The following is a 72,089-nucleotide window of genomic DNA, read 5'->3' on the forward strand; positions in this document are numbered from 1 at the left end:
AGCTACCACACTTTGTCTACGGGGTGCTGAGGATTAAACCCAGTATGCATATGTGAGATTTATACTCCACAACCTGAGCTATACTCCTAGTTCCTCCTTACCTCTAATAATATATATAATTATATATATATATATATATAAAATAATATATAATATATATATATATAAAAGAAATACATTAGACATAGTTCATCAGACGTATTTAATAAATGAGTTATGGTAGTTCATGCCTGTAATCAAAGCACTCAAGAGACTGTAGCAACAAAGTTATCTTAAGGTTGAGTCCTGTCTAGATTATTAGTGAGTTCCAGGTCAGCTTATATTATAGTATAAAAGTATATCTCAAAAAAGTTAAAGAGAAGATGGAAGAACATGAACAGGAGTTGGGAGGGATTGAGATCTTGTGCAAAGTTATTAAACTGAGTGTGGTTTAATTACTTACTATAAACAACAATAAAATGTCTTATTAAGTTAGAGAAATACATGGAGGTAGGAGGAAGGTTTAGATAACCCTGTTTACATTCTCTTACTCATGGTCCACCTTGAAGAATCAACAGATTACATGGAGAAAGTCTGTCTCATAACACATGAGGAAGAAGAATCAGTGCCCAGCCAATGTCTGGCAAGGCAGAGAATAGACTACTCAAAGCAACCCAGGACCGGAGAAGCATGTAGGTGGGTGGGCCTGGGGAGATTCTGGCACAGTGAGGTGCTCCTCCAGGTAGAGACTGGGCTGGCACAAAGTTAGATTGATGCCATCAGAACAAACCTTTCATCAGGCAAAGCTGGAATTCCCTTTTGTTTTAAATGTTCCCAGGTGTCCAATTCCCACGATCCTGAAAAACAAAGAGAGCACGAAAACATCTTCCAGGAAATTTTGCAAATTAAAGATGAAGTAACCAAGAAAGGAAAAATGAAGGTACACTGGAGAACAATTAAGACTTGTGTGGGGAAAATGAAGAAAAACACTCAGAAACAGTGAGCAGAATTCCTATCATTGGTGGTGAGCCTTAACTCTTGACTCTACCTCAAATAAAAACAGCCAATTCTTGCCTATACAGAGTCTGAAGGTGGCTGATAAGGATGGCAAAAGATGATCAAAACTATCTCAATAGAATTTAACAACAAAAATGCCTGAAGAAATTTGATATATCACAAATATGCTGTATAGGAACTTATACTTCCTCTACATTAAAAAAAATAGTATAGGGCATGTCTACTTTAAGGACCCAGCCAATTCTTCAAATTAATGTGCAAATATATAAACATACTTATGTACTTTGTGTATACACATATATGTATATATTAAAATGTTCCTTGATGTTAAGGAAGATCTTTGGAAAATAACTTTCTGATAAGTAGTCAGTTATATTTGTAAAATTCTTTTATTGGTTTTATGAATTGCAGTTGCTCAATGATGGTTCTCTTTGCATCTGCACACTTGTGACCTGTGCCTCTTTGTAGGCCTTTATTGTTCCTCCTGAGTACTAAGTAATTTGGATCTTGATTCATGCATTTCCAATGTAACTTAAGGCTTAACACACTTACCACTTTGTTAAAGGATTTAGTTTTAGATTTAGGTAACTTGTACATAGCTTTGTGCAAACTTTGAGTAAAGATGCTGCATTAAGGCCAATATTCTTTCTAGAAACGTCTCCATTTCACAAATATCACTTTCCAATTTTGGAATTTTTTTCAAATTCTCCCAGGAAAAGAATCAACCTGAAAAATAGCAGAAATTTTTTTTACCATTCATGTACTTGACAGTGAATTGGTATCTAAAATATAGAAATGTCTAAGAAAATTAAACCCAGAAATACCAAAAAAAAAAAATCCAATCAATAAGCAGACGAGTGCAGGGCTCAGACATTTTCCAAAGGATCAAGTACAGTGGCCAGTAGATACATTTTAAAAAGTTAAATATCCCTAAGCTTTGGGGAAATGCAAAGTAAAGTACATTGAGATGCTATGTCAATCCTGCCAGAATGGGGCTGTCATTAAAAGAGCAAGAGTAGTGCTGACACAACAGAATGACATTTGCAGTGTGCAATACTGGGTTGACAGAACTGAGATTGGCTGCCACACATTATCAAATTCCTGTGTCTACAATGGTTCTATTGTAATGCTTTATATAGTTTATTGGTCCAAGAACCTGAAAATAGAGAAGAACATCTTGAACTTTATCTCATTGCATATATGTATATATATGTAATTAACAAGTAAGAGATTTTTTTCAAAAAAAAATGAGAACAAAAAAATCTCTCTTTGGGAGATCCCCATATTGGTTTTTTTTTTTTTTCTTGGTTTTTCGAGACAGGTTTTCTCTGTGGCTTTGGAGCCTGTCCTGGAACTAGCTCTGTAGACCAGGCTGGTCTTGAACTCACAGAGATCCGCCTGCTTCTGCCTCCCAAGTGCTGGGATTAAAGGCGTGCGCCACCATCGCCCGGCCCCCATGTTGTTTTATGTGCACTGAAATGTCTCCCAGGAATGATAACTTTGTTTTTTTTTTTTCTATGTTTTTTTTTTTATTATTGAGAAAAGGAAAAAAAAGTTTCCGCCTCCTTCCAGCCTCCCATTTTCCTCCTCCTACCCTTCTCCTCCTCCCTCCACTCTTCTCCCCCTCCATCTCCAGTCCAAAGAGCAGTCAGAGTTCCCTGCCCTATGGAAAGTCCAAGGTCCTCCCCGCTCTGTCCATGTCTAGGAAGGTGAACATCCAAACTGGCTAGGCTCCCACAAAGCCAGAACATGAAGTAGGATCAAAACCCCGTGCCATTGTCCTTGGCTTCTCATCAGGCCTCATTGTTCGCCATGTTCAGAGAGTCCGGTTTTATCCCACTTCCTTGGTCAGAGTTACCCCAACATATTTTATGCTATTTGTGGCTATCGTGAAAGGTGATGCTTCTCTAATTTCCCTTTCTGTTTCCTTATCCTTAGTGTATAGGAAGGCCACTGATTTTTTGGAGTTGATCTTGGGTTTCTGATCCTACTGCACGTACTGGCTTTGTGGGAGCCTAGGCAGTTTGGATGCTCACCTTACTAGACCTGGATGGAGGTGGGGGTTTCTTGGACTTCCCACAGGGCAAGGAACCCTGATTGCTCTTTGAGCTGACGAGGGAGGGGGACTTGATTAGGGGAGGGGAAGGGAATTGGGTGGCAGGGAAGAGACAGAAATCTTTAATAAATAAATAAATAAATTTATAAAAAAAAATCTTGGAGAAGAATGTTTTGTTCTTTGATTAAAAAAGAAAATATTACTGAAAAAGAATCAAGAAAAAACCCAAAACCAGATCATGCAAGGACAGTACAACAGGTGCAGCTAGGAAGATTATGAAATTACCTGGGGAGTCATTATAAAATATGGTATTATGTTTACTGTTCTTAAAACACACCCATGGCAGACAGTCATCGACTTCTTTTTAATTGCTAGAAAGTTCTCAGCCCTTTGAAAAGAAGAGGGAAATCACAAGGCCAGGCAGACAGATAGCTTCACAGGAGGCTGACTTTGTGAGCAGATCAGTGAGGAAGTTCCAGTGATTTCAGTTTTAGCACTTTGCTTATACCATCGAAAGAAGGCATGTAAGCAATCTGAAGTTTAAACTATTTTCTTCATTGTCTCAAGCAGGGATGCTTCACAACATATCCTGCTGCATCTGCCTTTCCTGTCCCTGTCCCCACTGATGGCCCTGTTCTGGAAGCACGTAGGATATTTCTCTCCTCCCCTGCTCCAATTAGCCTTTTTGAGTTTCTGGAAGGGTTTCCCCTAGGCTGTTCAGGGACCTGAGAACTTATTTGCTTCTGGGAAAGCAAATAAATAGTCTTTAACCTGGGAAGTTCACCAGCCTAGGTGCAGGAAAAGGACCCCATCTGTGACAGTTCCCAGAGTGTATCAGAACGGAGCTGTTACTATTGCCAGGTTTTGCGTTTCAGTGTCCAATGAAAATGCTCTGACATTTCTTGCCACTCCCATTCTTCACCTGTCCTAGGGTTTCTATTCAACCCTGTTGTATATGAAAGACCTCCCTCTTCCTAACCCGACATGATATCTTCATCTCAGTCTGCAGGTAAGTACTTTTTGTAGGTAGGCACTTGTAACATAAGTTATTACTCATCTACATGAGGAAAGTAAAAAGGTAATTTTTTTTCAAATCAAAGCCTTGGTTCTATTATAAATATATTGATTTACATGCTTTAGAAACTTGCAATTATACCGATTTTCATTTAATTTTCTTCTAACCCCATAGATATCAGAACACGTAGAGCAGGTCCGTATAAAAATTACAAAAAGCTAATTTTTATACAGAAGCTGCTAACAAGGATGCAGCAACAGAGCCAGAGCTGCCTTTGAGATTCAGGGTTCATCTGATCCCCTGAAGAGAAATATTTGAGCAGTCTGGGACTCAGATGGCCTTCACCCACCATGAAATGGAGAGCAGAGAGGCCTTGCAAAAAATCAAGTGTGCTCTGTTCATTCCAGAATTTTAGTTTCTGTGTTATTTAGTAAAGATTGTTGACTTGCTTCCTAAACAAAATACAGTCTACTGTTCAGTATGGCTAAGAGCATAGCCTACTTCATCCTGGTCTCATGCCTGATCTTCCTGTCTCCAAGTCAACATGAGCTCTTTTCCTAGAACTTCTATTCTGAAACTATCATTGCATGCCTACCACCTGATGTACCTGGAGAAAGGCAGAGGCAATGTCAGTCATGGCTTGATCTTTACTACTGTTCTAATTCCATCTCTCCTGGAATTTTGAAATGAAATTTAAAATCTATGGCTGTTGAAGTTTGACTGGCTCCTCTTGTAACTTTAGATCTTATTAAGGATTAAAGGGGGTTCATGGACTTAATAAAAGGGATGGGGAAGTGAAGGGATTCCTGTGTATGGAAAGGTGTCAGTTAGACTAATGAAATAAACTTCATTGGGCAACTCATTATGAGTTCTTTTCTTAAAGAATGAGAAATGTGAGAGAAGAAAAAAGATGCAGGGAGTGGATCAGGCAGTCATTCCATGCCCATGCTGTATCTCTGAGTCTACCAATAATCTCATTGTCTAGCTTTAGGCTAATCCTGGCTTTCTTCTTTAACTGTTTTCCTTTCCTTGGCCAGACCTGCACTCTGTCTGGATCAGTTTCCCAGAAGGTTCTAATACCTATAACCCCCATTACTAATACTTCTTTGAAGACCATTTAACTTGGACTATCCAGATATCAGTGAGCAGAAGAACATGTGAAAGGGAGAACGTGTGTGAAGGTAAAACCCACTGACAGTTTCTGGTGTCTTTGGCAACTTCATTAGATGACCTACTGGACCCATCTCCCAGGTTTTGTCCTTCAAGCCTGCCTTTCATTTCGAATTTTCCTGAACACAGATCGTGGTGGTGAGCCACAAAATTATCAGGAATATGTCTGCACTTTTTTTTTTTTTTTGCTGTCTCATTCCTCAGTAGGACCTAGTGTATTGCTCAAAGCTTGTAAGAACATGAATTCAAGCTCCATTGTGTGAGTGCTCAGTCAGACCGAGGACAACTTTGTGGCCACTCTGACAAGGAGAGTGGTCCTGCAATCGCCTATGTCTGGACTGGCCTCCACAACTGCAAAAGTGTGAGTATGTTGTCTTTTCCTAATATTCAGGTGAAATGGAAGAGGAAGGTCTGAGATGCAAGAGCTAGCTTCTTTAGCCTTTCTTTTATTCATGAATGGTACTTTTCCATTTCAAGAAAAGTATCTTTTGCATGCCCCATTTTCACTTGTCTAGGTGACCTTTGTGTTTGATAGAAATGCTTTACAGGTGACTTGATAGAAGAGAATTTCCTGTCCATACATTAGCAGGTAAAAGGGTGCTGGATTATGAAGTGTTGCCTTCAAAAATAAAAAAAAAAAAAATAGCAGACAATGAGGACTACTGAGAACTCAAGATCAATGGCAATGGGTTTTTGATCCTATTGCACGTACTGGCTTAGGGGGAGCTTAGGCAGTTTGGATGCTCACTTTACTAGACCTGGATGGAGGTGGGTGGTCCTTGGACTTCCCACAGGGCAGGGAACCCTGATTGCTCTTTGGGCCAACGAGGAAGGGGGACTTCATTGGAGGAAGGGGAAGGAAATGGAGGCGGTGGAGGGGAAGAGACAGAAATCTTTGCAAAAATAAACAAAATAAGTGAAATAAAGAGTTACGGATACAAATACAACTTAAAAATAAATAAATTAATTAATTAATTAATTAATTAATAAATTTAAAAAAAATCTAGGAACCATTTTCTGTAATGAGTGTTTATAAATTCTGTAAAATTGAAAAACTTGCATGCTTGTGGTACAGAGGAAGAACTATTCAATTAAAAGAGCAGCTGAGGTCAGGAGGTGGTGGTACATGCCTTTAGTCCCAGCATTTGGGAGGAAGAGGTAGGCAGATCTCTGTGTTCAAGACCATTCTTGAGCAGGGCAAATTCCAGGACAGACAAAGCCTGTCTTAAAAAACAAAACAAAATAAACAAGCAAAAAGTAAAGCTGAGAACAAAAGCCTGGGGAATTTCATGAAATTCGTTAGAGACTGTAGTTTATTCTTGAAACATTTTGTTGTTTTTGGTGGTGGTTTCCAAGTGTGCAGTTAAGATAGATTGTTTTAACCCTTTCTGATTTGCAGATCTCCTATTTTACGTGTTGCCTTCCAGAAGACCGGAACAGTGAGTTTCTATTTGTCTACAAATCCTGGGGTAGTGTGTATCCCTGACTTCAAACACAGGTCAGAGACAAAGAATCCCCATACTATTTGCCTCTGTTAAGACATGGGATGGAGCTAGGGTGGGGCTTGGGCTAGAGGTAGGGTAATATCATATTTGAGAAATGGAAGACAGTCTCTCTCATTTCTTGTCCTGAATTTTTAGGTTTGGCAGGTCCATGGCTCTTTTTGAATCTCTCAGTCTGATTTTTCCCATTGGGCTAGTAGGATAAAAGAAATGGAGAGATGACAATCATGATGCAGCGTACCCTTTTGTCTGAAAGATCAAAGACTAAAGTAACCTGAAAAAATGACGGGGACATCTAGAGCCTGACCAGAAATTACTATGGAGTCAGAAATTAAACTGAGCCATCGGTCAAAAGTGAGTTAGACTCCTCTTTCTGGACCAGCTTTCCCGCATCACTGGCCTGTGATACCTTTATCTACACTATTTTCTGGAACCCTACACAATTAAAATAAAAACACCTTCTCAATATGGTTTTTCCGAATCAGTAATGTACACTGATGATGCTTATATATCTGGGGTATATGTCATGCTTTCTTTGATAAAGAAACTTTTAAAATTCCATCCACATAATTTGCGTGTTAGTTTATGAGCCCACAGTCATGAAAGATAAATGAATGAATAAAAATTCTACCTAAAATCTATATGTTTGCATGGGCTCATAAGAATTACTAGTAGTTTGTTACACTCTAGAGTGTCTTGGTACTCTAGAGGGATTCACATAGTTAAACTGTGAAAGGACCATTTTCCTTGCTCAGTTAGACAGATTTCTTGATTTCTATAACCAATGTGGCAATGTCATGAGCCTTCTTGGCTTTAGAATGTTTAATGAATCAGTGGTATAAAAAATGAGGGCTGGAAGGCTATAACTGATATTAAATGGCAATCTTTAATGACTAAATAAATTTATGATAAATGAGGCAAACAAAATATACTGTCCTACTTAATTGCCTTTTTAAATATATAAAATTCTGAAACATTAAGAGTTAGGTTTTTAATTTTTTTTTCAGGGAAACAACTCATTCCCAAACATTGATTATAATACTGGTACATTTAAATACGATTTGTCAAGTCAATACAAAGAAAATATATTTGTCAGTCTGAGTTATAGCCATAACCACAGCACAAGAAAGACAAATATACAAGCTTTACTTATATTAGAGACAGATAGTTTGAAAACAAAAAGATAGAAAATATATGATTCAAATGTAACCATGACAGCATTGAAATATATGTTCTATGTCAGAATTATTACTTGGAATGGTGTCATAAACCCTAACACTTGGGAAGCTGAGGCAGGAGAATTGGAAGTTACAGGCCAGGTTGAACATGTGAGATTCAAGTCAGCCTGGGATATATAGTAAGGCCTTGTCTAAAGAAAAGCAAAATGCAAAATTGGCAGCTTTTGTCCCTATGCTATTCTGTGATTTAGGGTTCTCTGGGCCATATGCGCGGGGAATTGAAGTTAGTGTGATATTGATGTTGAGGTGGCAGTTGCTGGTGGGGCCTCTTCATGACTTCCCTTGTCCTCTTTGCCATCCTCTCTAGACTGTCTTTGCTGAGGAGGGTATGGAGGCTAAAAACTGCAGGCCCATTTCCACCTTGTCTGTGGGTCAGAGAGTTTAGAAACTGACAGGCATAATTGCAATGCCTAACTCAGGAGGTAGTTTCTTGGCTCTTTTGACATGAGGATAGCTCAATATCATCCTGATGGAAGGTCAGGCTATATAAACGTACTTCTGCTCCTTTATTGTAACCTAGAGAAGGGCAGTGATTTAGGGCACCTTAGCTACCTAGAGGACATAATGCTAATGATTTGATGTCTCTGAGTGATAAGGCCATTGACTGTGTGAGTTATCCTTTGTCTCATGTTAATAAAGTCTTTTGTTATCTTCTCCCCCCAGTATATATTGGGTATAAAAGCTGGGGGATAAAAACAGGGGTGATTTTTAGGATTTCAGTAATCCCTGGAATACCCTCCCTGTACTGTTTTATAGTTCCTGTCTTATTATTCTATGTGTCTTCATATCATTACTTATATTTCTTCAATTCCCTTGTCCCTACCCTGGTAAGAGATGATTTTGTCTAGGCCAATCCCCGACAGGAGGGCCACTGCAGAATCATGGTCCCTAATCCCAATACATACTCTGTCTCACCTTGCTCTCCTGCACCCTGATTGTCATCACTCTCCAACACTTCTTACACAGAGTTGGAATACTACGGTCAATGCCCATAGGGCCTCCATATATAGTAAGGTACCTTTGCCTGCCATGGGACCTGGGATGCTGGCCCTATCCTTCGGGAGCACTTCAGATTCATTTTTCTTCTCTTGACTCTCACTATTCTGGAAGTTTTGCTGGTAATTGCATGGAGGACACTTATGATGTGGATAAAATCTATAATAGTTATGGTTTGCTGTGTATTTACTACCTTTAACTGGAACTCCACTTGTAACATTTGCTGCCTCTGCACCTTTTTCTCCTTCAACAACATCAGACTCCACAGTCTCTCCATCTATGCTGCAAAGGTGCTTCCTGGGATTGTTCTTCTTTAAGGTAGTCTGGAGTACAAATGTCTTCTTTGATGTCATTCCTGTTGAAGTAACTATATTCATTCCTTACAATGAACAATTTTACTATTCTACAAACCTTCACTGCAATGACCTTCTTGTCCCTGCTAATGGATTTGGTCAATGTGATGCCCTCCAGGGCTTCCACTACCCACTGTTGCTACTAGTAGAGCAGACTTAGTGGGGGCAAGTGGGTGTGGTGGGCAGGTGCAATGCGGTGGGAGAGAAAGAGGTTGGTGTTGCTGATTCTCAACCTTGTTGTTTCTCATAGTTGCAGTCTTAATGACTAGGGTCAGCAGGTGAGGACCTTGGTAGGTTAATGGTCCTCATTGATTGTCCATATCTAAGTGTCCACATCTTAGTGGTCCATATCTAAATCCATACATATATGAACAACACTAAATAAATACAGCAGACTGTACACAATACATACACACACACATACACACACACACTTCTTGAATAGTAACTGAAGAAGAAATAATGAATTTGATAATGCGCGAAACAATCCCACACCAGTTTGGATTTAAAGGGGTATTTATTTTAGGGGAAAAACTTACAGAACATCGAAAGCCAGGAAAGGAGTCTAGTCACTGGAGCAAGAGCCAGAAGCAAGAGAGCAAGCTGAGGGCTGCCGCTCTTTTTTAAAGAGCAATACACCATGCCCAGTGGGCTGGTATTTCAGTGGCTATTGGCTGTACTGATGTATCAAAAGTTCCATAATCTTAGTTTTTTGGGTTTTTTTTTTTTTGGTGGAAACTGACAGGTCAATCATAAATTTCCTACCATGAATAAAAGCGTCTATATAAATGTTGATCTAGAATAGAACAATGTTGATAACAAAGAATATCATTGGAGAACTTTCAGTTCTGTATTTCAATATTTCATATAAAGTGACTCCAATTAAGACTGTGTTAAACCAATCATTATATCAGAGTCATAAATCTGGGTTCAGAAGTAATTATTTATACAAGCATCCTGTGAGAAATCTGTGTGAAAGAATATTAGTTAGCAAATGGACTGAAAGTAATTCATCTAAAAATATTAAATTAAGTCTTTTTCTCATGTTATACATGCAAATTAGCTGAAAAGGCTTCATAGACTTAAACTGAAAGGTTAAAAGTATCAAATCCTTAGGAAAAAAACACACAAGTTAGAGTTGGAAAGATGACTCAGTGGCTAACAGCTGTTGTTGCTCTTCCAGAGGACCTGAGTTTAATACCTTGCACCCATGTCGGGTACCTTACAATCTCCTGTATCTCCAGTTCGAGGGAATCTGATACTTCAGGCTTTTATAGGTACCTGGACTCCTGGGCACATATCTATAAGATATCTGTGGAGAGAAGCATAAACATAAATAAAAATAATAAGAATATTTTAAAATAAATAAGTAACTATGACTTTGGATGGGGCAATTATGTCATGATAATACCATCTAAAACAAAGTAAAAGAAATATATCTATATCTAAATACATGGGATTCCACAACATTTAATAATTTAATATCTGAGATGATGGAATCACAAAAGTAAAAATCTGACACAGCAAGTCAGAAAGCTTGTTGTGAGAAATTTAATTACACTGTGTAAAGATATTCCACTGTGGTTGGTTTAATAAAAAGCTAAATGGCTAATAGCAAGGCAGGAGATACAGCAGAGTAAAGTAATATAAAGAAATAAGCCATGTAAGAATAGACAACTATTGAATGATAATTAACATTGGATGATAACTGCTGAGAGACATTGTAATGTTGAAGGAACTGCTGAATTAATCCAGCCTTTAGGGATGTTTGAACTTCAAACTGCAAGGCAGAAAAAGTGTTGCTTTGGGGAAGAGGCTATGTTATTGTTTCTACAGAACATGAAATGCTGCAGTGGATTCATTCAAGATTGATAGACACCAGGTTTGATTGGGGGAGAACCCCTAAAAATGTAGGTTAGATTTAAATCTAGGTTAGACATGAAGAAATAAACCTAGGAAATCTACAAAACAGGTGACATATTTTACCTGTTCAAAGAAGAAACAAAAAATTTGTCATTGGCTGGTTTGTGCACAAAACACAGTCCATACTTGTGTTAATGAAGATATGTATGTTACCTTTGAAAATTTGTGTTTTCAGGCAGGGGACCAGAAACCAGTGTAAATGGATGACCCACATGATCCAGCTTCTCAGAGTACATCTGTTGCAGTTTCCTCAAAGTTCTACATCCAGAACAACTTCAAGGTTGTTGATTGAGATGGTCCAGTCACACAGACTATTCTAGTCATGATTACAGAGAAGCCTTGTACTGTGCCATTGTATAGAGACTAGGTAATAAATGTTAAGGCTACTTTTGATGGGACTTGACCAAGAGTGGTTTGTCTTTATGGTTTGGGAGCCCAATATACACAAACCTGCACGATGTTACCAATGAGTGCAATTTGTCAAATTATGTGCAACAAGCTCTAAAAAATATTCCTCATGACATATCGGTAATCCCGTATATGGATGATATCTTACTGGTCCACCCACTCTCCAGCATAAGTTGTCATAAGTGTTTTTGATCTTGGCCACTCTAAAGATGCCTAGGTAGTTTCTCCCCCAGTCATAATGAATGATGCTAACTTTTGCCATAGGAGTTTAAAATCTCCATTTTTATAAAATAGACAAACATAAAAATCATAAGAAGTTGATAGTGACAGTTTATATAGAAAGAAGTCTAAAGGAGACATTGAGATTTCATCATTCTTGATTTTATAATCTGTAGTCAGATCAGAAGCCCTGATATTGAAAACCTTTGCTAGCCACTTAATTGTGTTGTACTTTGCATCCCATGGTGCATGAAAATAGACAGTGGTAAGTAGTAATATTTGCTACATAGGTTTTATTTGGTGATTATATACATTAATGCATGTAGAGGTTTCATAAAATGTCAAGCACCTGGTCAAGTTTCAATAAATGTTGGCTATTGTTACTTTTTAAGAGCAATAATAGTCTAAAGTAATAAGCAAAGATAACTGTCTATTTAAATTTTGGAACCTTAAGCTGTTTCTTTAATAAAAACTTCTGCCAATGAACAGTTTTAGTTAGGAAGGAGATACTCCAGTCAATAGGTAACAGGTCTATCGCTGTGGGGTAGCTGTAGCAGCAGAAAGGGAAGGTATGCTGACAGGAGCATCAGGTGTCACCATGCATCAGCAGCCAGGAATCAAGAGAGTGAACAGGAAATGGGACCACGTTATAAAACCTCCAGATCTGTCCCCTCTGATCCACCTACAAAATTTTATACAATTTTCTGAAACAGCATCATTCACTGGAGACCAACCATTCAGAAGCCTAAAACGTCATAATGGGAAGAAATGCATTCCAAAGTGAAAGGCATGTTTGTGACATGAGGCCTGTAGAGGCAGAATTAGAAGCAGATGCTCTCTACTGATGGGTGAATGTTTGATAATTAACTGATTTTATTTTTAGTTGAAAATAACATAGTGTCTACTCCTTCAGGAATATAATTTTTTTGTAACATGGCACAGATTAGGACCCAGAATTACAACCTGAGGGGGAAGGACATTTTTATGTAGAATCATGGAACTCTAGCAGGGAGAGTTTGAAAAGCACTTGAAGGTGACAGGAAACTGATTTGTGAAAGGGTATCCAGAGAGAGGTCTACTGGCAGCCCAGTCAATGAGGAGAGGCATCTTTGATATTTCTGGTTTTGTATAAGGAATATTCCCACACTGCCACTAGACCCTGGAGTTCTAGATCTCTAGATATCCTGGAACTATTTTTAGGCTTTGGATGCCAGTCCTTAGTTTTAGACTTTGGATGCAACTCCTTATTTCAGATACAAAATAGTTTTTCTTTTATTCCAATAAAAGTCTAAAGGGAATGTATTTATAGTGGAAGGAGCAGAATCAAGGGAAGAGAGGGATGGCTTAGGGAACAGTAGCAAAGCTTTCTGAGAGCAAAGTGCCAGTGACTTTTGTCTAACACACCAACCAGTTTTCTACCTGAGAGAATCTGGAGGTTTCCAAACACTATAGAAACTTGGTGGTGGGATACGAATGCTTTCAGATCTAAGGAACAATAAACAGCTTGTGTCTACTTTGAAACACATTCAATTACTGCTGCTTCCCTACCAGAAGACAGTTCATTTAGAGCTCTGTGGTTTTGGGAGCTGTGAGCTTAAGGCTGGCACAACTATTGTGCCAGCTGTTCACACTTCCTACTGAGATCTAAAGAGTAGCTGGGATCCCCTCAAAAACATCTCTGGCTTCTCTGTGTTGGTGAGTCTTCCTGGGTTTTACTCAAGGATTGGCTGGCACTGCTGGGTGGAAAAACAGATGGGATAAGGACTGCAGAGCTCAGATTATGCCAGTTGATGGGGGAGGAGGGGTGTGGAGGGTGCCAGAAATTTAAATGGTGACATACTGCATTTCGTAGGCTGCTAGCATGCGCACATTGTGTTTAATTTACAGTTTTTGCAAGTCACAAGCATATGCTCTGTCACTTCTTGTTGTCTTCATGGTAAGCTATTACGTACTTTAATGAAATCTATGTCTTCTCTGAGCGACTCTTGCTTGTGATCATCAGATTAACACCATATGTTAACTCCATCCCTTTTGCCCATGCCAGTTATCCTCTAGACCTCCCTACAAACTATGCATTATAGAGACACAAAGGAAATGTGAGTCTGACCTGAGACCCCTAGTGGGAACTCAGTAGGGAGTTGGGCCAGAGAAAGGATTGACCAGCAAAAAAATCCAACCGGGGCATAATCAGAGTAGAGAGAAAGTAAATATTCATAGGAGATGCTCTGTAAGCCAGAAGCTTGAAGTGGAAGGCAGAGAGACCTGGGACTGAACCCAAAGAAACAGAGAATAATCCAATGGTGCCTCTAGCAGCAATTTCTATTGTCCATGCCAGAGAACCAGAGAATTGCAATTGAAGTTCCAGGTGTCAGCCTACCAGAACAGTATCCTTTGATGGGCCATTCTCATTTAAGCAAGACCACGAGACTGCAGACCCCTGAATGTCATTTCCTTCTGTTGTGCCTTTGCATTTTGGCTCAGCTCTCTTTCTCTGGTTTCTAGAATGGTACAAGGAGATGTAGAAAAATCTCCACTGCCTGTGTTTATCTCTTGGAAATATCCTGTTCTACTGGGCATTTTTATCTGTAGATTGCCAAGAAGACGACCGCTCCCTAAACTGTACTGTCTAATTTGATAATAATAATAGTTTATAGAGAGTTTTGTTGAATAACCCAGCCAGAGTCTGTGAGTTTCACCTTAGAAGCTGCATGGATTGTAGCTCAAGCTAATGACTAAGAGTTGAATCCCAGGAGCCCAGCTACTTTAAATTCTTTTAACCTTAATAATGGGAGATCTTTTAACAGGTCATTGAGTGCATCACAGCTAAAACAAAGCTTTGAAAATAACAAAGTTAGACTAAGATGTTTTTGCTAAATAACTTTAAGGTGAAAAACCCAAGAAGACATTCTGAAGTTTTAGAAAGGCACATAGATGAATGCAAGACTCTTTAAGGTCAGGGAGCAAGAACAAAGAGGTCCTATTATTACTGGATGGCTTACTTTCCCTGCAAGGCTTGGTTGATGACCAAAGGTGATGATTAATTCCTAGTTACCTATTTCTTCCATCAATCTCCTGACACAAAAATCTATTGATGAATGACTTTTTCGTGTATAAAAGTTTAGGTTTATGATTCCTTTTAGATTCCTTAAAAGATTACCTTTCAAGATACGTAATAAAGTAATTTGCCCCATGGCCGGGCGGTGGTGGCGCAGGCCTTTAATCCCAGCACTCGGGAGGCAGAGGCGGGCGGATCTCTGTGAGTTCGAGACCAGCCTGGTCTACAAGAGCTAGTTCCAGGACAGGCTCCAAAACCACAGAGAAACCCTGTCTCGAAAAACAAAAAACAAAAACAAAAAAAAAAGTAATTTGCCCTTTAAATGCAGGCTACCGGTAAAAGACCTGACAAGAACACCTTCCTTGCCCACATGGGTAATCTGTAACAAGTTGTATGAGGGTTTTTGAGATAATTTGTTTTTGTTTTTGTTTTTGTTTTTTTTTTTTTGCCGGCAATACATAAAATGTTTAATCATGTGAGGGAGATGTAAAGAATGTTTTTAACCTATAATCATTCACAAAAAAAAAAAAAAAGAAATTAAATGCAACTGTTTTGACTCTTGTACTGCCTGGAAGATTCTGTTGGGATATAAAAGCTGTGAAAAGGCTTGGGAGGAGAGAGAGACAGAGAGAGAGAGAGAAGAGAGAGAGAGAGAGAGAGAGAGAGAGAGAGAGAATAAAGAAAAAGAGAGAATGAAGAAGGAAATCACTAAGAGAGTTTGAGAGTGCTATTTTCCTAACCTCCTTCAGATAGAAAAGTCTAACCTCGCTGACTTTGTGGATTCCTTTTAAACCCCTTGTGCTTCTGGAGGCTGTCCTCCCAGACAGCAGTACTCACATACTTCGAGCAATGTGAGAATATGAAGTTGCATGTAAGCAACAACCACTGAAATTCGATTGTTTCCACTGTGGAAATTCTCCACAAACTTCATTGAGAATCTTTGCACCCCTTTCTGCATTCCAAATTCTATCAACATACTACTATCAAAGCCAGGGCACTAGGCACAGAAGGCTGAGAAAGAGGCTGTAGTGACTTCACAGTTAGGCGTTTATGGCAGAATTTATGACAGCATCATTTTACAGGCCCTATGAACAGCACCAAACTATTTCTGAATATCAAGGTGGGCACAGATTCTCTAGGAAATCATACAACTTGGTAGTTGTAAGAAACCTGCGAACTCTAGGTTTTCACGTATTCTTTTGAAAGACTCTAAATGAATTTATAAGGCCCCTCAACCCTAAGACATTTTTCTAAAACCTTACACTCACTCTATCTTGGAAAAAAGATAGTCGCCCACACACACACATGCTGGACTGCTTATCCTTCTGTGTCCTTGTGAATAATCTTCAAACATAACTCCATTCTGGGAATTGAGGCAAAGACAACCCACAGATGTTGACTCAGTTCCTGATGTATTGATTTAGTCACTAGAATAAGGTCAGGAAGACCACAGAGATGCTCTCCCTTATCACCTGACCACGCTACTATTCTCCTGCCCTGGAACAGACCAATTATTGCTAGTAACCCTTTGAATAAGCCAATCCAATAAGTTGGAAAACAACCTACAGGTTCCCCCCTTGTATCTGTGGCTTTTCGCTTTAAAAGATGGGCTGTAACAGCTATCAGATGTCCTTCATATCCTGAACCTGAAGGGCCCTGTCATGACAGAATAAAAATCCTCTTGGTTTTGCATCAATTTGAGGTTATGTGAGTGGTGTCTGGAGCAACTCCTCCCTGATGTTTGGACATCTAGTCCAACACTTTCACATTGCTTTCTGCAACACATTCCTGGTTCTTTACTTAATTTTGGGCTCACTGTATGAAGACCATTTTTTTTTATTTCCTTACTGTGTACTTTGGAAAGTTTTCAACTCAATTTTGTGAAATGACCTACAACTCAATCTCAGATGTAATAGAAATATATTAAATATATTTAATTTGCTAATATCTCTCTAGTTCCTTCTTTTCCCACAAACAGCAGACTCATTTTTTTCTTTTCCTTTTTTTTTGTCTCCAAAACTACAATGTGTGTTGGCCTAACTGATGTGGGATTCCCTTCAGTATGCTGTGAATAACATTGGTTAATAAAGGAACTGGCTTGGCCAGAAAGGATAGAACAGAGTTAGGCAGGAAACACTAAACTGAATTTTGGGAGAAAGAAGGAAAAGTTAGAGAGAAGCCATGGAACCACCAGCAGAGACAGATGTGCTGAAACTTTGCTGGTAGACCATAAAGTCTTGGTGATGCACAGATTAATGGAGAGTGGTTAAATTAAGATGTAAGAGTTAGCAAATAAGAAGCTAGAACTAATGGGACAAGCAGTGATTTAAATAATATAGCTTCTGTGTGATTATTTCAGGAGTCTGGGTTGCCAGAAAACAAACTAGCAGCCTTCCTTACAACACCTAACTCTCCCTCTACTCATAGTTTATTTAATTCATCTATAGTTACCTCAAAGATTCTGTGTAACTTTGAGCAGTTTTCACACATTTAACTGCTATTCAGAATAAGACATTTTTATTAGCTGGAAATGCTGTAGTTCAGAGGTTGAGTGGTTGCCTGGTATGCACAATGCCTTGAGATTAATTTCCAGCATAGAAAAACATTTCACAAAAAAAGTATTTACTATGTTCAGCAAGTCCGGTTTTATCCCATGCTTTTTCAGACCCAGGCTAGCTGGCCTTAGTGGGTTCCCGATAGAACATTCCCATTGTCTCAGTGTGTGGGTGCACCCCTCGCGGTCCTGAGTTCCTTGCTCGTGCTCTCTCTCCTTCTGCTCCTTATTTGGACCTTGAGATTTCAGTCCGGTGCTCCAATGTGGGTCTCTGTCTCTGTCTCCTTTCATCGCCTGAAGAAGGTTAATATTCAGGAGGATGCCTATATGTTTGTCTTTGGATTTACCTTCTTAGTTAGCTTCTCTAGGATCGTGAATTAAAAGGCATGGGATAAAACCGGACTTGCTGAACATAGCGGACAATGAGGACTACTGAGAACTCAAGAACAATGGCAATGGGTTTTTGATCCTACTGCACGTACTGGCTTTGGGGGAGCCTAGGCAGTTTGAATACTCACCTTACTAGACCTGGATAGAGGTGGGTGGTCCTTGGACTTCCCACAGGTCAGGGAACCCTGATTGCTCTTCGAGCTGATGAGGGAGGGAGACTTGATTGGGGGAGGGGAAGGGAAATGGGAGGCGGTGGCGGGGAGGAGGCAGAAATCTTTAATAAATAAATAAATTAAATAATAAAAAAGTATTTATTGCCAGAAGCATAATTTTATATCATTATTATTCATGTGTGCACAAATAATTATAACAAATTGTATTAAAATATTTCTGCAACTTTACTCAATACAATATGGCATTTTATATTGTTACCTTTATAGTTAGACAGTTATATTAGTTATTATTCACAGAATTGACTTAAAAGTTTTAATCACTATTAAGCTGAAATCCACACCTTACAAGGCACTGTTTTAGATTATTATTAGCACTATATTTCCTATTTGGTCTATGCATTGAGCATTTATACAAAATTATGGTATCAGTTGTACACAAAAGATGCCCTATGCCCAAATAACTGGCAAAAGTTTATTCCTTCCTTATATCTTCAGGGCATATGTAATTTCACAATTTCACAGTAACATAGCTTTCACTTGTAGCATCACTCACATATGGTTTCTATTTTTTTGGTTAGATGACTAGAAATTCATGTCTACTATAGATTTTTTCAAATTAATTAATTTTAAGTGGCCTTTTCTCATTTTCCATACCCATCCCAGTTCTCACTCGGTCCTCTCCTCCCACTCCCCCCATCTTCTACCCACCCCACTCCTATCCACTCCTCAGAGAGCATAAGGCTGGAGTCAAAAAAAGTCTGCCACAGCACTCTGAGGCAGGACCAAGGGCCTCCCCGCTATATTTATGCTGAGCAAAGTATCTCTCCAAAAAGAATGCACTCGAAAAAGTCAGTTCAAGTACTAGGCATAAATCTTCATCCCACTACTAGTGGCCCCACAAACTGCCCAAACCATATATCTGTCACCCACATTTAGAGGGCCTAGTTTGTCAATCCAGAGTCAGTGAGCTCCCACTCACCCAGGCTCAGGTCAGCTGTTTCTGTGAGTATCCCCACCATGAGTTTGACCCCTTTGCTCATATTATGCTTCTCTATTTCTTCAACTGGTCTCCAAAACCTCAGCCCAGATTTTTTAAAAATGATAACTAATTCTATTTTGTTAATATTTTTCTAGGGGTTCCACATATGCAAACTCAGTGATTTTTAGTCTTAACACTTCTCTGTTTATTTTGAATTTTCATTGCTTTCTTCCTCTTATTTTCTCAGGAGTGAGCATAGATTAAACTCGCAGTGCTTCTCAACCTGTCGGTTGCAACCTCTTTGGAATCGAACAACCCTTTCCCAAGGATGACTAAGATCATCAGAAAACACACATATTTACATTAGGATTAATAACTGTATTAATTGTAGATATGAAGTAGTAACAAAAATAATTTCATGGTTGGTGGGTGGGGGTCACCACAACATGAGAAACAGTATTAAAAGGTTACAGTATTAGGAAGGTTGAGAACCATTGGATTTATATTTTATTAAGCTATACATTTTTTCTGCTCCCCTTCCTTCTTCCCCTCTCTCCTTCTATCCTCTCTTGTGATCCACTACACTCCTAATATACTCAGATCTTGTCTTTTTCACTTTCCTATGCAGATTCATGTATATCTCTCTTAGGGTCCTCTTTGTTTTCTAGGTACTTTGAGGTACTGTAGACTGGTTTTTCTTCGCTTTATGTCTAAAAGCTACTTCTAAGTAAGTACATACTATATTTGTTCTTCTGGATCTGAGATACCTCACTCGGGATATTCTTTTTTCTAATTCCATTCATTTGTTGGCAAATTTCAAGATATCATTGTTTTTTTTTTTCCACTGTGTAGTACTCCCATGTATAAATGTACCACATTTTCTTTATCCATTCTTCAGTTGAGGGGCATCTAGGTTACTTCCAGGTCCTGGCTATTACTAATAATACTGCTATGAACATGTTTGAGCATAAGATTAAAGATTTTATATCCTTATTCTTTTCTAATGTTATCATTCATTGTTATCAGTTTCTCATTAAACACTGGGTTAAAATACATTTTGTGCTTTAATATGTTGTATATTTGTTTTTTTAAATGATTTCTGCTTTTTATGTCTTCTCTTTTCCATGTATTATTTAGAAGTGTCTAGTTGCATCTCCAAAATTTTGAGATTGTTCTATTATGTTTCTGGTTTGGGCTTGAATTTTAATTCCATTGATATCTGATAAAAATATATTGTATCATTTATCCTATTTCATACTTATCTATAATGTGACCTATTTTGATAGCTATTCCATTTGAATTTTTAAAGAATGTGTATTATATAGCTGGTTTAAGTATTCTTTCTTTACTGGGTCTTACATTGTAACTAAGGTTGCTTTATAATTCTCTGCATATCTGAGGGAAGCCTTGAATTCACAGTAACCCTCTTGTCTCAGCTTCCTGATTCCTGAGATTATAGGTATGTGCCACCACACCAAACCTGACTGTTGTCCAAGGTTTTCTGTCCCACTAGGTCCCACAGCTGTTTAGTCCCAAAGAAATCACACAGAGGTCCACAGTAATTATAAACTGATTGGCCCACTACTTCAGGCTTCTTATTAACTCTTATAACTTATATTAACCCATTATTCTTGTCTATCTTAGCCACGTGGCTCAGTATTTTATTCAGCCAGGCAGACACATCTTGCTTCTTCTGTGGCAGGGTCAGGACTGCAGAGGAATGGGCTTCCTTCTTCCCAGAATTCTCCTGTTTTCATTGACCCGCTTGTATTTGCTGTCTTGTTGTCCCACCTATACTTCCTGCCTGGCTTCTGTCCAATCAGCTTTTATTTAAAATATAATTGACAGGATACATACCATTGTCCCACAGCACCTGGTTGGAGTATTCTCTAAAGATCAAGCAGATTAAGGTGACTGAGTGTGCTGGTCAAGTTAACTATTTCCTTCTACGAATTTTGACAGCTGATCTATAAATTACTAAAAGATAATGATGTTAAAATCTTGAGGTTCTCCCAACTTTAAATGGTTAAGCTTAATTTTTTTTATTTTTATTTTTTTAAGTTTGTAAGGATTCAAAACTTTTGTATTCAATAGTAAATACTACTGGAATATTTTTCTGAGCTAGGAATAATCTATGATATTCTAAGAATGCCTAACAATGGCAAGTAAATCACCATGAGAACAGTAAACAATGATCACTTCAAAACATGCTCTGTTTGGCTATTCTAAGGTTAAAAACCTATATGGTAAGTAACCTGTGTTTAGTAATCTATATGGTAAGTAACCTATAGGTTACTGACATATGGATAGGCTAGATGAAGTAAGATCATTTTGAACTACTATGTTAGCAACTTACAGTGCTTGCACTAGAACCAGCCTTACCATGGGTCAAAGATCTGAAGTGGCTGTTTATTTCCACTGTGGTTTTGAAAGTCTTTGCCACATTGATTTGCAGTTTTGATCTCTGGCACATACTTTTTAAAAAACTGAGAAATTTTAAGGTTTTTCAAATGGTTCTCTTTATTCTTGATAATGTTTTGTTTTCTGAAATAGAACTTGGCTAAAGTTAACATAGTTATTCTTTTATTTTTTTCTAATAATACTATTACCTACCTTTCTCATTTTTTTATTTTTAACAGATTTATTTGTATTTAAATGATATAGATGTATAAACACAAATTCTTTGGTTTTGTTGCTTTTATTGCTTGGGTTAATTATATATAATAATGCACTTCATTATGATACTTTACATATGTATACCATGTATTTTGTATGAAGCCCCTATTTCTCATCTCCTTCTCACTATCATCCATCCTCTTCCTCCTTCCTATTTACTCCCATTTACTTTCATATTTTTGTCTTTAGTATGCATGTGTGAGCCAACAGATTTAGTTAGGGCTCCTTACAGATGCATGAAGGATAGCTTAAAGGATCATGAAAACACTTCTTGTGGTTAACAAAGAAAATGTCTCTCCCTTCCCATGATAACTGGATCTTCTTTAAAAATTTAACTCTACTTATCTCTTTCTTTTAGCTGATATGTTTTGTTAATTTACTAAATAAATAGATCACAAAAATATTCATATGAGTTATATATTTTTTATTACACTCTGAGAACTCAGGCATGAGTACACACAGAAGAGTCTCAGATAAAAGTGAAGAAGGGGCAGAAGAGGAGAGAATTGATAGAGGTTAGGATTGGAGAATGTTCCCTTCTTGCATCTGTCTTCACACTTGGGTTCTTGATCATGGTGAGCTACATACTAATCTCAGGGTGTTAACTCTGTCTTCTAGGCTTTGAACTTGCAGACATATTGTAACTCCAAGTCACAATAATTATCTCTCCACTTTAGATAGCCTGCAGACACAGAAGAAGCAAAATAAAAGTGTCAGGGGCATTTTGTAAACCCAGTCAAGGATCCAGGGTCTTTCTGTCATCTTTGCCAGTACCTCACTCCAGCAGGACAAGATACAAAGAAAGGAGACATGGAAGGAGACAAGAGATCCAGAATAGCAAAGTGGAAAAACATTGGTTTTCAGAGAGGACTGCCCTCTTTCTTACCTGAGCTTCTTGACAGGCTGCCACAGTAACCGCCTGAAGCACTGGAAGGAACTACCTCCCAGTTGAGGTAATTCATCACATCAGCGTTACTCCACTCCCATCCACCTCCATTGGGTTCTTGGCCCTAGAGAGGAGGCAGCCGTGGGAAAATAAGGGCCACGGAAGCTCTGTTTGCATGATTCCTTACTGGGAAGAGCTGATGCCTATGTCCAGCCTCATGAAATTGATCTAGTCTTTCAAATACTACCCAGGATTCAACCTGGATATCTCCTTCCTACTATCAGATCTTTGCTGATACTCACGATCTATTTAAACTTAGAAAAAAATAATATGCCCCTTGGTGAACACAGAAAGTTGTGCTTTTGTAAATTTCTCTGAATCACATCTATTCTGTGAAGAATAATTATGGATATTCTCCTCTTTTGGTGTTCCGTCTGAATCAAGGGTACAAACACCATGAAACTCACAAAAGATAATTCCAAAGCCTCATTTAGGAATTTTTTAAAAGCTGACAATGGTCAGTTGAATATCATGAAGACTAGGAGCCTCAACAGAGCCTAGGGATTTCCCTTTGCCCCAGCCGCTATCCAGAGTTTGAGATTTACGTATACTTGGGTCTTTCCTCATAGAAACACAAAGAATGGGCCAGGAAACAAAATCAATGAGAGACAAATTACATGGGAGGAGAGGGTATCTCACCAGTGTTGGGTCATGGAGCCCAATCCACACATATTGGCCACTGTTTGCACTTCTTTTAACCATAGAGGAAACAAAGGAAGCCTCAGATCCACTGAGCACCGACACAAGGTGTCCTGAGGGCCTCTTCTGGCAGGCCAGCTAGGTGAGGAAAGACAGAATAAGTCACAGACTGAGATCTCATGAGTGAAGGGTGGGCTAATGTAGGTGATAGGGGCTACTGGAAGAAAATCAGGGATTTCATGGAAGCATGGAGAAGGGAGCCCACTTTTTCTGTGACTGACATGCACTTCCCACTGGTTCCCTCCTCTGCAACCTCCAGCACTCACATCTGCATCAAACCAGGATTTAGGAATCTTGAACAAGGCATAGCAATAGGAGCCATAGGCTTGGGAGCCCTTGGGGCAGCTGATTCTGGAAGAGGGGACATCTTCCTTGGCATCTTCCCCTGGAGCAGAAGGAGATAAAGACAGTGCGGAGTGAAATGAAGAGCATGGCTTATATGGGTAGATCAACAACGCAAATGTTTATGGAGCCTGTCTTTGGAGACTAAGTCCACAATACAGACTCTCTGTCACCTTTACTTTCCCATTTTGATCTTATATGGGTAGATCATTTTGATCTTATATGGGTAGATCAACAACGCAAATGTTTATGAAGCCTGTCTTTGGAGACTAAGTCCACAATACAGACTCTCTGTCACCTTTACTTTCTCATTTTGATCTTAAAATTGATGTATTGCATGGGAAACAGTCTTCTTTTAATTTTATTTTTCATTCTTCTCCTATTATCCATAGATCCCAAATTCTAGGCCAACAGTCTCTACATTGGCCCATCCACTCCTTCTCTCGTTCAATAGTTCATTAGTGACTGACACACTTTCCTTGTTAAAGTCACCAACTAGAAGTTTCTAGAAAAATAGGAATCTCTTTAGTTTCAATAATGAGCTGCTATGAAACCATCTGTCATTAGTGCCTTAGAGGAAGGCAGCATGGCAGAGGAGTGTCAGGCAGTGTTTCTGTGTGGGAATCTCTTCATCATTGCTGCAGGAGACTCTCCAGAGCCTTCCTCTGCTCCTTAGCTCTGGACACTCACAAGAAATTCAGTTCTAGGAGCAGAAAAATCTTACCTTGCACCTGAGATAAAAGCATCAGGCAGGAGAGTAGCATCCAGGACATGCTGGTGAGAGCTGTGAAAGGCAGCATCTTATCTGAGAGGGAGGAAAAACCAGAGTCATGGTGGGAAATATGGTAAGAGACGACATGTTGAGAGAACCATCCCATCCCTTCTCCTTTGACTAACCCTGTTTTCACCCTATTCCTCTCCTTCTTTGATTCTGAAATGAAAAGAACCCATGTTTCCCCTTCCTCTGAAAACTTTTCAGGAAGCCATTCCTGATTCTCGGAAACCTATACTTGGTGAGGACTGGTACTCTACCATACTTTCTCCTGAGTTATGAGTGGTGAACCACTGCAAGGCTCTCATCATCGTTCAGCTCCTACTTACCTGTCTTGCAGAGATGTGGGATGGTTTGTCAGGGCAGAGATGGCTGTGCTTTTATAACAGGATTTGAGGGAGGGGCATCAGAGTGAATAACTGGAATGCTTATGCAAGTCAGGGAGGTAGGTGGTGCTTGGCACCGACTCCAGGAGGTTCCCATCAAAATCACAAGTTTCTTCCTGGCAAAGACTGTGAACTGCTACATATGGAGCCCTTTCCAGTTAGCTGCCCTGCTCAGCTGTCTGGTGTGGGTGCAGTTTGAACTTTCCCCACCTCCTCCCAGGTACCTTGTTCTGGGAAATTTAAGAAAATGATAATTGTGTTACAGATTATGCTCTGACACCATTTTCAAAATATTGGCACCTTGAGTTACTGAGGAAAACAGATATTAACTTTTGCTCTACCAGAAAGAAGTCATACCTGTAGATTCACACGCATGTTTCCTGCTACTTCGTTTTGTGAGATTTAAACTATATTAATAATTCAATGTTTGATTAGTCAGGAATTGTAATTATTGATGATGTTGGTGTACTACTTTAAAGAAGAAAGGGAATTTTTATGCTCTCCTGCTGCTGCTTTGAGGCAAGATTGAGACATAATAAGAACTAGGCTAACTATAATTCTGAGCTGTGCACCTGATATTCAGAGTAGTATATTCAGCTTTGATTACACACTGATGGGATGTTTAAGATCCTCTCAGGATGGCATTGAAGGTATAATTTTCATAATTGTAGTAAAGTGTGCTATTTTTTATGGTACAAAACCTTGTATTCTTGAGGTCAAGAAAATGATGAGTAAATGGTGTGTGCTTTTGCATTAATTCTGCAAGTACAGGCAGAATGAAGATGACATTTCACATTAGAATGACCTTGAACTACACCAAACAATGAAAATAATTAATATTAACAAGCCTCATCCCTTAAATACACACTTTTAAACACTCTCTTTGAATGTATGTTGAAGTCTTCTTCCTGAGGACAAATGATTATCTTGATGAAAAGCAAGTTACCTTCCATAGCTTTCCTTGTAAAATGACTTGACATACATACGGTTTTCAAATGATGATGATAAGAGATTTTATGTTATATCAAAACAAATGCAAGTAGAAAAATCAAGAAAATGTGAATTCAAACAATGAATAAATAAAATAAAATTGCACAATACTTAACAACTGAGAGAAATATATGGATAGTCCAATACATAAAATATATTTATATTCTAATATGGAAACATTTAATGAAAACATAATAATTATGAAATTAAGGGTGAAATGTAAGTAATTAATAAAGTTAAGGTGTTAAGTTTTTACATGCCAACCTGGATGTTGATACTGTATTATCTGAGATGCTTTTGTCCTTTAAAGCTTAATATAATAATTACAGATAAAAAATGTTTCTCAGAACTTACATCAACATAATTTGCTGCATTATTGACAAAAGGGGAGGGGTTGAATGGAACAGGGTATGCAATAAATGGATCCCTTAGTAACAGACATGTGGGGATTAATCATACAGTTTCTTTTGGATTTATATGATTTTTTTCATAAAATGCTAAATAAAATGGAATGCCTAGAAGAAGGAAAAACTGAGAACTGACATAGGAAGGAAATTTAAAGGACAATTTTCCTCAAGAACCTATATATAATTTTCCTGAACAAAATACTAAACAAACCAAATCTGTACAATAAATGAAAAGAAAAAAGAATTAACGTCAGGGGTACAAAGGTAGCTTCATCAGAGAGATTATTGTTTTAACATATTGAAAAATTTTCCTTCTTGAAAATAAATTAAATGATCATCTTGCAGAGAAAAATGTATTTAGCATAAGTCTAACTCTCATTAATTAGCTCTGGACATTGGTAACAATCAAGATGTAGATAAAAGTCCTTCAGTAGGGTAATGAAACCTTCAAAGGCTCAAAATAAATATATTGAAAATATTTCCTTCAAAACCATGAACATAAATTCTCCACCCTTTTGATTCTATTCAACAGTATCATATTACGGAAAGCACAACTTTTCAAAGAAAAAGAAAATTAAACAATCAAGAAGGTAAATAAAGTTTTCAGTATTTGTAAAAACATTCCATTTCTGTAAAGAATAAACCCTGAAGAATCTCTAAATTGATCATTAGAGTTATTGAGAGAATTTAATATGCATGAAAAATATTGCCAACATATAAATTTTAATTAAACACAAATTTTAGCAGCAGAATTAGAAAAAATATTGTTACAAAAGGTACTACATTTCTCCCTTTTAGTAAACATAAGTTCTTTTCTCATACAAAATAATCTGAAGCAATTCCCTCCATCTACTTATCCGCTTCTTACCATGCCCCATCCCATCTGGATCCATTTCCTTCCTGTTTGTCATTAGAAAAGGACAGTCATCTAGGAGATAGCTACAAACTTAACAAAATAAAGTATAGTAAGATAAAACAAGAACCATCATATTGTAGTTGTACCAAACAAGCCAACAGAAAACAAACAAACAAAACAAGAACAGGACCAAGAATCAGAAAAAACCCACCGGCTCATAGAGTCAGGAGTCCCATAAAAGTATTAAACTTAATAGCTATAGTATATATACAGAGGACTTGGTACAGACCTGTGTAGGCTTTTGATTAGTGCTTCAGTCTCTGTGAGCTCATATGAGCTTTGCTCAGTTGTTTTAGGGGGTCTAGTTCTCCCAGTGTTCTGTCTTCCCTTCTCCTTCTTCCTCCTGTGAGCTCTGAGAGCAGGGATTTGATGAAATTTAGAGCTGTGTGTTCCAGGGTCATTCTCTCTGTCTCTCTCTGTCTCTCTCTCCCCCGTGTGTGTGTGTGTGTGTGTGTGTGTGTGTGTGTGTGTGTGTGTGTCTATCTGTCTGTCTCTGCACAATGTCTGGGTGTGGGTCTCTGCATCTCTTCCTATCTGCTGCAGAAGGAAGCCTCTCTGATGATGGCTGGAAAAGACACTGATCTATAAGCATAGCAGAATATCATTAGGAGTCAATTTATTTTTACTTCCCAATGCACTAGGTTTCCATATCACCCTTCTTATGCCCTTTATATCTAGCTATCTCCCTTCATTCCCTCCCTCAATCCAATGTTCTCCCTCTTCCCACCTGATTCTCTCATTCTCCCTGCCCCCTGTTTCTTCCTCTTGTCCATTCAGAAGGAAAGTATAAAAATACTGAAGACTTAACTAATGATCAGTGTTAAAATCTGATACTTTAAAAGTCATAGACCACAAGTCACGTGATCTATAAATACTTGGTCCTTTTTCTGCTCCCATGGTAAACCTTTGTGAACTATAAAATACCTTTTGGATGCAAAAGGGAAAACTTCACCAAATTCCATCTATCAGTCTTCAAAACTCCCTATAAACATGAATGTTAAGGCAAGAGCAGATGACAGGGTATGTATCTTCTGCTCTCTGATCTCAAGACCATACTTGAAAATTCAAGTCAGAAATAAATATGTCATCATCTTCCCCTTGAATCTCTTTGCATGGATTTGGCATTATTAGTTCATCTGAAGACATATTACTGTACAATGAACTTTACCTGTAGTTATCAATTTGAGACAAATTATTATTTCTCATGGTCCAGTGAGGTGATTCAGTTTACCTTTGTGGTCTCTTGTTCAATCTTTAGAACCCAGGCGATAAAATGCCGAGTGTAGTATTGTATCCTTGCAAGCCCAGGGTTGGGGAGACAGGAACAGATGGATCTTTGTGGCCCATTGGTCTACAAGCATTGCCTGCTTGTTGAGCTCCAGGCCAGGTGAGAGATAATATGGAAAGCATCTGAGGAACAATAGTTCAAATGGTCTAGCTTCCACATACATGCATGCTTGTATTGTCACATATGTCCACCACTCACAGAACCCTGAAAGACAGACATATATATCTCTATATATGATAGAATAAATCATATATTGCCATTGTGATCATTGTCTACTAACTAAATGTGGATTTATACCTTTGTCAACTTGTATGTTAAACCCTCTGATATTTATTAAATAACCTAATATATTTGTTAATAATTCATTGACTTCAAAATGTGTTTTCATCTTAAAATAATATTTTGATATTATTTCCAAAATTAAATATATTAGTTTGAGTGATGACTTTATCTCCTTTTACATGTGTTTCTCAATACTCTAATGAGATGCCAGACACAGAAGTCCCTGAGGACTATTCCTGTTTTCTATTTTTGATGAGGACTAGAATATTATGAATGTGAATCAGAGAGCAACTGGGAAGTTTATTTGTTGCTACCATGCTAAAATTTCAATCTACAGAAAAACTAATTTCTTATTGGTCATAGAGTTCATCTGTAATAATCTATGGAAATAGAAAATGATAGCAGAATTGCCTGCAAGCAAACCATTATGGATAATTCTAACCATTTTTTTTTTTACTCAGTATAAGAAATAACATTCTAAAATGAAAACACATTCTTTGGCCTTTCCTTGTAGCTTGTGTAAACAAAGTATGTTTGTAGAAAGCCTTCACATGACAATTTAGATTAAATAACTTTATTCAAAGGGTGATTATTTTCTAAGCCTTTGAGCTTATTCCCTAAGCGGCTTCATGAGAAAGCCTACTTTGCATAAAGAATTTAACTCGGAGATTTCTACAGATATATTTGAACTAAATCAGTGGTCAAAATACTGAAATTGTCCACATGGTCAACTTTTAGAAAATGGTTTCTTAAGAGAAAGAAAAAGAGGAGAGGAAGTAGGGATGGATAAAAGAAAGAAAGGAAAAAAGAGAGGGAGGAAGTAAAGGAGGGAAGGAGGGAATGAAGGAAGGAAAGGAAACAAATAAAAACTCAGATATGTGTGTTTCTTCAAGATACTATATCTTGTGGGTGAGCCAGAGTTCAAAATCAAGGAATCTTTGCTCATTGCGGTTCACAATACATGGCTTGAAGTAGGAACCACAGACAAGAAGTGACTCTTATAGAAAAAAACTTTTCAGAAATACCTAGGATATTTGGAATATTTTCTGTATGTCTCTCATTATCTTCTCTTTATGTTCTATATATTGCTTAGGGAAAAATCAGGTGAAAACGTGATTTTGTTATTACTGCAGGAAACATCAAGTGTTAGGACAGAGGCAAGCACAGTGTTTGGGATTAGGTATGGGTGATAGAAGGAACATGCAGAGGCTAGACAGAAAGTTCATGGCAGATCTCAGAGATGAAATCTACCCTGGGACCCTGGGAAGTTCCCAGTAGAATAGCATGAGCACACTCAAGACAAACCCAGGTGGTTGAAGCTCTGTGAGGATCCAGTGAAAAGTTCTACCTCCAATATTCAAGAAGGTTTTTTATTCAGGTTATTCTACCTAAGTAGAGATGCCAGACTTTTTGAGGTAGGGTAACATGGATTTGAGATGCCCACCAGACATCCTAAATTGGAAATTATCCAAGATAGTATGGGTCTTTAAGAATATGGGGTTCCATCTGGAGGGAACCTTCATCTGGCGATGGATGTAGATAGAGACAGAGACCCACATTGGAGCACCAGACTGAGCTCCCAAGGTCTAAATGAGGAGCAGAAGGAGGGAGAACATGAGCAAGGAAGTCAGGACTGCGAGGGGTGCACCCACCCACTGAGACAGTGGGGCTCATCTATTGGGAGTTCACCTAGGTCAGCTGGACTGGGAATGAAAAAGGATGGGATAAAACTGGACTCTCTGAACATGGTGGACAATGAGGGCTGATGAGAAGCCAAGGACAATGGCACTGGGTTTTGATCCTACTGCATGTACTGGTTTTGTGGGAGCCTAGCCTGTTTGGATGCTCACCTTCCTAGACCTGGATGAGGGGAGGAGGACCTTGGACTTCCCACAGGGCAGAGAACCCTGACTGTTCTTCAGACCAGAGAGGAAAGGAGAAAGGAGTGGGGGAGGGAAGAGGAGTGGGGGGAGGGGAAGGGAAATGGGAAGCAGGGAGGAGGCGGAAATTTTTTCAATAAAAAAAAGAATATGGTACTACCTTTACTACCTATGGCATCTCATGATCTCTCAGATTCTTGTTTTCGTAGAGCTGTGACACGTCAGGCCAAATAGTGGACAAGCAAAAAACAGAGATTAAGGAGATGGGCTGACGGATCAGATTTTTTTCATGAAGTTAATGTGGAATCAAGTAAAACAATACATAATCATTGATCAATTGTCCCATACATAACATAGTAAATAGAAGCTAATTATAGTCTTAATCGCTGCTCATGATATAGTTGATGCTCCTTAGTTCTCAATGGAAAACCAACCTTTGATCTGAAGTGAGATTATTATAAAGTGGCACCACTGAATCACTTTGTAGCTTAGCTTTTAGCTGTAATCAATTTAATCTGTTTTTTAAACTTCAACATCGAATGCTCCCTTGGGGGCACATGGTCAATACTTGTCCAGCTCTCTTCATTCTCATAGTATTCTTAAGTATAGTAAAACTATATTAATTTCTACAAAGGAATTCAGACATTACTAATTGAGGAGTTTGCTTTCTAAGAGGATTATTAAAGAATTGCCAGAATAATTTGTGGAGGAGTTCAGTAATGACTGTCATTTCTTTAGCACTGATTTTGTGGTAGCCACTGTGCTCAGAAGTCTGTACACAGCAATGACATATCCAGAGGATCATTCGGACACAGTTTGTCAAACCCTCACTTTTTACACAAAGGAATGCACATCTGAAGGGATTGAATCACCTGGTAACAGATTGGGAGAAACATCATCGAAGGCCAAAGTGATTCTTGGGTCACTGTCACCTGCTTCCTCTGAGAGGAAGAGAAGACATAAACCCATTCACTACTACATGAGGCAAAAGGAAAAGTGTCTTAGACATGCTTAATTTTCCATTGGGAATATCTGATATTAAGAAGACTTAAGGCCAGAAAATCAGCATCATGTTATGCATGGGAGAGTTAAAACCTCTAGGGAAATTTCTGTGGCCAATAGTCCAGAGTAGTTATTTGCTAAGCTACATTACTTTAATGGATATTATGAAGAAGAGTGCTCAGTGGAGTCATTGGATTTTCTTTACTTACTCAAAACACAGTATCACCAATTTCTTTTTTCTTATAAGACAGATACTCGTCTTCATTTCCCTATAAGTGTCTGAATGCTTTAAGTTCAACTTCTTTTTAATTTAAGCAATTGATTGATACTGTCCACAAGTTCCCTTTATAGTCAGACTGTGCCATACATTATAAATTACAGGTGTTACTCTGTGTTACAATGAATGAACTCAGGAAGAGAGAAGACAAATGGCTTGGGTTAAACAATACTGCGTGTTAAGGGCGAGGTGAGAAAGAAGTGAATGAGCCCTGTGTGTTCTTCCTTCCTAGTATTAGACATGTATTGATTCATTTCAGTTAAGATTCTTCAGGCATTCTTCAGCCACAAGTTAAATTCTAAAAAAAGAACAAATTAATTGTTTTCTGACTTGGTACTGTTTTTAAAAAGTCACTTCAGTAGATATATTCATTAAGTTTAAGACATCTCATTTGCTTTCTGATGGAGTTTTCCACAGATGATCGGTTGGTTACTTTTCCTGAGTGTCATGTAGAGTTTTAATGTCTTTTTATACAAATTTATGTACTTCAAGAAAGACAGGTGTAATTTATTTTTCAGAACAAATAAATTGCTCTAAATAATTTTTATAATAGGGTTATAAGGCTTACAATTATTGGAGATTTGAGCTTATGCATTTGGGGACACATCTAGGCACATAAGGTCCCATGTGGTGATTTTGCTTTGAAAAAACAATATTTGTTCTGGGAGATTCCAGATGGTATCATTCCCACAAGTGTTCAGGGGATTACAAGAACTTCGATGAAGCATATTCTGAGAAATCACCCTGGAGTTTGGAGATAAGAGAATTGCTATAAAAGAGAAAATCTGTGAGGAGGAATACAGCCTTCAAACCCATGACAGTGAATATATGTGGTGTGCATAAGCCATAGTACATGAGAAACAGCTTTGTCCACCCAGGAGAAGACACTGGGGGTGGCTCGAAAGCTTCAGGGCATCTGAAGTTGTCACTGACATTGGAGAATCTAAGACTGTAATACAAGGAAGTCTCAACATTCTTACATGAAGCTATCAGGAGAGCTATTAGGGCTAGAATTTCCATGTTGGACTTTGTACCCCTATAAACCTCTAGTATAAACTACAGACTCAAAGCTGACACTTGAGAATGTAGACTAGGCTAATAGAATAATAACAAAGACTGCCCACAGAATGGGAAAATATTTTCAACAACTTGACATCTTACAGAGGGCTAATATCCAAAATATATAAAGAACTAAGGAAACATCAACAAATTAAACAATCCAATTAAAAAAGGGTACAGATCTAAACAAAGAATTCTGAAATGCAAATGTCCAAAAAACCCTTAAAGAAATGATCAATATCCTTAGCCATCAGAGAAAAGCAAATCATTTGAGATTGCATCAAATATCTGTCGAATGGATAAGATCAAAAACATGACAGCTTATGCTGGTGAAGATGTGGGAGAAGAAGAAAGCAATATGGTGTTTTCTCAGAAAACTAGCTATCAACCTCAATAGCAAGCTCTACCAGTTCTGGGATTATACCCAAGGATGCCCCTTCCTATCACAAGGAGACTTGCACAATTATGTTTGTAGCAGTTTTATTTCTAATAGTCAGAAACTGTAAACAATCTGCATGTCCCCCAATAGAAGAGTGGATAAAGAAAATATGATACCTTTGCACAGTGGAGGATTACTTTACTCAGTTGTTGAAAACAATAGCACCATAAAATTTGCAGACAAAAAAAATCATTTTCACTTAGGAAACCCAAGCCCAGAAAGATAAACATGGTATGTACTCACTTATAAGTGCATTTAGCTGTGAAGTAAAAGATAATCCTGCTGTGGTCCACAGACCCAGGGAGGCTAATAAACAAGGATACATTAAGAGAATTAAAAGCATTTCCTTGTGAAGGAGAAACAGAATATATTTCGTAGGTGAACTGCAGTTGAATGGGGTTGGAATCAAGAAGGATCATGTGATAGGGAAGTAAATAGCAGAAGAAATGACTGGATTTGGGGAGACATTACAGAAGTGAGGTATAAACCTAGTGCAGAAGAAACTCCGTGGAATCTACAAGTGTAACACTAGCAATGACTCCTAGTAATGCTAAATACAGAGACTGAACAGTTCATCTGCTGTAACCAGGTAAGACCTCAAGTGGAGGGACTAGGACACCAACTCAGCCACAAAACCTTTGGCCTTGTAGTTTGTCCTGCTTGCAGAGTGTTTTGGACAAGAGCCTAGTAGAATCCTTATCAAAGAGACCAGACAGACTTAATCCAGCAACTTATGGGAGTAGATGCAGAACCCCACAGTCAAACATTAGGCCGAGCTCAGGGAGTACTGTGGAGGAAGGGAAGGAAGAATCAGAGGAACCAATGTGGTCACCATTACCACGAGAACATGGCCCACAGAATCAGTTGACTGGGACTTCTGAGAATTTGCATATATCAGGGAGCCTGTGTGAGTCTGACTTAGATACTCTGCATGTATGTTATTATTGAGTAACTTGGGGTTCTAGTGGGATTCCTAACAGTAGGAGAAGAGGCAGTCACTGACTCTTGTCTGTTTATGGGAGCCTTTTCCACCTATTGGATTTCCTCCTCCAGCCTTAACTTGATAGTATCTTCCCAGTCTTATACTAACGTATTATGCCATGTGTGGTTAATGCCCCTAGGAGGGCTGCTCTTTTCTGAGGTGAGATAGAGGGAGGGTGGATTTAGGGTAGATGGCAGGTGGAAGGATAAAATTAGGGGAAGGAGAAGGAAAGCAAACTGTTATCAAGATGGCATATATTAAAGAAAAATAAAAGAATCATTTGTCTCAAATGAGTAGAAGACCTAAGGTTCTGCTCCAGTTAGGTACTACTTTTTTTTTTAACCTTTTTTTTTATTATTGAGAAAAGAAGGAAAAAAACATAAACAAAAAACAAGTTTCCACCTCCTCCCAGCCTCCCATTTCCCTCCCCCTCCTCCCACCCTTCTCCCCCTCTCCCCACTCCTCTCCCCCTCCTTCTCCAGTCCACAGAGCAGTCCGGGTTCCCTGCCCTGTGGTAAGTCCTAGGTCCTCCCCCCTCCGTCCATATCTAGGAAGTAGGTACTACTTTTTAGTTTCAAGATGTAATGTGAGAATCTAGGAAGGTCAATGGTGCAAATGACGGAAGCATGATAGAATACACTTGTACAACTGGAAAGTGACCACAAAAAAAAAAAAAAAGAATATAGATGATGATAATGGTGATAATTTCAAAATCACTTCCACACACTCTACTGTACTCTTATAAATGCAGCGATTATTTAGACTTACAGTCTTATTCAATCTTTATTTTTTTTTATTGAGAAAAGGAAAAAAAAAGTTTCCCCCTCCTCCCAGCCTTCCATTTCCCTCCCCCTCCTCCCACCTTTCTCCCCCTCCCTCCACTCCTCTTCCCCTCCCTCTCCAGTCCAAAGAGCAGTCAGGGTTCCCTGCCCTGTGGAAAGTCCAAGATCCTCCCCCCTCCGTCTATGTCTAGGAAGGTAAACATCCAAACTGGCTAGGCTCCCACAAAGCCAGAACATGAAGTAGGATCAAAACCCTGTGCCATTGTCCTTGGCTTCTCATCAGGCCTCATTGTTCACCATGTTCAGAAAGTCCGGTTTTATCCCATGCTTTTTCAGTCATAATCCAGCTGGCCTTGGTGAGATCCCAATAGATCAGTCCCACTGTCTCAGTGGGTGGGTGCACCCCTCGTGGTCCTGACTTCCTTGCTCATGTTCTCCCTCCTTCTGCTCCTCATTGGGACCTTGGGAGCTAGAGTCCAGTGCTCCAGTGTGGGTCTCTGTCTCTACCTTCATCCATCGCCAGATGAAGGTTCTATGGTGATAAGCAAGATATTCATCAGTATTGCTATAGGACAGGGTCATTTCAGGTTCCCTATCCTCAGCTGCCCAAGGAACTAACTGGGGACATCGCCTTGGGCTCCTGGGAGCCACTCTAGGTTCAAGTCTCTTGCCAACCCGAAGGTGGCTCCCTTAACTAAGAATTGTGCTTCCATGCTCCCCTATGCAGCCTTCCTTTATCCTAATCATCCTGTTTCCCCAAGTTCTCCCCATCCTCCCATTCTCACTTTCCTCTCCCCATCTCCCCTTATCCCCATCCCATCCCACCCCCAAGATCCCACTTTTCTCCCCAGTAATTTTGTCTACTTCCCATAGCCAAGAGGATAACTATATGTTTTTCCTTGGGTTCACCTTCTTACTTAGCTTCTTTAGGTTCACCAATTGTAGACTCCGTGACCCTTATTTATGGCTAGAAACCAATTATGAGTGAGTACATCCCATGTTCATCTTTTTGGGTCTGGGTTACCTCACTCAGAATAGTGTTTTCTATTTCCATCCATTTGCATGCAAAATTCGAGAAGTCATTGTTTTTTACCGCAGCGTAGTACTCTAATGTGTACTGCTACTTCTCTCTATGCGGGTGTGTGTTTATGTGTGTGAGTATGTGCAGATTGGTGGAGAGGTAGTCTAACCTCTGGAGCTAGTGAACTTCCCAAAGTGGAAACCAAAAGTCAGAAACAGCACTAAAATTGATTTTAAACTGCTTCAAAACATTTTTCTTATATAAACTTTTAACTGAAGTGTCTTGTGGTGAATATTTATATATTCCTGTTTAGTGAAAGATGTGGTCCACTCCGCTTTCTCGTTTATTAAGGGGAAATACCAGTAGGAACTTGAGCTGTTGGACATTTGTTTTCCAACCTCCTATGGCTTAATACATCCGGTTTGAGCACAGTCAAGTTTTTACGTTTTACCCCCAGCTGACTCATAAATGCAGGTACTGAACTCATAGGGAGTACACTTGCTTCAGTAAAGCTTTTACCTTTGCAGAGGGCATGACTCACAGTTCAACACTACTAATGGGGATTGATGGAAGTTCGGGAGCATGGCTATTAAATAGAGAATTCAACAGGAAAAACGCCAAGTGTTAAAATGACTTAGCAGAATATAAGTTTACCTTGGTGCACTTAGCTTACCCTCTATTCCACCATTAACAAAGTCTCATCCACACAGTCCATAGCACTTTTCATCTTACCATAGGGAGACGGCCTACCGTAAATGAAGTACTTTAGCCTCTGATTCCATACTTTATATAGTCTTTCAATAAAGTGCTACATCTTTAACCCAACTGGTAAATACATAAATAGGGGTATGCAGCTCAGGTGTAGAGAAGTTGTCTAACAAAATACTGGACCCCATACCAAGACTACTGATACACACTCACACACACACACACACACACAACACACACACACACACACAACACACACACACACACACCTAAATATAAATGGATAGCTGATAGATGGGTTGATGGATAGATGAATAAACAGATAGATAATATAATAGCTTTATGGATATTTAATATTTATCTGTATCTCTCTATCAATAATCTATCATCTATCTATCGATCATTTATCTGTCTATCATCCATCTATCTATCTAGTATACCAGGTATCTGGATATATACATATATAGAGAGAGATAGAAAGATGATAGATAGATAGATAGATGATATGAAAGTAGCAAAGAGAAAGGAAAGAGTCTAATCTGAGGGAAAAAAGGAAGCAAGAGAATAATAGGAGGAAAAACAGAGATGATGATATGTTCTGCCTTTTTTATGAAAAACCTAGATATAAATATATGTCTATATTAAGATATGGAAGGCAGTACAAAACTTGAGCAAGGAGGTACTACTTCAGAACATATTCAGGTGATTGCTATGGATGCAATACCTTTATCTAGGACTGCAACTTGATCCACTTCAATTTCCACCCTCAGTAAAGATTTGCAAAAAAAAGCAAAAGGCTGCCTTTCAAGGACAAACATGACTTTCAGTATTAACACCAGCAGTTACTGGTTTACAGCATAGGGTAAGTACTTCATTTCTCTTAGTCTATTTTAACTATAATGATGTAGAAACAGTGTTTCAAGACTCTTCTGCGAATCAAAGACCAATATCGACCTCAGCATGGCTAAAGGGTAAGGAAGCTAGATCTGGCCCACTGGATACTGTAAGCACAAAATTCACTCATGCTGTGTGTCTGGAGCTGCTTATGACATCTTTAGTTTGCAATTTTTGCTTTCCATAAATGACAATGGTGATAATTTTCATCTGAAGTTTTCTTGAGATAAGGCTAGCATTCCTGACTAGCTACCATCTCCCATTCAACTTTCTGTGCGTCCTCAATCTCAACTTTGGTTTATTCTCAAGTATGCAATGCTCATGTTTCCTTATTGAGGCCCACAGCATTCATCAAGGACCATCCCCTCCCACAGCTGATGTGTACCCAGGACTAGTCTGCTTATTCTGAACTACTTGATTATTTTTCCCCAAGAAATGTAGACCCCTCTTTTATTTTTATAAGATTAAAAAAATCAGGTAGTCTTTCAAACTAAGTGTTAATGAGACAAAAATAAGAAAAAAAAACAGGAAATAAAATCTCTATGGGGATATAATTCACTGAGCATGAAGAACACTGCCATCACTCTCATACTCAATGATGAAATGACCTTAGTTAACATTAAATGTGAAGGGACCTTCTGGAGGCAAGTAGATCAGGCTTGGGGTAAAAATACAGATAAAGGAAACAGTACAAGTGAAACTAACCAGCAAGATGACCTAATAGGTAAAGGTGCTTGTGACAAAGCCTCATATCCTGCATTCAAACACCTAACTCTTGGTCTAAGGAAAGAACTGCTTCCCACAAGTCAATTTTCACCTCTACATGCTTTCTTTGACAAGGAAGGAACAAGCAAACATGTGCATAAATAAGAAGTATTTACAAAAACTTAAGTCATTTTCAGCATATGTCATCAACTCACTTATAAATTTGGTTGCTAAAATGGAAGAAAAGTATGCCAAGAGTGTTTTAGGGATTGAAAGGAACAAGTGGGGAAACTGAGTCTTAAGGAGATAAAACCTGACAAAGTGCGAGCATGAGGTGATAAAAATGATAAGTTAGAATCTAGGCAATGGGCAGGACAGGATTAAGAATGGGAGTGGAGATCTGCATGGCTTAAGATAAACCAGATTCAGGCTTTGTAAAAAATTTCAGGAGTCATTGCAGAAAATGAAAAGCACTGGAGAGTATCATATTATGTACAATAAGGCTTATACACTTGTTTATGCATGAAAGTGGAAGATAGAAACAGGGCCAGGGTTGAGTATTTGGCAGAAAGAAGGAGGGCCCTATTGGGAGAGGATAGAGGAGAAAGAGAAGAGACTAAGAGAAAAAAGTAAAACATGGAGGAGGAGAAAATAAAAGAGGTCCTGAAGTTTGCTCTTGTGATTATTTAAAGACAAATTTTCAAAGTATTTTGGCAAAGAGGTAGGAAAACAATGCCAAGTTCCTCACTCTTTGTGCATTCAATTTCAGCCTCATTTGCTTGGTGCATTTAGTTATTCTTAAAATTATTTTGAAATACCTAAATAATACTTTCACAGCGACATTGATAGATATTTTGTTTTGTGTTTGCCAGGGTGAATCGCCACATTTATCTACACTGTAGCTTTTGAAGCTCAGTTATCCTGGAGCCAAGAATGAATATCACAGTAGAAGTAGAGGTGACTGTCTCAACTTCAGTGTCCAGAGAACGAAGCTTTGGTGATATGTCAGTGGTTATCAGCAAAGAGAAAGTATGCCCCTAAGTGTTCCTTTGTATAAAATGATTGACTCCTAGAGTTGAAAGATAATCTAAATTTCATCTAAATCAACCATTTCCAGGGCTCTAACTCCTTGATAGAGGACTTGCTTAGCATACACACGGCTCAGGGTTCAATATATAGGCCCTGGCTGGACAGACCTTGTTCTAAACCTGTGTACCACCAGTGATAGAGAACTACGTCCTAACTGCAGCCCCAGTTTTTTTACTGCCCCACATGTGGCACTCATCCATCACACAATAACAAGATGTTGTGGGTTTTGACTTTTTAGTGGAATGGCAATGATTGGATGCTAATATTCATTAGGGATGGTGCAGGGGTGGCAGCTATTTGGAGGGGAGAGAAAGCAAAGTGCATCTCTGCTCAGAAACTGGAACAAACCCAAGAGGCGAGTGATAAATCCTTGCCAAGTAGGGAAAGCAGAGGATGGTTTCAGGCGAAATAGCCAGGTGGTAAGCTCATTTAATTTACTTCCCCTGAAAATGAATTCTTTTTGTCTACCAAAACAGAGACACATTTGATCACACTCTTCCCCAGAGGACCATTCACCAGACCAGCGAAACTCCTCTAAGCCTTCAATCCTGACACCTCTCCTTTCTTCCATCTGTCTCCAACTCCAGCCTGAAAAAAGAAGCTGCTATGAGGGAAATATATACTTTGAGATGAAGTTTTTAGCTAAGATTCCTTTCTGAGTCCTAAATACAGTGTTATTTCAGAGGGTATGATTCTGCCCTTGAATTTCACAGGCTTTCTGTAGAGAGACTCATGATCTACTTCTGCTGCTAGCCTTGTTAGCATGGGTAAAATATTAGCCTCAGTTTTATAATACCACTTGCAATTTGGTGGCCCAAGCCTGTAATTCAAACTTCTAAGGTCTGATGCAGGAGAACTGCCATCAACTCAAGGCTAATGTGAGCTACATAATGAGTGAATGTGATAGGAGCCGGAGCTGTATTGCAAGACCCAAACTTGAAAAAGAAATAAACTAATGAACAACTCCTTAGATGTCAAAATGACCATTAATAAGCAGATACGGCTCTCTGTTTCTTCCTGTTCCAGAGACAGCTGCATCTTTTAGTTCAGTAGCAGCTTTGTCCCTGAGACAGAATGATGAAGGCCAAAGTGAACAGATTTGGCCATATTATGTGCCTGGTTACCAGGACTCCCTTCAGTTCTTGCAAAGAAGATATTGTTGTCATCTGTGTGATTTGAAAGAAAATGACCCCAAAAGAGAGTGGCAGTATTATGAGCTGTGGCCTTGTTGAAGTAGGTGTGGCTTTGTTAGAGAAGTGTGGTACTGTGAGAGGGGGCTTATGATCTCTTTCCTTTAAGCTTTGCTCTGTGTAACAGTCAGAGCACTTCCTGTTGCCTGTAAGATGTAGGATTCTCAGTAGATTTCCTGTTGCCTGCATATCACCATGTAGCAGCTCCTTCCCCAGCACCATGTCTGCCTCCATGTCACTGCCTTGCTCTCTTCCATTATAATAATGAACTAAACTTCTGAAACTGCAAACTGACACTTCAGTTAAATATTTTCCATAAGAGTTGCCGTGGTTATGGTGTCTCTTCAAAACAATAAAAATCCTAACCAAGACACTATCAATGATTCCTTTAATAATAATGTCTATTCTTCCTTTTTTGATGTTGGGACTGGCATTGCTCTCAGTGACAACTTTGTAAAACTCATTTTCTGGTATGACAACAAATATAGCTACAGCAATAGGGTGGTAGATTTCCCAGACCATCTTCCCCAAAAAGAATATGAGAGCAAGAGAAAGGCCTTCAACTGTTAAGAAGTCCCTGTCCCCAACTTAGTCCCAATACTAAGATTTTTCCTCAGTTTCCATCCCAAAGAACCAGAAGAAAGGGAGGTGCTTAGGCACCCCTACTCTCCTCTTTTAAATACCATCATTAAATTTACCACATATCCCTCCCCCCCCCAAAAAAAAACAAACAGCCACAAATCTAAATTGGTGCTGTCCCAGAGAAATGTAAAGGAAATGTATATTATTGTAGGTTTTCTTATGACATAAAAATACTATAGGGGGACTGCAAGATGGCTTCAAAGGGTGTTTGCTATGTGTGCCTGAAGACCTGAGAATAATCCCAGCACCCAATCACAGAAAGAGCACTGTCTCCCATAAGTCATCCTCTGAGCTCTATATGTATTCCACTGTACACACACCTACACAGACATATCACACAGAAAAACATACTCACACACAAAATTATAATAATAATAATAATAATAATAATAATAACAAATTTTAACTGTAATTTATTTGGCCTAATATGTGAAAAATGCCAAGAGAATATAACTTTAAAATCTGAGAAAAAAAGAGGGGGGGTTGGAGTGATGACTAGGCACAAATGATGACTGAGGACCCAGAAAAGAGCCTGTTTTCCAGCACTGATGAAGGACTGAAAGATGATTCACAAAAGCTCAGCCAACAGGCATCCCCAGAAGGTCTCTGTACACCTGAATTAACAGTGATTATTTGGGAAAGGTGGAGACAGAAACACCCAGTCTCTGGGGCAGAGTCCAATGCCTGTTGCTCCAGTCTTCTGGAAACTTTTCTTCAGGAGGCCTGGTTAACATTTGGGTTGCTGCTTGAGTCTCTTAACCTCTGCTCCATTTGGCACCTCAGCATGATGGTCCATATTTCTGTGTGAGAGTGAATATCCCCTTTCCAGAGCAAGGATTGATAGGAAATTATAAACACAGAAGTTTTATCAGGGCCATAGCAAGTCCACTGCCTTTCACGGAAATTGAACTGAATAATCAAGATGCAAACAATATCAGGCTGCAGTAATTACTAGTAATTAAAAATTAATAAAACATTGTCTCATGTAGTCCTGGCCTTGTTGACCTAATGACCCCATATCATAATTGGAGTCTAGATGTAAAAAAAAAAATGGAGCTTCTGTTCCTCAAAGGTATTGCAAAGAGGAGAAACAGTTCAGGCAGTTTTTGGGTGAGGACCTCAAAAAATAATCATTCCTGATTCTTGTCCTTATCCGGAAGCTACAAACACTTAAGGTGTTATAGACAGTTTTGTCCCAGCCAGGAAGTCAGTAATCTCAGAACCAGGTATGAGTGTGGACTTTTACTCTGGTGCCTCATTCTTCTTTACCATAACACCTATGTGAATACAGCTTCTTGGGAGGGTGTGGCCCAAATCCCAGTCCAGACACTAGAATGAACAGGTACATGAATATTGTCTTTGGGATATCTGGGCTGAACAGTTCAATACCACAGCCAGGTTTCAACACAGAGAAAACTTTTTCACCCCAGACAACAGCGTTGAGGTGTGGACAGGTACTCTGTGGTACCTGTTTTTGCTGTGCGGGAGCTCCCATGCCTTCCTTTCATCTTTTCTCTAAGTTCTCATCTAGGAACTGATATTGAACTTTTCCCCCAAAGCTCACCTTCTTGCTGGCCCTGAAATCCATTCTTCAACTTACCAGGATGAAGTACTCACAAGATGCAGGCCTGGAGTGGCTTTCATAAGCATTTTGTTGAGGATTGTAGGCCTAGAGATGCTGTTAACCTAACACAAGAAGTTTTCCTTGTTTCCCATATTCCCATTTTCCCCTCCTCATATCAATGGATTCCCTACTCTTCTTAGTCCTCTGATTTGCCTTAACTTGGCTGTGTCTCTGAAATGCCATAGGCTCCACTGATGGAAGGTAAGCTTCCCTGGAGGAATTTTTAATTCTGCAACAGGATTTGATGTGACTCCCTTTTCTCCCCACTGTGTTATTTCCTTCTCCTCCCCTCCTCTCTCTTAACTTGCTGGACAGCTTTGTTCTAGGCTTTATGTATGTGGTGGTGGTGGTGGGGAAGGTAAATAGCATTTTCATTTGAGTGTTATGGTGTTAAGGCACAAAAAGACCTTTGGTGATGTCAGCATTGAGTCTGTGCAGCCCCCAGAAGAGTGCTTCCTGTCACAAGTATAAGAGAAGCCAAAGGTAACTAGAAGGAGAATTTGCTGATCTTAAGAGAATGGCCAGGAAAAGGCTGACTGGGAAGGTGAAGGGGTTTCCATGTGAGAGATCCAGAGTATAACACAGAAAGGACTGTGCAGCAAGCAAGGATCTAGGAATTGACTGGTTGGAGCAGAAGTGTAACACACAAACCAGAGGGAGAGAACAGTTGATCTTATTTGGTAGCCTGTCTTAACTCAGCCTTCCTCAATTTCCATCTGCTTCAGATGGTTCACTTTTTATCTTGAGCTGTGGAGCCAATTCTTCTCAACTTGTGATCAGAACTGTGCCCTGCCCATAAGCCAGATTTAGCTATACACCCTTAATAAGTCAATTAAAAGAACCAATTTTTCATGAAAACCAGAAACAGATTTATTCAGTGAGGTATATTGGGAAGAGATACAATGAATGTACTTAAAAGTACATTTTTGGGGATGCTGGGACAGATCTGACATTTAAATAGAGAGCCAGAGTTATGCATCTAGCTAAGCAGTTTTGGTCAAGGTGTGCCCCCCATCATTTTTTTTTTTATGGCTCCAGTCTTTCCTGCAAGGAGGTCTGATAAGTTATAAAAGTCTTTCAGTATAAGCTCCTCCTATGTCTGACCAAGACTTTAACCCTCTTCTTCTGACAATATGGCAAAAATTCCAGTTATTTAGAACCCACCATTTCAATAGTATAATAGTCAAAAATAGCCTTATACCTGCCAGGCTGTTTACAGAATCAAATGTCACCTTCTTAGCAATCCTTCTATAAACCTTCCTGTATAGCCCACTTTCCCCACTACATTTTGCAGCTTCCTTTTCCTCCTAACACACATCACCCCAGAGAATTATTCGCAGCATTGCTTCTTGTCAGATCTCCCCAGAGTAGGAGCTCCAAAAGAGCAAGGACTGATTTGGGCAGCTGAGCGTCCTGTCACCTGAAGGGCATGTGTACAGAACTAAATACATTTGTTAAGAATGAGGAAGCTCTCTCCGGGAAATAATAATCTAAGAGCATCCAGGAACATATCTTTGATCTTTAGTGAGTGGCTTCTGTTAGCAGGCTTATACCCTGAGGGTAAGAGGGATTATTTAGTGGGTGAGGAAGACATCTGAGAAACCCTGGCAAGAGGAAATTAATGGAAAATAAGAGAGTATAGCAATTCTTCCCATCAAGGCATCCATCCTCACCCAATCTTTAGCCATGGTGTGTCCCACGCCTTACTTTGCACTACTTGAAGAATCATGTTCATCCTTCAGGTCTTAAATGTGAGCCTTCCTAGAGCTTTCTTCTATTGGCAAGTAGTCTTTCTCCAGTTACTTTCGATGAACTTGCCCATTTCTCTATCTATCCCTCAGTTCATATAAAAGGCTTGGGTGAGTTAAATGATGTCACACAATGAAGGTTGATGGATGGAGGCAGCAGGTTCCTAAGATGTTTGTATTCTTGGCCCCTTTGGGACTTTCACCCATTTTTCTCTCTCTACTCATTTTCTGTTCTTTAAGGTGTATTGTTTGTGGTGATCCCCTGCAGGAAAACTAAGCCATGAAGAGACAAGAATGAAATTCAGCCTAGCCCAATTTTATTGTAACCTGCTGTGGACCAGGACTTCTAGTCTGGCCCAGATCACTTTATTTTAGCTATTTTCTAAAGCACAACAGAATTTTGATGGGAAAATAAGTTTTCTGATAACAATTAACTCTGTCGCAAGTGCAAAACAATTTATGAAATGTTTACATTGAGATTCTTTACAAAGTACACCTGGCTTTTTTCATAAGAATGGGTGTTGCTGGCTCAGATAACGCCCAAGATTTAGTCTAGGGAGACTGACTGAGGTAAACATAATGCCTATGGGTGTCAGGATTGGTCTGGCCCTCACATAACATAGAAGTCACTTAGGCTGTTGTAAAACTGGCATTTCTCACAGGATGACTTTTATGGCCCAGAAGAAATGATCAAGGTTTTATGGGGAAACGGTTTGGCATAAGTAAACCATAAATTCTCAAAGATATGGGCTGGGCCTGGCTCAATAGGTAGCAATGGATTACCAGGTTATAAACTACATCCCCCCCCCCCAGGCTTCTGGGAAAACAGCTAAGCACCCCATTGCTCTGAAGAGATAAGTTTATCTTCCCTAGATTCTCCAGTGCCTATGTGTATGTTCAAGGCTTTTTGCACTCTACAGTTCTTAAGCTTATTTCTACTCTTCATGGGATGAAGTAGTGTTGGCTCCACTGTGTGAACCTGACTGGGCATCAATAACTCAGAGCTAAGATATAAAATCTTAGGTGGGTCAATGATCTTTATCCTGTGTGAATTATCAACAGAATTAGGGGATTCTACTGAAAAGAGAAACTCAGATTCCAGTTAATTCCTGTGCAGGTTTTTGGAAATGAGCCTTTGAGATTACTTCTGGGACAATTTTAGTTACTTTTGCCTACAAGGTGTCTTAGATAGTTGTTGTCAATTTATTTTACTGGAGCTGTGACAATTTTAGTTACTTTTGCCTACAAGGTGTCTTAGATAGTTGTTGTCAATTTATTTTACTGGAGCTAAGCTCATTTAAGAATATAACTTCAACCATTTTCTTCATTGCTGAATTTTTACTACATCTCCTGACATATACATGCTCTTGAGGAACAATGGCTATGTGAACTAAATTGGATGGTATGCCTTGAAAGTATGACCGATCTTGGTAGAGTTTTAAAGGGGTGCATTTGCATGTGAGAACACTCTTCATTCTGCATGGGCATTTACTCAGGAGCAGCTCCTGGCCAAAGAGGAAACAGGAGAAGGGAGAACACCACTGAGCTTTAAGGCTTAGGGTCATAAAAATGATATCGAATTTTTCAAGTAGAGACTTTTGGGTATATGTGAAGTCTAAGAAGTGTGGACTTCCCTTCTCTTAGCTCTGGTTGTTCCTAGAATAAGATGATGCTGTAGTCTTGGTTGAACAATAAGGGCTCATGTTGTAAATGAAGGCTCAGTCTCTGGCTTTGTACTATCGGGAGAAGAAAGAAGTATGACAATTAGGGGAACTGGAAAGAGATTGTCAGGTCACTGGCGGTATTTTCTTGAAGGAGACATGCTCTCTCTCTCTCTCTCTCTCTCTCTCTCCCTCCCTCCCTCCCTCCCTCCAACCTCTCTCTGTCTTTTTCTCTTTGTTCTTATCTTCAGGTTAACAAATTTACTCCACTACATACTCCCAGCACAATCTACAGACCGGACAAAGATTAAAAAAAAAAAAAAAAAAAACATGGACCAACTGGCCATGAACAGAACACTCCATACTTTGACTCAAGGTAAACCTTCTTTCTTTGAAGCTTGATGACCTTATGTGGTTGTGACAATAACAGATGATAAAATATATCATAATGAAAATGAGATGGATTATGAGATATTTAAGCTTTGTGTCTCTCCTATCTGTTCTGCCCAACACAAGAAAAGTCTATATCATACTGAAAGAGTGACTTGGCCTTCTTTGTTCACCTGCACTGGTAGCTGCCTCCTTCCACAGCTCCTTTAGAAAAGGGAATTTGAAGGTGAGGGACACAGAACATTTTTTCTCCTTTTGTCTTAGAGGTGGGAACTCTAAACTGCCAAGGGTGAAGAGTCTGGTTCTGCTGAAAGGACTTCAACCCAAGTTCTCTCAAGGGAGCCAGGGTGTCAGTTCCATGAAGAAGTAGCATAAAGGAGGACAGGGGTCAAGGTTACCACTGCAGTTGAGTTGAGTCACAGGCCAGTTAGCAGCATCTGTTAATAGAATGTCATCTTATTCAACCATAAGTGAGGCAACTTTACCTCTTCAAGGCACATCCCTATTTGAGTGATGAAGTCCACATCCTTGATGAAAACACACCGGTCTACTTTAATTTCATCTTTCCTTGTCTTTGCAATAATTGTTCTTGGCACAGCTCCCCAGGCTACAGACTCTTTGTGATTACTCACTCAAGGTTAATCCTCTTTAGAAATGCAGGACGTGTGTTGATCTCTACTTGGAATGCTCTTCCACTCCACTTCCATTCCTCCTTGTCTGAAAATTTCTGTTTACTAGAGACAATATCATACCTTTCCTTCTAGTTTTGTTTGGTAGGAGGTGTCCTATGTGAAGTGGTCTTCGAAAAGAGAAGTTGTGTCTTAACCTATCTGTATGTCATCAGAGCTACACCCTGTTTGAAGCAATTAAATTAATTGATTCAATTGAATTCTTTATTCCTATAGAACCTCTGCAGCATGATGTCACATTTGCTGGCCTAGGACCTCCATGTTCCTCATTGAGGGGTCCTGGTGAACTAGGTTTGAGCTGCTGACACATTTTACCTAACTGAACCTAACTGAGTGAAAAGCATAGCAGGTTCACCTCTTAGAGATCCTTGGCTAGTTATAGGGCACAGTGACACCATGTCAAAGATTGAGAGATTGAATTATGCTCCTACGTTGTGGGCAATAGGCACACTGAACGTTGCTTGTGAAGGAGAATATTCACATACAATAAAAAGGACAAGTAATTTTTTTTAATTGAAGACAGTATGAAGAAAGTCTCCATCTAATTAATAACAGTATTTTCAAAATAAGGAATACGGGGTTTTCAATTGACAGATTTTCCTGTCAAGTTCAATTCTAGGAAAAGAATTTCTCCTGTTTTTAAAAACACTGCAGACAGGGGACTTAACAGTACAGAGCAGAAGTTAGCTAGAAGAAGGGGTTTCCAGTTCGGTGATGTGTTTTAGCATGTTGACATGTTTACCTGTCTTTGCCCTCAGGAACTGCTATCCACAGACAGGGCATAGCTTCTAACTCAACAATCTAGCCTGGCGTACCACTAGAGGGCTTTGCTGTTTGAAAAGAAGCTGCTACAAAATTTTTCTAAACAAAAATCCATTTTTTCACTTTGTATTATAATATAAATTTCCAAAAAGTGATACAATTAGAATGGTTTTTGTAGTAGTTAATAATGTAGTGAGACCTGAGGCATAGACATGTCTATCCATCTATCTACTGATCTTTCTATCAGTTATCTACCATCTACCTATGTATTAACCTGTCAATCAATCTATAATTCTAACATCTATTATCAATCTTTTACCTTCCTCTTATCTCTCATCTAGTTCATATATCCGCATCTCATATATTGATCTGTCACATGCCTTCTATATCTTATCCATCTCTCTCTCTCTCTCTCTCTCTCTCTCTCTCTCTCTCTCTCTCCCGTTCCATTAATCTATCATCTGCCACAAATTCATCTAGTGAAAAAGAGCAATGGTGTATATGTGTCTGTGTCTTTGAATTTCAAGCTGCCTTAATCCTTTCTTATACAAATGCTGAAACTATTTATAAAACAATGTGGTATTCAGTTCACAAAATACTAAGCTGTTTGGATGCTGGACTTGCCTCTTAATAGTCATGAAAATGTGTACGTACCTCACTGGTTGGTTATTTTTAATAAGGTAATATTTTAGTGGAGATTCTGTTTTTAATAAGTAATGAGTCTTCAGCAAATTTTTACAGTCACTACTCCTGAAAACAAATGCCTCCACCTCCTGGCATTCTCTAAAGGTCAGACTTTTTGCACGGGTTTCAGATAATCAATATTTCTGCTGTTTGATTATGTCTCCTTCAAATCCACAGGAGGCAGGCATGATGACAGGCACTCAGTTTCAATCCTCTGCTGTCTGGTCACCCCTGTGTCCTCCTCCGTGGATGTCAGAGACTGTGACAAAGAGCTGTGATCTAAGGACTGAGTCTCTGTAAGAAGTTGGTGTTCTAAGAGCAATCACGATAGCACACTGTTTCAACATTCTCAGAATGCCAGCAAGCATCTCCAGGGCCAGAAAGGCTTTGACTAAAACAATCATTCATTGTTGAGACAGCTTCAGATTTTTTTGTCTGTTTGTGTTCATGAATTATTTAAGAAATGCCCATTGCAGGGCTCCGGAGAATGCTCAGCAGTTAAAGCACTCTCTCTTCTTTCAGAGAACCCTAGTTCAGTTCTGAGCACCCATGTCAAACAAATCCCAGCCACCTTTAACTCCAGCTCCAACACGACTCCCTTTCCTTGCCTCTCTGGACACCTTCACTCACATGTGCACATACCGACAATATAAGTAAACATATACAAATAGATAAATCTTCCAAAGAAACAACCAGTGAGAGCAAATATTTATCAATGGGTATGAAGCTGTTAATATAAGCAGCATATAATAATAAATTGAATATGCATACTTTTTTTTAAAAGAAGGTATTATAAATATTTTGCCACAAAGCAATGACATATGTTTGAGGTACACTTAGCCTGATTTGAAGACTATAGGATGTATACAAGTATAAAAGTATCACATGGTGAACACCATATACAGAAAAGTTGTAAAACACACAGAACAAAAAGAGTTGAACAAAGGGTTTGCTGGACACAGCAGTATTTCATTCCTTAATGATGTCACAGACTTGGTCTTCTCTAGATTTGGTGAATAAGCCCTGTGACATTGAGCAACTGCAGAGAAGGCACTCTGGGTGATAAGGGGTATACACTTGGGCTGGCAGGTGCCACCAGGAGGCCCTGACTTGTGCACTGCAGGGAGATGTACACTGGGAATTTCTGCAGCTGTGAGGAGAACCAGCTATGGGCTGTTTCTTTATTTCACTTGCTTTTCCATTTTGGGTGGAGAATAGAATACTGGATGACCTGAAGTGTCAAGTTACAGGAAGTTTGGATTAGATTGTCAGAGGTTACTTTAGGACTTCTAAAGATGAATCTTGTACTGTACTTAGGGATTAGATCAGCTCTCTGTGTTCAGTGCATCCCAGAGGTGAATGTGAGGACTCTCTAGGGAGACCCCTGCTTCACATAATCTCAAAACACTAAAGGGAGGCAGGAGACAAGACCTTCAGATTTGTCTGCCCCCGGGGCCATGAAAATGAGAATCTCTGATATTTATTGTCTCTGACAAATGAAAGTTTACCTGGGGTAAGCTAGGCAGGTTCAGGACAGACGTTTTCTGGGCTACCTTCGGAGTAGCTCATTCATTTATCCTGTCGAAGTAGAGAAATGTGTATGAGATCAGACTTCCTGGACTGTTGGATTTCATATTCTGTCTTTGTGGCTCCAGCCTAGACATAGACTTTTTTCTCTGAACAAACATACAGACATAAGTCCCAGTTCAGCCCTGTCTGCCTCTGCTCCTTAGGTGTTTCTACCTATCCTTATGTCTAATGGATTTATGCATCTAATATAGCTAACACATCTATTTCATCACATACAATCTGTATTGGTGCTCTCTAGAAAATGAAACTAATGGAATGAGTATATTTTAAATAGCATTTATGATTTTATAGCTAATACAACAGTCATATTGTTGAACTGGCTTACACAGTATGGTTGGAAAAGTCCCACAATGTCTGACTCACGATGGCGAAGAGGCCCTCTGCATATTGCCCCAGACTCTGTGAGTTCATATGTGCATTGATCACGTTGATTTGGAGGGCCTGTTTTCTTGGTGTCCTCCATTCCTGTGGCTCTCACACCCTTTTGGATTCCGTCTCCTCAGAGTTCCCTGAACCCTGATGGGAGTTATTTCATGGAGGCATAAGAATTGCATCCGAGTCTCTCATTTTCTGCATCTGCGTCTGACTGTGGGTCTTTGTATTTGTTCCCACCTGCTACCAGAGGAAGCCTCTCTGATGATGGTCAGAAAGGCACTGGTCTATGAGTATAGCAGAATGTCATTAGAGCCATTTCATATAGAACATATTTGGTTTCCCCCTAGGTCCCTGGGATAACTAGTATCAGGTTCTTGGTCACTGAAGCTTTCATTGTTGGGTAAGTGTTCCATCTTACCGAGTGGGCCTCAAGTCAAATCAGGCATTGGTTGGTTACTTCCACATTTTTGCAACCATTGCACTACCATGTCTTGCATGCAGAACACCATTGCAAATCGAAGGGCTCAATGTTCGGTTGTTGTTTATGTTTATTTTCTGGTAGCCTGCAGAATACCTTCCTGTATGAAAGATGCTAGAATTTAGGGGTGGAGGTTCTACGTGGGCACCAGCTCAATTTCTCCATGATCAATGAGTTGTGTGAGCACTGTCTTCCACAATATGACCTTACTGTCAACTTGTGGAGAGCAAGCTACAGCAACAGCCTAGGGTGTTTGGGGTTTCCAATGGTACCCCTTTGGCCAACAGTTAATTAAATGTAACCTATTCCTAGTACTGGAAATTCCATTTGGTGACAAAAAATGTCCAGTTATGGGCTCTGCCTCTCCTGTTAATTGATGATTTCATTTAGATTGTCTTCATAAATAAATAAACCTAGGAAGTTTCTACTGTATTAGGTTTTCATACTATCCCTCAAATGAGCCTAAATTTTAATTGTTTTTCGCTGTTCCTCTCTTTTCTTCCCATATTCTCTCCTTTTCCCACATATCCCTCCCCATCCTTACTTAATCCCCCACTATGATCTCCTTCTTGCCACCCATCCTCCTGTCATCCCCAGATCCACTGCCCACCACCCATCCTCCTGTCATCCCCTGATCCACTACCCACCACTCATTCTCCTGTCACCCCAGATCCACTGCCCACCACTTATCCTCCTGTCACCCCCAGATCCACTGCCCACCACCCATCCTCCTGTCATCCCCAGATCCACTGCCCACCACTCATCCTCCTGTCACCTCCAGATCCACTGCCCAACACCCATCCTCCTGTCACCCACAGATCCACTGCCCAACACCCATCCTCCCGTCATCCCCAGATCCACTGCCCACCACCCATCCTCCTGTCACCCACAGATCCACTGCCCGCCACCCATCCTCCTGTCATCCCCAGATCCACTGCCCGCCACCCATCCTCCTGTCACCCCCAGATCCACTGCCTGCCACCCATCCTCCTGTCCCCTCCAGATCTGCTCCCCACCACCCATCCTCCTGTCATCCCCTGATCCACTGTCCACCATCCATCCTCCTGTCACTATCTATTGAAATGGTTTCTTTTTGCACCTTTGTCTGAAAATTGAATCAGACCAGTCAATGGGGCTGTTTTTCAATATACAAGGATGAGAGTGGTGAAGTAGCTCATTTGCTGCTCTTCCAAAGGTCCCCAAGTTCAATTACTAGCACCCATGGGGGTGGCTCACAACTTCCTGTAACTCCATCTCACCCCAGGAGACCTGACGCCAACTTCTGGCCTCCATAGACATCACAATAATGCTACAGTAAATACCACTCACCAAAAAAAATAATAAATCCTTAAAAATGTGTCTATAAAAATTGGCAAAGAAATTTTATAAGTATATTATATTTAATTCCAGATACATACATTGAAACTATCTTTGAGTTGCACATAAAATGGATCATGCAAAAGTTGAAATAAACTTCAAAATGAAAAAAATTCCATCTTAGACGGAAGCGTGCATTTCTCAGAAGAAACACAAGAGGGCATCATAAACTCATGCTAAAAACAGTTCCTTTCTGTTTCCAATGCTGACACAGATTTCTGTGTTCACCAGATCTCCTAATGATCTCTACATAAGGCTTGACAAGCGACGGCCAGAGTATGACAGCTAGCTCCTTGTGTGTGTCCCTGTGCGTTTCTAGCAAGTGGATTTTTCACCTACTCTGAAGATCTTTTTCTTGGTTCTCAAATTGAGATCTTTCACATCACTCAGAAGAATGAATCTGTGTCTGTGCAATAACAAAACACATAAAGGTGATAATGTTCAAAGTTTAGCAATTTACCTTGGTCATGGGAAGAAGAATAGCACAGAATCTAAGGATTTTGATCCACGCCTTCTAGTGGGGACTAGAGAATGGGTGGGAGATGGAAACTTCAGAATTGAGGGGTGGTACGGCTAGAGTGTGACCTGGCCTGAGGCTGTGGGACTGCTCTCCCTAGACGTCCCCAGTCTCTAGGACTCCTAAAGATATGCAAAACTACAGATGTTCTAGCTTCTTATATAAAGTACTAAAGTACTGCATATAGTCCATGTCTTCCCACGGAGTCTAAAGAATCGTTTTATTTTTATTTATGTATATGTGTATGTGGGAAGGGGGAGTGTTCACATGTGGTGCCCTTGGAGAACAGAAAAGAATGACAGGGTTCCAGGCTTTCCAATATGGAGCCCAGGGACTGACCTCCACTTCGTTTCTGTTGTTGTTGTTTGTTTGTTTGTTTGTTTGCAGGGGTCTATTTGACACAGACTAAACACAATGAGAAGAAAGAACCTCAATTGTAGAGATACCTTCATTACATTGCTTGTGGGAATGTACATGGGGCTCTTTCTTGATTGCTAATTGATGTAAGAGGGGCAGCTTACTGTGAGCAGTACAGTCCCTTGTTGTAATAGGGGCAGCGGGGCTGCGTCCCCGGCACCCGGCCGCCTGCACGGCTAGCTTTACCCGAAATAATTACATGGAAACTGTATTCTTTTAAACACTGCCTGACCCATTAGTTTCAGTTTCTTATTGGCTAGCTCTTACATATCGATCTAACCCATTTCTATTAATCTGTGTAGCCCACGAGCTGGCTTACCAGGAATGATCTTAACCTGCATCTGTCTGGAGTGGGAGAATCATGGTGACTCACTGACTCAGCTTCTTTCTCCCAGCATTCTGTTCTGTTTACTCCTCCCACCTATGTTTTAACCTATGAGGGCCAAGCCGTTTCTTTATTGCTTAACCAATGAAATCAACAGATTGATATATGACACTCCCACATCAGTCCCTAGGAAGCAGTGACTCTGCTCAGTACAAATTTGTTTGGGCTCACAGTTTGAGAGGTGCTCCAACATGGTAGAGAAACAATGGTGGTATTCTTGGTGTTATCCTGCCACTGGGGCTTCTCACATTGTGTTAAAATGGGAAGCAGAGAGATGTGGGTGATGCACTCTCTGGGTTTTGCCATTTCCCTTTTATGCAGCTCTAGTCTGGAGTTCACAGGTGATGCTAACTATCCAGGCAGGGTCTGCCCTCCCCAACTAACCCTCTCTGGAAATGTCCTCACAGGCATGCTTAAAGGGATGCTTCCTAGGCAGTTCTAAATCCAGTAAAGTTGCCAATGAGAATTAATCCTCACAGGTGGAATAGAAGACACAATGAAGGAAGAAGGACATTGCACAATGATCCCACAGGATGCCTGTAACCTGGGTTTAGCACAAACCAGGCTGTGTGCAAGCTCCTTATCTTGTTCCTCCTGTTGCTCAAGAAAGAAGTCACTGGCTAAGGCTCTCAATTTAGATCAGTTGCAGTAGCATCTGCTCAATGTATTTTAAACAAGGTGTGCATTATACACAGGAGGTACAATAGTCCTGCCAGTGATACCTGGAATGCATAGCAGATGGATATAGCATCATAGTTGTCCAAAGGAGAGAGCTGGCCAGGGATGAAAGAAGTGGTTTTATTGACCTGTCTCCTTGAGCCTTTATTTCCTCGCACACATAAACAATTTTTTAAAACCCCAATGATAAATCTTTGTTTTACTAGTAGTTTCATCGATTGCCAAAGACTCTGTAAGAATTATAGTTCATGCTTGGCTAGAGGTGAAACACAGCCTGTCAAGTGGATATCAGCCTGGGCACTCATATTCTATTTTTTTTTTTGTTTTATTTTTGTGTTTGCATGGTGTGGGTATGAGCCTATGTAGATGTATGTGGAGATATACATGTATGTCTGAGTGCATGTGGAGGCTATAGATTGACAGTGAGTGACTTCTTGTACTCTCCAAGTAATTTTTTTTTGAGATTTATTTTTTTTTACTGAACTTGAAACTTATTACTGATTTGGCTTGGATGGTCAGCCGGTGAGCTCTGGGATCATCCTGTTTCTGTGTCCCTTATGTTGAGATTATAAGGCCACACCACCTCAACTATCACTTTTCATGGGTGCTAAGGATCAAATTCTTCAGACTTGCATGACAAGCATTTTACCAACTGAGCTATCTTCTCATGCCCTAACCACTCACATTCTTTTTTTTTTTTTTTTTTAGGCTAATCCATGGTGACTTTTTATTTTTATTTTTATTTTTTTTAATTTATTTATTTATTAAGGATTTCTGCCTCGTCCCCACAACCACTTCCCATTTCCCTCCCCCTCCCCCGATCAAGTCCCCCCCCTCATCTGCTCGAAGAGCAATCAGGGTTCCCTGACCTGTGGGAAGCCCAAGGACTGCCCACCTCTATCCAGGTCTCGTAAGGTGAGCATTCAAACTGCCTAGGCTCCCACAAAGCCAGTACGTGCAGTAGGATCAAAAACCCACTGCAATTGTTCTTGAATTCTCAGTATTCCTCATTGTCCGCTATGTTCAGCTAGTCCGGATTTATCCCATGCTTTTTCAGACCTAGGCCAGCTGGCCTTGGTGAGATCCCAATAGAACATCCCCATTGTCTTAGTGTGTGGGTGCACCCCTCGTGGTCCTGAGTTCCTTGCTCGTGCTCCGTCTCCTTCTGCTCCTGATTTGGACCTTGAGATTTCTGTCCGGTGCTCCCGTGTGGGTCTGTGTCTCTGTCTCCTTTCACATAGGCATCCTCAGGAATATTAACCAGAAGCTCTCCGATCCCATCATTCTCTGAGTATTATGAATACTGGAGGGTATTCTGAGGTGGAACTTTTGTCAAGGTGTACAATGGGTTCACTGTTAGAGATCATCCCCTTCTAAATGGAAGATACTGTCATTCTTTTGTGTCTCATAGCAACGTAATGCAAGCTTTCCCTAGGCCTGAAAGCCAATGTCTCCTCTGGATAAGATGACTATAAACCAGGCAGTTGCCATGCTGAAAGCCCAAGTAACACAGCAGATGTGAGACTTCCACCTTCCCCTTACCTAGCTCACCATGGGCTGTCCTGTGGCAGGGAAAGGTAGATTTCCTAATGAGTTTGCAGAAATCAAAGACATCAAATGTGCTTGTTTAAGTATCATTTTCTTCATTGGCTTGTATCTGTTTTTGTGTTCTCTTTGTGAAAGGAAAGGGTGGTGGGATTTATTTATTTCCACTTTCTTATGATTTCTAATAATACCAATGGGTGGAGTGACCAGAAAATGAAGATTATAGATCAGTTTGTGAGAATCTAAAGTGGGTCTGTGGGATGGATCAATGGGTAGAGGCACTTGTCATCAAGGCTGATGGCCAGAGTTTAATCCCCAGAATCCATGGTGGAAGAAAGAAGCTGATTTGCCCTCCTAGTGCTCTCACCTCCCTGCACGCATCCTAGGGCATAAATACACACAGACACTGTGCATACATTCAAAATAAATTAATGTAAAAAAAAAGAACATGTTTTCTCGCTGACCATAGTAGCACATGCCGAGAATCTGAGTACTTCAGAGATGGAAGAAAAAAGTTTTTAATTTCAAGACCTGTTTGAGCTACACAGTGTGACTCCATCTGAAAACAATTAAAACCAAAAACAACTATAAAAAGAAAATGTCATATTTTCAAATATTGATAACTTTTAGGAATAAATTATATTTATTATAGAAAAATCTATCATCAAAATGTTTTAGAGGGCTGGATAGAGGGCAAAAACAGCCAAGTGTCTGCTGCTTTCAGAAGATTCGAAGATTTCAGAAGATTTGGTTTCCCTTTTTTTTCCCTGTTGTCATTTACCCTTTCAATGGCTGGCTTCTCTAATCAAATCTGTTAATCCTTGTTTTATGGATTTCACAAGGTAGAAAAGGGGGCAGGATCAGACGACAGGAGATTTCAAGTTGGGCCTCGAGAAGAAAAGTGAGGAGAGTGTGGGGCTGGTGGTTAATAAAAAGCAGAAAATGTGGTGTGTGAGAGACAGCACTCTCCACGTGAGAAGACAACAGAAGGAGTTGACAAAGCAGTTGAAATATAGCGAGGGGGCTAGAACCAAATGAAGAGGCTGCTCATAGCAGGGCCTGAGCGCCCTCTGGTGGCCAGCGAAGATCCATTGTCCTTTGAGGGCTGGAAGTGGGGAGTTTGAGGTGAAGTTACTAGGAAGAGGGTGCTGGTAACATTAGCTTCAGGTACAGGGTCAGCTGTGTGGAGCTGAGTTGGAGTCAGGGAACTGGATCTGTTTTCTCTTTCCTACAGTATGCTCAGAAGGACAGCCAGGTAGGGTTTTATTGGATACCATTTAGAACAAACTGATCTCAACCTGAGGGTCGCGACCCCTCTGGGGGATGAATGACCTGTTCACAGGAGTCGCCTCTAAGACCACCCAAAAACACAAATGCTTACAATATGGTTCAATGGTTCATAACAGTAGAAAAATCACAGTTATGAGATAGCAAGAAAAATAATTTTATTGTTGGAGTTCACCGTAAGAGGAAGAGCTGTGTTAAAGGGTCACTGTACTATGAAGGTTGAGGACCACACTGATTTAGACGTTTGTGTGTTAAGGGAAAGACCTGGGCTATGAAGAAGCACAAATACGATGCTCTTTAAGGCTAACGAAGTAAGACTAGGAGGTTAGAAAAGCTTTAAAAATTATATAGCAAGGTTATTGAACAGATTGGAAAATTATCATTAAACATGTGTTTCTACCAGTGGGAGCAGAGGAGAGGTTTATGTCCAAACGAAATAAGGGCATGTCTATAAAAGACAAGTTACTTATGGTACTATCAGTTGTCTACAATTTACCGAGTTAGAAACAGATCAAAAACAAAGACTACCATCCCTGCTCAGGGCAAGTATCAGAAGTTGGGTTTCAGGTTTGGCTAAAGTACAACTTTTCTTCCTGCCATTTCTTCTATTTTCTATTCTTATCCCCTCCCCCATTTTTCACTTTCATTCTCTTCTTCTCTTCTCCCTCTCCCCCTTCCCCTTTCCTGGTGTTTAATAAATAAGGCTTTGGAGTTCTTGCACTTCAGGAGAGAGAAATACGGATTAAAAACTTGGTGTCCATGGAGGGAACTGAAAGTCAATGAGGAAAAGCTCTCCTGGACCTTGAAAACCAATCTAAAAGGGATCCCCTCACTCCACCCCCACCCCCACCTCAGAGGAATAGCTCTGGATACTCTGTCATGGGGTTTTAGGAAGTAAAGTAATATAATGCTGATGACTTATTTGTGTCAAAATTCAACATGTCTTAGATGCTGCATGCAAACACTTCATAGGTTAACTCCACTTAATCTTCCTTGGGTCTTGGACCACCAACAATCCTTGCTGACTGATCCTGCTGACTGCCTGGGGTGTAGACTAACCATTCCCCCTGACTAATCCCACTGTAGAGGAGCTGCTCCTAACTGCCTTTAAAAGAAAGTCGCCCCAGTGTCCCAGATCAGAGACTGGGAGTATTGGGCATCAAGAGAAGGCAAGAGTTTGCACCCTGGAAATACTCTCCCGAAGTCTGGATCTCCCTCTTCTTAAATCCTTGGAGAGCAAGAAAGTTCACCTTTGCTGGAGATACATGGATGTTAGAGAAGACTGCCCTTGAAGCCTGAGCCTACTGGATCAGTCGCAGGATTTCTGAGAACTTTAGGTTCAGAGTTGTTGTCCATCTGGGCAGGTCTAGAATACCTGGAGATCTGGGCCACTTAGCTAAGGTGTAGCTCAAACTCTCGAGGTGGAGCTAGAATACAAGAGGTGGAAACTTTCAGGATTAGACCAGGAGTAGGGGGGTAGTAGACTTATGGGGTGGCAACCTAAGTGCCTGCAGTGACATCTGTGGGTGGTGCGTTCTGATCCTTAGGGATAAATTTAGACCCAAGTGATGACAGATGGGGTCCCATCTCGTCAAGGCCTGGTGTGTGGTCAAGGAACAAGATGTGTGGAGCCTGGCCATGGTGCAGCAACAAAGAAGAATTCTCTGCCTGAAATACAGATGCTAGGATTATCTGCGGGATGTTTGGTAGCTGAAGAAAGTAACTGAGGACCTGCAGACATGTGTATCTGAGACTTTTATTGGGCTGGGGAAAAGATTGTGGACCCCTGCACAAAGAAATTGTAGTTAGCGTCTTGGGAAAGGAAGACATGACCATTTGAGGAATTAAACTAAACCAAACAAAGCAAAGAGAAACGAAACAAAACAAAAAACAAACTGCAGCGTGGCCCTCCAAGCGTCAGCGAGTCGCAGTACTTTAGAGCACCCTCTGGTGGCCGTTCGGAGAAACTAGCCGTAATCTCAACATTTGCAGTTAAAAGGTAAGGACTTTAGGAAGATGATGAGAAATTAAGGATACACAGGGTGGAGGAAATGAAAAGTAGGGAGGAATAAGTCGGGGAATAACTATCAGGGAGGAACTTACAAAAATCAGGATCCAGAGGCGCCGGCGCCCAAGACCGACAATCTCTATTGAGAAGGGGTTGATCCTCAGCATTCTTCCCAGGACCCTTGACCCCAGACACTGAAGGGAAATACTGTGAATTCTTCCCAGTGCAGTTACACACTACACAGAACATCTTGGCTAAGAATGAGCTAGAAATTTAAGAAAGACAACCAAAGGTAAACCAATTTACTCTGAAACACAGCTAAGTGTGCAGAAGCTAGCAGATCAAAACATATAGGGGGCACCTCTGACCTCTATGACCACTAGGGTTGCAGTCTTTGAGATGAGTGAGGACTACTTTTATGGGTAAAGTACTGTTTTGTTCTCTTTCTTTTTTTCCCTGTCATTTTAAGCTAATTTTAGGTGTTAACCAGTTACGAGCCTCTCATGTTAAGTTTGGACAAATAGCAAGCCACACAGGAGTGACAGTTTTGTCCAGGGCACACCCCCTCTCTAAAACCCTGAAAATGCAGCTCCTATCTGGATCATCATTTACAAATGAAGTCACTGCGCTACAAAAGCACAGGAAAGAGTTTTGTCTCCAAAGCAGCTGGCCCCCACCCCACAAGAAGACCTGCTGTAGCTCTGCGTCCTCTCTTCCATGTGGGAGGGTGCAGAGTCACAGGATGGTGGACCCTCTGTTAGCTGTGTGCCTCCCTCAGTGCAGCCATGTGACATCATGGTGTCCTTACCCACATTTCTATGGTTGGGTATGACTTTCTGGCGCTTGCTATCTCTTTGCTCCAAAACCTGTCATTTTGAAAGGAAGTGTTAAGATTGCTGATTAACTTTTGCCTAAGCAAGCACAATTCTGGCCTTGAAGAAAGCAAAAAAAAAAAATAGTTGAGTTTGGAGACAAATATTGATACCCATGATACTGGAACACAGACTCCAGTTTCCTCAAGTAACATGGTCCTCTGAAAAGTAGTAACATGAGATTATTTTATTTACCGAACTAATAGAATCCTACAACAATGTACTAATTACAAAGCGAGGACTATAGGAAATGTGTGAGGGGGTATTTCAAAGAGAGGAAACTCTGATGTACTTTTGAGATGCTAATAGCAACCACAGTTTGAACTGGTGGGAATCAGTCACTTTCTGGGAATATATTTTAAATGTTTTGGTCTTCATGGAGCGTTAAGTCAGACACAGAGGATGGGAATGAACATCTGTCTTGCAAATGGATTAAGAAAACCCTAGGAGGATTTTGTATGCTGTTCAACATGCTAATTCTGACCAGCCACAAGCTTTAGTCATTACGCCTCAAACAACCTTTAAAACCCATAAGGCTCTTTCTTAACCCCATGGGCAATTTAGTGAACACACATTTTTTTTTTAACAAAAATCTGTGAAGGCTGGCAAGATGGCTCAGCAGGTAAAGGCACTTGCATGATAACCTGAGTCTGCTGCCTTGAATCCACATAGAGAAGAAGCAAACAGGTTCATTCAAGTTGTCATCATGTGCACAGCACACAAAGGCACACATGCATATAATTAGTAAGAATCCATACAAACAGATCCATAAAAATGTAAGCTAGACCCTCCTCAGGGCCATTCCAAGCACCATCTCTGAAGGACACAGACGCATAGCGACAATGTGATACTGTATATTTGCAGCTTGTCTCCTCTTCTTCCTCTTCTCTTTTTCCATCCTCTCCCTTCCTCTTTTCCTCCTTCCCTCCCTCACCTCTTCACTTCTGTCTTCATTTAAGTCTTCTCTTCTTCCCTCCTTCATCCCCTCTTTCTCCTTTGCTTCACCCCAAATAGAATAAGTGACAATATGTCTTCAGTGTTTTTAATGCTTAAAATTTAGTCTTTTTTCTCTTTAAGTCTTTATATTAGGGTCATTAATTTATTTATCCTTTAACTTTTAAAAAATCACAATGGTCTTCTTAGTAAATCCTGTGATCAGAAAACTAAGAAAAAAATAAATACAAATATATAAATTGTTTGCTGTAAATTGTGGCCCAAGTATCAATTTAAGGATGTATCAAGTGTCATGGGAAAACTGGGAGGACAGTTTAATCTGTCCTGGGAGTCTAACTTGCCCCTGCAGATGTGGTAACATATTTAAATGGACTTTGAAAGATGAAGAGAGCTACAGTGGAGCAAAGGTTTGCATCAGGATATGTAGCAGGAAAGAAATGGAGAAATGCTGTTTATTGGCTGGCTCATTTTGTCTTTCTCTTGTTTTTTTTTTGTTTTAATGCATCCCAGTATCACCTTCCTAGGGGTGGCACCACCTGCAGTGAGCCTGGGCGACTCTCACCAATCAGTAACCAACACAATGCACTACAGACTTGCCATCTGATGCAAGCATTTTCCTCAGTTGTTCTTCTTCTTCCCAGACATCTGTAGCTTGTGCGTTTCTGGGGGACTGGGCAGGACAATAATTAAGAAGACTTATTATTTATGTCTTTGATGATATCTTAGGGCACAATGAGGCATATATTTGTGAAAGAGATAGATACGCTGATAGATCTAGACCATGTGACATCCGTGATGTGGGTAGGCTTTGATGAACATTGTGGAAGGCAGTCCTTAAGAGAATAGCTTTGTGCCAAACAAGCCTCAGGTAGGTATTCTCAAACTGTGTGATTTTGGCAAAAATTTTAAACTGAACTTGTATTTTTTTTTATTCTTATGAGCTGTAGTTGGTAACAAAATGGAAAACTTGAAATAAGTTATATGAAAAATTAAGCATAGTACACATAGTAAGAACTTGTGTCCAGAGGTGTCTGGATGTAAAAGATTATGCAAAGTACCACATGGAAGCCTGGAGATTGCTCCTACAATCATCACTGACCACACTGAAGACACCTTTCGGTGACATCTACCTAGAAAACAGGTAGAATAAGAGAGGAGTCTAAGAGCGAATAGGTGGTGTTCACCGACTGATGACAGTACCATCGTTGAGACTGTGAATGTAGGAGAAAGCACCATGGTGCTTGTGGTGGTGAATTTTGACTACATTGAAAATGGACCAGGAGATTAGGAGAACACATCTATGGGATTAGCTGAGGAGCTGAAGTTGGAAACAGTGTCTGGAGGACCTGACAGTTAATGGATAAGTAGAGTTAAAGAAAGCAAGTGGCTTTTTGGGAGATAGGAGAGGAGTAACCAGACAGGGTGAGAGAAATAAAAGGAAAGGTGGCCACATCCTGAAGACAGCACTCAACTGTGGCAGGTTCTTCTGGCCATACTGAGAAATGAGAAAAGGGGGGAATGAATGCTAAATTTAATATCAAGACCCTTTATGGTTTGGCAAGATTGTTTTCAGTAATTTTTTACATAAGTTTGAAGGAAATAAAGGTCGCTATTGAGGGCAAAAGAATGGATCACCTTTTCCAGAATGTCACTTGTAACAAGACACAGGACATATCTCTAACCACAAGATTTGGAAGACAGGATGGAGATTTTACTAATTTTTTGCATTTATTTTGAAGGGCTAGCCAGAGAGTTGGAAAGGATTAGGCAAATAGCACAATAGAGAAAATTAATTCTAGAACAACTTGAAAGGTAACTTTTGGTAGCCAGAGGTGAGTTGTAATCTTTGATACAGTTAAAGTGAAGATTATGACCAATAAACCATTATTTTAACACAGCTCCCTTGAGCCCACTTTTGAAACTGCCTTTTCTGTTAAGATCATCTCCTCTGCAAAGTGACCGTGTGATCTCAAGAAGTAAAGTAGATTTTTAAGTCACTCCGTTATCTTTTCAGCTTGCCAAGCTGCATAGTTATAACTACCTCTTAGGGCTGCTAAGTGAATTAACACACACAAGTTAATTAATATTGAGCCTAGGTCTGGGGATAAAAGTAACACAGTGGTTAAGATAATTAGCTGTCTTTGTGGAAGATCTAGGTTCCTAACACCCACATAAGTGACAGCTTACATCCATCTGCATTTCTAGTTCCAGGGGATCCAGTACCCCTTTCAGGCCTCTGAGGGCACCAGGCACACATGATATGCATATACATACACCCATACACATAGAATAAAAATAAAATTTTATTGGAAAATTGAACATGGTCACAGTCCTGTTAGCTCTGACTGTTTTAACAGTATAATTGACGATTGGCATTTATAAAAAAAAAAAACTGGAATTTCACACATTTCTGAAGACGGAGAAGTCCATGATGAAGACATCAGAAGATCTGATGCTGGTGAGAGCCTTTTTGGTTCATAGTAGACTGTCATTTTTATCAGAAGAAACAACCTGCCCAGTTTTTTAATTAAAAGTGTTAGCCAGACAGTGGTAGTGCACACCTTTAACCCCAGCACTCACAAGGCAGAGGCTGGTGGATCTCCGTGAGTTCAAGGCCAGCCTGGTCTACAGGAGCTAGTTCCAGGACAGGCTCTACAGCTACAAAAAAGCTCTATCTCTGAGTGTTAATCTCATCCTGTGGATTTTCCTTATCACCTAACAGATTTCCAAAGATCTCATTTCCAAGCACCCTAATTAGGACTTCAACCTATGAGGGCAGAGGAGAGAGGGAGAGGGTAAGAAACATGTAATATCATAGCATATCCTCAACCCATATTAAATGCCGTTAGCAGTAGACCCCTAAGGTGAGATCATCTTTTCAAAATGGCTGAAAGAAAGCACAACTGGAGCTTCTAAAAGTGCAATTAAGGATAGAAAAGCAAGTTATTCAAGGACTGTCACTTGCTTGGCAAATGATGCTGCAGGCTAATTTGAACCTCCCCCTAGAGGTTCCATGTTCCATCTTCTGCTCAAATGAATAGTCTTGGAAGTTGTTAGACCCCAGGTGATTATTGGAACCCTGGACCAGGTACTGTGATTGGCCAATCTGTGGCAAATCAGACTAGCTTCTGCTTAGTCTCAAGACTTAGTAGTTTGAAAGAGGGCTGTTATATTTTGATTCATTAAAATAATATAATACAGACATAGATTGACTAAGATCTTTATCTTTGGATAGAAAACTAGATTTTGCATATGTCTTGGAATGCTGAAGAAATCAGAGATCTTAGACCATATCGTTAACACCCAGAGTTTGGTCCATTATTTAGATTTTTTAATTTTTAATGAGCATTTAATTTTGTATATTTTGTCTGATTTGAAGACTATGTGTGTGTGTGTGTGTGTGTGTGTGTGTGCATATATATATTCAATTAGATGGCAAAAGTAAAGGGCAGATATAGTGTGGCATTGTGTTTCTGACAAATTTGTAAGATAAATGTATGACAACAATGTTGTGCAGCTATAAGTGATGGAAATGAAAGTTAGCCTTTGGATTTTATAGCAGTGTCAGTAATGACCATAATGCTTGGCCCTTCCTTTCAGAAAAGCAAATTGAAAATGAGCAATTCTACAGTGACTTTAGCTCTGGGGCGGGGGCCTCAACACCCCTTTCTGTCCTCTCTGAGGTCCTGTAGATACATGGTGAATGTATATTGACTCAATCACACATACAGATAAAATTAACAAACAAATAAATAATAGTACTTTCAGTTTATGTACATTTATGTTCATGTAGTACTGTTACATTAAATGAATACCTTCTTAAATTTTTCAGAAGGAGAAATATCAGACTATTTGAGAGACAAAATTTGTAGCTAGAATAGGAAATCCTAAGTAACCACAATAGTAAACTATGAGAAAATCTTCCCACTGAGTCCATTACTGGATCTCTGCAAAATAAATCACTAAATGACATTTGAAAGGCCCAGAAGATGGAGGAGTTGGGAGAAATGTCCAAATTGGCTTCTTCTGTTTTAGAAGTCATCACTAGATTTATTGTCATTAATATTATTACTAGATTCAGTGGAAGTGTATGAGTAACATATTCTCTGATCTTACAGGGTCAGAAACTGAAACTAAGACTTAGCACGTGCAAATGGAGGAGGAGGGTTTGGGACGTAGCATAAAAGCTCAATCTAAAGCAATGTGCATTCGCTTCTCTGAAGAATTGGTGGTGGGTGGGGTGAGGGGATAGGTGGAGGGGATGGGAGGAGGAGAGGGAGAAGGTATTGGGATTGGTATGTAAAATGAAAAAAAATAGTTTGTTCTTTTTTTTTCATTTTTTAAAATTTATTTATTAAAGATTTCTGCCTCCTCCCCGCCATCGCCTCCCATTTCCCTCCCCCTCCCCCGATCAAGCCCCCCTCCCTTGTCAGCCCAAAAAATAAATAAATAAAAACCTCATTCTAAATGTACAGATATTATTAATAACTGAAAAATGTAAGCACAGAGTCACATTTTGATAGGGTTGTCTCTCCTGTTTCTTGCCTTTTTAAAAAGTATTTTTTTCCCGCTTAGACAATATCTAAAAAGGGAAATGGAGAGACTTTACTTTTCCAAAGAAAATTTTGATGCATACCTGAGATACCAGTAGTACTTCGGAAGTGGAGGGAGGATGATTAAGAGTTCAAGTTTAATGCTTGCCCTCTGCTATGCAGTAATTTGGATGCCAGGATGGAAACCTCCTCCCTCCATCCCTCCTCTCCTTCCTTCTCTCTCCACCCGCCGTGCCATCCTCCCTTCTTCCATCCCTCTCTTTTTCCCCTCTACCTCCACTTTGTTCACTTCTCTCTTCCCTTCTTCTTAATTCATCTGTGTGTGTGTGTGTGTTGTGTGTATTCTTGTGCTGCTGTGTGCCTCAAGTAATAAACCCTAGCCAGATTTTCCACCTCTTTTTTTTTTAAATTTTGTCTGCATGTGTGATGTATATGTTTGTAGTGTGCCTGTGTCATGGTGCTTCTGTAGAAGTCAGAGGACAACTCCAGCTGTCAGTCCTTACTGATTACACAAACATGTCCAGGTGAAAAACATGTACTATTGTTTCATCCTTTCCCAAAAAAATCTAAAAAACTATACTTCTATGTGATTAGAAACACCAAACTTCAAATCATATGATGACCTGTGACTCAATAATCAGAGCCAGAGAAAGAGATTGGGTACCTTGACTTATTGAGAATCAAGGAGTCTGCTTACTGCTAGGAATGGAATTTCAGGGTTGCTTACTTGTTCCTGGTACAATGTAAACAAATACTTCTTCTCAAATACAGCACCAATGACAGACTAAAGAATCATTTTGCCCATGTCCATTTTAGTAAACCAGTGAATTTACTGTCCTTTTGTGTTTTTGTTGCAGCAGCATGAGTAGGCTGCTTACCACAGCATAGATGACTCCAAAATAGCTGTATCACTAGAAAACCCAACACCAGCACAGGCGACCTCTGGAAGAAAAGCTTTCAACAACCGAGTTTGACCTTCAGCTAGTCTTTCTCCTCCTATATAATTTAGCAGTTTCAATGCGGGTTGAGAAAAAGAATAGGGCTCCCCTAACATTGTCCTTTCTCATTCTGCTGGGGAGTGTTAGCAGTCCACTGTCATCACCACAGACCAAATGATCACAGTATTGATCTGCTTGTTTTATTTCTGTGGTTACACAGCCAAGGTTATTCAGTGGGTTGGCAGTGTAACCTCTGTCCATGATAGTGGCCATGTTAAGCCCCGGGGAAAGAAGCTCTGTTTCGCACCTTGCACAAACAAAGATCAGACAGGAAAGTCAGATTTTTTTCCTCTGTATTTTTGCCATTTGTATATTGGAGAAAGAGAACAATTTATCATATAAATCTGGACTTTTCTGGATTCAATTAAATGTATTATTTAGATGTGAGTGTGGCCTCCAGTTCCCCACACTCCTCTTGAATTGAACTGTCGGTGAGTGAGAAAGGGAGTGATTAAGTCTCTTGCCACCAGTTTACAATTTTGACAAGGATTTGATAGATTCCAAACAAATAAAAAATTTTTTAGTTGCTGTGTGCCTTTAATAAATTTCTAGAGATTTGCTTTTAAAAAATGCATTTAGTAGAGGCTAAGTCCATACAACTCTTTATTGTATCTTGTGAAAGTAAAATTCTATGTTATGATAGATGCACTTGCATTTAGTTACTCCTCATTCTTTGAAAACAGTTTTCTATTTGTTTGTTTGTTTATTTATTTCATGTGTACCAGTTCTGTGGGCACAGGAGTTTCACAGCACTCTCCAGTGGGCAAGCTGCTTTTGCCCATCATTTCTTTTTTAGCTTTAAATCTCTGGCTTTTATCACTTCTCCTGCTCTTTTTCTTGCTTATTGCTACTACATTTTGAGACTTTTCCTACTGCCAATGCGAAAATACAGCTCTCGTCTCAAAGTAGATAAGATACAGTTTGTTCTCTATTTAAATATAAGTGACTTTTTTACCATGAACCATGGGTTGAGGTCATCCCAAACCCTTGTTCAAACTTAACAACAAATTCAGGAAGATTTTTATAGTAACAGAACAAAATAAAGCCAGTAATTCTGAAGTATGCTAGTGAATCTCATGTCTGTGGGTTAGAACAAAGCAAGGAAGTCTCTGCTGTAGGTCTCAGATGATGTCTGATAACATTGGTAGCCTTTGAGTTGTTGGAAGCTAGAAGTTCGTTCATTGCAAAATGATTTCACTAGATAGTCATGAAGCTGTTATGGTGGGTAAAGCTGAGGTGGGCAAAAAATGGCTAATGTAATGGATAATTACAGCCCCAGATAATTTATATCCAGACATATAACATTACAGCTCTCCATAATTGTGGCTATTCAGTATTCGGTCAGCCTTTTAGAATCTTCATTAACAAAGGTGAAGGTTTTCTTCTCCTGTAAGCTTCTGCTTATGATAAATTTCATGAAGTCATTCATGGTTCAAATACAATGTACCTTCCAGGATCTAGTGTGCTATGTCCCTTTAACAAGTCATAACAATATATCTAGTAAATAATAGCCCACACTACCTATAAGGCTAGAGTGGATTCCTCTGTTTTCTGAGCACTTTATATTCCAAACTGAAATAAATAATTTGGACACTTTAGTGACAGCCAAAAGTTCATGGACTGTGTTAAGGAAGGAGTGACCCAATGTGTGTTATGTAGCAAACTTATATTTAAGAACGAAGCTTTCAAGGCTAGTGGTCAGTTGGTTCAGCCACTACTGTAGATCGGCACGGTGACAGTTGCTGATGTTTTAACACAGAGGCCAAGTTTGTGCGATGGGACAGCGTTGCTGTGCTGCCTACATAATTCACTCCTTTGCAGCCTAATGTTGAGCTCAGATTCTGTGAGATAAAACTACTCTCAAGTCTTCTAGACACTGATGGGTCTGCTTTACGGAACAGCAGTATAGAACAACAAGAACAGGTGCCTGATCCTTCCCTATTAGGGGCCCCTCTTGCAGAAAGATGGGTAGACAGTGCTGTCACTAGGGGCTGTGCAGAACTGTCAGGTGTAATAGCTCATCTTCAAATTCCTTTGCTTTGTGAACCCATTCCTGTCAGACTTGGAATAAGTAATTTGAACACTGTAGTTACAGCCAGCAGAAATGGGATCAATACATGCCAAGATTAACTCCAGTGATTAATCCCAGAATCAATGGACCAAATGATTATCATTTCTGTCAGCTGAAGATTCTGGGATGCACAATTGTGATTAAAGAGGTGGGTTAATTTTCCTTGGCTGGCTTTAGCAGCAGACAGATTCTCAGTCACTGATTTTCACTTCCCATTGCCTTGCAGTTGTTTGAGTGATGAGTTCTTACCACTGCCAATTCTGGTGCCACACAGTGGAGTGCTCACAAACCAGCTTTGTCATGTGAGAAGCCATGTCACCTCCAAGGATAACACAAGCTAGTAAAACGTCTGCTTTTAAATAAGACTGATTATTCTGATTCTGTGTTATGACTAGGGAGGCATGGATTGCTTTCATGCAAAAGAGAACATGAAAAGGCTGGAGAAAAGACTATAGGGATGATAACCTTAGTGAAGGCTCTGGACATCAGGCCTTAGGATAATTGTTTCTTCAGTAGAGGCCTATCCTAGGAGAGACTATAGACAGAGCATACTTCTGTCAAGTAGAGGGAAGGCAGAAATGTCATGTGTTAAACACAGAGTTATATGTTTCATATTTTAAAATCATATTAGCTCTGAATGGAAGACGTCAATATCCTCATTTAATAGATAAGGAAACTACTTTAGTCACTGTACCTTTCCCTAAAATATGCACTAAACTTAACTTAATCCCAGGTCTTTCTAATCATCTGTCTTCCTGTTTCATTTGCTCACTTAAGAACATCTAAGGTGGGGTGTGGGGAGATATGTCTGTGATATCTGTCAGCCAGGGTTGATTCAGCTCTTCTACAAGGCTATGTAACAATAGCTCTTCTTCCTCGCTACTTGACATGTTTCTTCCTTGGAAAGGCATATATAATAGAAGAGGACTGCCTTTAATGATGGAGGAGGGCCAGTCTACACTCAAGATATATGGGGAGTATCTGTGTCTATTGCTAGAAACTACCCCCAAAAGGCTTGACATGTTTATGTGTAGAACATACAGTTGTCAAGCTGCTAAGACTTTAGAGGTGAAGTCCTTCAAGGGATATCTGGCTTTTCATTAGAAAAATTAAATTATTGGATGGCGAGATGTCTCAGTTGGTGACAACATTTGAATGAATCCTGGAAACATGAGTTCAATACCCAGGATACATATGGTGAAAAGAGAGAGTCACATTCTGCTGGTTGCCATCTGACACCCCTCACACACACAAATTAATTAGCTAAGTAATTAAACTACAAAAAAAACCAAGAATAAGAAAAAGTGATATTGTTATGGGTTGAACTGTAAAATGTACATTAAAGTCTCCTAGAATTTCAAAGTATGACCTCACAGGGAAAGAGGGTCATTGAAGATATAATTAGTTAATATGAGGTCATATAGAGGAGGAATAGTTTCCTAATCAAATTTGACTGGAGACCTTATAAAGACAAAACCAACTGAGGGTGGAAGATTAGAATGACAATCTTCAGAAAACCAAAGTTTTCAACAGAAGATATCATTGCAGAGGTGACATGGCTCTGGCTGCACCTTCATCCCACACTTTCTATAACTCAAGACAATCAATTTGTGACTATTCAAACTCCTCAGTCAGTGTTACCATCTGAGGGCCATCCAAGAAGAAACTTTGTTTCAATGTATATGTACACATGTATGTATTTTTAGAATATTAAAATTACAAGAAACTCCTGAATCTCAATGCTGTCTATGTAGAGGGTACAATGACAAAATTGATTGCAAAGTAGGAAACTTGATCTGTGTTCTTGCTAATGTAATTCATGATTGACATTCCATGCACTAGTTGCCAGACACAATCTAGGTTATGGGGTATGTGTTTCAAATTGAATATTATCTCCAGAGTCAGATCTGGGTTGGTATGAGGTCCACTCACACTTTTTAGCTTAAAAGAAATGTTGTAACTTTCCCTTTATTTATGTCTTTTATAAGAAAGTAAGAAGAGTGAGAAGAGGACAATGAGGCTCACGTGTCTAGGGCCTCAGCACATGGAGAAGTGACTCACAGTTATGATATCATCCTCATGTCAAGAACAAGCATGTGGCATTTCAGGAAATGGAGTCTCAAAGGCCTGAGTTGCTTTCCCCAGACTGCATATGCAGTAAGTACTAGAGGCATCATTCACACTCCACACACAGCTCTCCAAAGCTATGTTCCTTCCATTCCAGTGCTTTCTAAACTAGAACACACAGTCTTACCTGCTAGAGAAGGAGTAAGGGGGTCAATGCAAGGAGATATAATTAAAAGGAGTCCCATGAGTAGTTAGAGCATCAGCTGAGAGTGCTGTTGTTGATAGGACTGCTAGGTGTGAGGGAAGAGACTGGAAATGCTGATTTGCAGCCAGACACATCCAGCCATTACTTCTGACCTATGGTTATCTGTTTTGCAGCTTCTGATATATAAGGCATGGTCCATAGCTGTCAGCATTCTTTGTGTTGTAAACAGTGGGTACCTCTAGCATCAGAGACCCTCAGTGAGATATAGAATCCCAAAATGTTGGCATCCTATTAACACTAATAGCGTGGCTGAAGGGCAGTAGTCCTGTTCCTTGACTTTTTCTGGGGAGGTACAAATGTAAGACCAAAGAAATGGTTATCGAGTGAATTCATTTGTATTATTTACAAAAGTATGGGTGACAGAAAGGTATCTATGTCACTGAGAAAAGCCCATCCCAACATGAATGTAATAGAGTTTTCTGCTCATTTCTTAGGCAGCCACACGAAGAAGTTTTCTTTTCTCCAGAAATTATTTACTTCTCAAGTATCCTTGGAATAGAGTACTGTGAATCTTGTAACTTTTATGAGCTTCCTGTGCCAGATATGTTTCACTTAGTTGCTGAATCTTTGTGTCTCTCTTCCCGACAGAATGTTTCAATTCCAAGGCAATAGTTACAAAAGAAACCCATGTTCAAATAGCTTCATAAAAAGCCCAAACTGAAAAGAAATATGGTATAGTTGCAGGCATAACAA

The 72,089-nt window shown here is 39.7% G+C and overlaps 1 protein-coding gene and 1 pseudogene across 1 annotated transcript; both read right to left on the reverse strand.

The window, feature by feature from the left end:
- Positions 1–744: 744 nt before the first annotated feature.
- Positions 745–10,538, reverse strand: LOC121433727 (annotated as a pseudogene).
- An 11,578-nt stretch (positions 10,539–22,116) lies between these two features.
- Positions 22,117–24,859, reverse strand: LOC121441194 (regenerating islet-derived protein 3-gamma-like). Its single transcript, XM_041642339.1, has 6 exons — positions 24,792–24,859; positions 24,415–24,495; positions 23,615–23,733; positions 23,289–23,426; positions 22,590–22,713; positions 22,117–22,385 (listed from the first exon to the last, which is right to left on the reverse strand). Exons 2-6 carry the CDS (start codon positions 24,488–24,490, stop codon positions 22,318–22,320), a joined length of 525 nt encoding a protein of 174 aa, XP_041498273.1. The 5' UTR covers positions 24,491–24,495; positions 24,792–24,859; the 3' UTR covers positions 22,117–22,317.
- Positions 24,860–72,089: the final 47,230 nt, after the last annotated feature.

This window comes from Microtus oregoni, unplaced genomic scaffold (assembly GCF_018167655.1).
Source record: "Microtus oregoni isolate MIOR12 unplaced genomic scaffold, Mior012 000002F_ref0000024, whole genome shotgun sequence".
NCBI lineage: Eukaryota > Metazoa > Chordata > Mammalia > Rodentia > Cricetidae > Microtus > Microtus oregoni.

Excerpts from the sequence above, each read along its gene's own strand:
- LOC121441194 (XM_041642339.1), bottom strand. The coding sequence starts at position 24,490 with ATGCTGCCTTTCACAGCTCTCACCAGCATGTCCTGGATGCTACTCTCC. Across the intron at positions 23,734-24,414 it reads GCTTTTATCTCAGGTGCAAG|GGGAAGATGCCAAGGAAGAT; the intron begins GTAAGATTTTTC and ends CTTCTGCTCCAG. Across the intron at positions 22,714-23,288 it reads GGCTCCATGACCCAACACTG|GGCCAAGAACCCAATGGAGG; the intron begins GTGAGATACCCT and ends CCTCCTCTCTAG.